Here is a 72089-nt window from a genome sequence, read left to right as displayed (position 1 = left end):
CTGGGTGGGAACCCCTTTTGGTGTTTTAAGCATTATGTTACGCTTTAGCTGTTGAAAGATAGCAGATCTACAAGCAAGCTCGTAGCGTGGCACTCGCTTGTAGATCTGCTATTTTTGAAGAATCGTGAAAAAGAGCTAACGTTTTTTAACTAGTATATCATATATTCAGGCGGGAACCCTTTTTGGTGTTAGCATTATGTCATGCTTTAGCTATTGAAAAATAGCAGGCGCGCTATGAACTTGTAGGTCTGCTATTTTTGAAAATTTGTGAAAATGTGCCTCAAAATCTTTTAAGCACCACTGATACAGAAACATAAGGACATTTTTCTTTTAATTTTGACGTCAGGCCAAGCATCTAGCGTAGATTCCAACATGAACCCTGCTCTACTCCTAAGCAGTTTCCATCACAGCGGTTGATGATAATCATAAAGACATAATCAACGTAGCTCAGAGTTCCACTGCATACTGAGTTACTGACTGGCCAGACAGAATGACTTTCAGCGGCTGCCCTGACTGTCCTCAACCACTAGAGGTCAGCGTTGCTGCATTAACCAATTTTGACCTGAGATCAGATTCTAAAAATGTCTTCTCCATCCTGACAGTTTTCTGAAAAAGCTATGTTTCTATCATAGAAACATAGCTTTTTCAGAAAACTCTGCTATTTTTTGAAAAATGACTGACATAGAAATTCTATGTCAGTCGTTCTTCGGTTCATTTTTTGTTAGCAGACCTACAAGCTCGTAACGCGCCACTTGGTGGCACGCTATGAGCTTGTAGATCTGCTATTTTTCAATAGCTAAAGCATAACATAATGCTAATACCAAAAGGGGTAAATAGGTTAATAACGTTGGGGCAGTTTGAAGGGACAGACATCAGTCAAAAGGGACTCGGACATCGAAGAGGAAGGGTGTGTGTGTGTGCGTGCGTCTGCGTGTGCGTGCATGTACACTCTGATGAACAGCGTGTGTACGTACATTCTGTGAGAAACAGTGTGGTCAGTGTGATGAACACGGTGTGTCCACTGTACAGGTAGTCTCCGCACAGTTGGTGAGAGCCCGTGATGGTCAACCCAAAGCCCAGCATCAACTTCATCGCCCTCCACGCCATCATCACGTAATCCCCCGACGCCTGGAGACACACCACCACCATCATATTAATACATGTGACACGTGCAGACACACCACCACCATCTCTGGTCATATCTGGTTGGAGTGCTTGGGGCTGAGGTTGTGTCTGAAGAGGCCAGTCTTCAGATTACGGTGGATATAAAATAAAATAAAAGTGCTTAGTGCTCTTTTAAACTCTGTACTCTGCTGAGTACGTATAGTTATAGTCTGATCAAGATGTGTGTGCGTGTCTGTCAGAGAGAGAGAGAGAGAGAGAGAGAGTGTGTGCTCACAAGCTTGTAGATCTGCTATTTTTGAAAAATCGTGAAAATGTGGTTTCAAATCTTTGAATATATATTCTTTCAGAGCGACCAAGCGGCCAATTACATATATTTTTTAGGGTCAATGACATGAAATAGTTTGAGAACAACTGACAGAAACATGGGTTTTTCAGAAAACGACACAACAGCGGCCTTAAGTAAGTAAGTAAGCTGCCTTAAGACATTTGCAGCAAAAAAGAAAATCCAAGTCGTCCATCCTCCTCCGCCTGATGAATGCCGGCCCGCGCGCCACAGAGAGGGTAAGGATTGGGTGGATGGCGTGTGTTTGAGTCGAGTAAAGCTTTATCTGATCCGACTGTGAATTTAATCACATTGTAAAGAATCGACGTGTGACGCAAAAGCAACCAGCTCAGTGGCCTTCTGGTTAGAGTGTCCGCCCTGAGACTGGGAGGTCGGGGTTCGATCCCCGGCCCGGGTCATACCAAAGACAAAAATGGGACCCAGTGACTCCCTGCTTGACACTCTGCATCAAGGGTTGGTTTGGGGGTAAGTCTCTGCGACATACTAGCGTCATGTCCAGGGGGTGTACTTGTACATCAAGCTGCCTCACGCTACAGAAACGGGAGATAGGCTCCTGCCCTATGGGCCTCATGGCTCGGCAAGGCTTACTTACATTACTCTTACAACGCGAAAAGTCAAATGAAACACTCATATTTAAGTACTTTGTGCGTGTGTCTGCATGCGTGCTTGTGTGGGAACAAGCCTGGGATGTCAGACCTCCTACTGGGGTGGAAAAAAAGGACCACAAGGTCACAGCTGTCTGGCAATGCAGAACGACAGATATACACGCAATTTATTTGATTGGTTTGTTTTTACTCAAAAGCTTACAGTTCAGTGGCTCTCATTGCAAGAGGGCCCCCAAATAATTGATAACACAACATTAACCCATTTAGACCCGAGATCAGATTCTACAAAAACTCATGTTTCTAACGTCAGTGGTTCTCAAACTATTTTAATGTCAAGGACTCAAGGATTCTCTCTGTATTTGGACGCCGACCCCCATCTGAAAATATGTTGTTCCAGGGACCCGCCCAGAAGCAAAGATTTGAGTTAAAAACATTCTCTGTGAAAGAATATATATATTCAAAAGATGTGCGCCACATTTTCACGATATTTCAAAAATGGTGGTCAGCTGGTTGGACACACACACACACACACACACACACACACACACACACACACTAAGGCTGTCCCCAAACATTCAAGGTTCGAATGTTCGCTCGTTAGGGTTGGCACTCGAATCTTAATTATGGGCTTGAACCATTCGTTTTATTTTATCTAAATTTTCTATTTAAGAAAGTATATTTTTTTCCTTTTTTATTAACTCGAAAATATATCTCGGCGAGAATGCGATATGAGCATGTCAAAAAAAGTAAGTTTCTAGTGCATTCCTGTCAGAAGTTATGATTATTTAAAGAAATATCTCCTGACGTGTCTCTCTCTCTCTCACACACACACACACACACACACACACACACACACACACACACACACACACACACACACACCAGCATGATCACTGATAGGGGGAACCGTTCTTACTAGCAGCCATAATATATTAGCATATGCTCTCTAGTCTAGCAATAGCCTATTGCCAAAAAGCAGTGAACTCTGATCATTGTTAAGCAAAACGGTCACGGTGACGGAGGTTCTGTTTTTGCCCTGTGCCCACTTCAGTGACACAGTGACGCTGTGTGTGTGTGTGTGTGTGTGTGTGTGTGTGTGTGTGTGTTTGTGTGGAGAGACGAGAGAGATTGATAAAGAGCGGGGGAGACGCGCTGCGCTTATTTTTTCAAATCAATTAGAAACAAATGGTCCGGATGTTCGCTCGAACATTCCTGCCGAAGTTCGAGTCCTAAAAAAAGGTCTAGGGTACAGCCTTAACACACACACACACACACACACACACACACACACACACACACACACACGCTTTCAAGATTTCTTTTGGGGCCCTGATTCATAAAAAACAAAAAAGGTTGAGAACCACCGTTATTATTTAGTTGAAAGTTGATATTGTTGTGCCATTTGTTCAACTGATTTAGTGTGAAAAACCCTTCAACACTCCCCTATAGTCCCTAGTTTGGGCAAGTTATCACTGGCAACACATTACAAAGGTTTTCTCAAATCTAGAAACAATCTAATGCACGTCGAGAATACGTTTTGTATTTTTCAAGAGACTACTAAAACACGAATGGGACGTCGTCCAGACGTGTTCTATCAACATGAAAACAAACACAGGCAGGCGAGTACATATGCGTGTGCGTGCGTGCGTGCATTACCTTCGGGGCGCAGTCGATGTGCATTCCTGGCACTGGCAGAGTGGTGATGTACATAGTGACACAACGGTACAGGAAGAGAGTCCCAAGCAGGAAACAGAACCTACGACCAACTATAGACCTGAGAGAGAGAGAGAGAGAGAGAGAGAGAGAGAGAGAGCGACAGAGACAGAGAGACAGAGGTAGAGAGACAGAGAGACAGAGGTAGAGAGACAGACAGACAGACAGACAGCTTGATTATGAAAGTACATCATTGCATTATGTCAAGATATAATGATGTACTATGTAGTACCAGTAAGACGCCTACAAGAAGCGACCTCGCCCCTTTAGACAAAGTATAAAGTTTGACTGCTTCAGCTTGGTTGAGCCGGACACTGTATAGTGTATACAATAATGAATTGCTGTAATTCCGGAACTTAAAAAGTGAGTGTAAGCAATCTGATCTATGCCATTACAATGAAACTAGTACATATTCATGGTAGAGTATGTTAACCCATTCTGGGCGGGAACCCCTTTTGGTGTTTTAAGCATTATGTTACACTTTAGCTATTGAAAAATAGAAGATCTACAAGCCCATAGCGCGCCACTACGAGCTTAAATCATAAAGAAAAAATTAAAGAAAAAAAAACGTTTTCTTTTTTTTCTTAATTTGTAGTGTGTGGACCATGGTGACATTGATCAAATCTTGATGAAAAACGCTTCTACTATATTATTTAGGCCCCCACAATCTAAAGCTATGTTTCTATGTCAGTGGTTCTTCGATTAAGAAAAAATAGCAGACCTACAAGCTCGTAGCGCGCCACTCGGTGGCGCGCTATGAGCTTGTAGATCTGCTATTTTTCAATAGCTATAAAGCACCAAAATGGGTTCCCGGCCGAAAATGCGCTGCACAAGGTGCCCTTTTTTTCACTTGAGCACCTGCCCCTCTAAATGTCTGTGCACGCCACTGGTCGTCGTCAGACCGGTAATATATCTCCGCCGTGGCATATCGTTACCTGTGCTTGAGTATAGACAAACACATCATCCACAGGAACGCCAGCAGGATCAAGATGCCCTCGCATACTTGGAACGCCCACTCCCGCCGGTCGAATTGGTTGAAGAACTTGTCGGGCAGCGGCGGCGTGTCCTCCTTGGCAGGCATGCACTCGTGCACCACGAAAGAGGTCATAATCGAGGTGATCAATTGAGAGGCCAAAGAGTAGACGACCGCGGCGATCGTCTTCCACCATTCTTCCGGGAAGGGGTCCACCTAAAATGACATCCACAAAATATACGGACACCAGGATCATAGTGGTACCATGGCAATGAGCTGCATCAGTGTGCCATACTGTATGACAAAATCCATTTTGAGAATACTATCAATTTAATTACCTGTGCTTTTCGTGCATGACGTGGTGCATGACCACGGACCATCTGCAAGTAATAAAGATTTTCTGTGAATTACGCATTTAGGAGCTTCCACTGTGCGTAAACGTTATTTTACGGCCACACAACCCCACTATTCATTTTGACGACACCTATATTTGCGGGTGAAGGTGTGTCTGCAGGCGTGTCGATGCGCTTTCCATATATTTGCTATATCTTATGCACACAGGCTTAGGACAACGGAAAGTGCCTTTTCAAACCAAAAAGATGTGCACATGCACGCACTACAGTGCTATTTGTGTCATCAGCAGAGTGTCATTGTGTTTAATTGTCAAAGAAGTTATAGATTTGTACTAAGGCACACTGTGTGCGATTCCCTCGTTCAGTTTGATCACCCCATTACGCAGCAAATATGTAATGGATTTAAAATAATGTAAAATTCCCCATAGCTGATACCATGATTAGATAATACTGTACAATACCGTTCCATTCATTTTTTTTCCTTTACATTTTGTGTTTATGAAATGTTTAGATTTTTCTTGCCACTGCCAATGCTAATATTCCAACGTATACTGATAGCTGTTTATAATTTATATTTCAAACACATATTTCATTTAAAAGCTTGTGATTTAAGGTACATTTTATTCCTTCACCTTGATGCTTCTCAAATAGCAAGTACTTTGAGATAATCTGATAGGGGTCTAATCATAAATGGACATTTTTATGTCATGTAGGCGATCACAAATTAACAGTGTTGTCAAAGTTACTCTTAAACAGTAATATGTTACTTATTACTTTACGTAACCTGGTCTTCAACAGTCTGCATGTTGGTGCATTCTGCAAAATGATATATGATATGCTATGATATGATACAAAGTAAAAAATGCTGTTTATACAGTATTTCTATATACTTTGATTCTTGTAAAGTTACTATCATTACACCCCTAATACACTGATATGATATAGCATAGTTTTCTATGCCTTGCTTCAAAAACAGCAGATGTACAAACGCACAATATTTTACCAAATGCACATTTTATGCCATTAAATGTGAACTGGAATTAAACTAATGGACAATAGCTGGGTAAGTATAAACGATTTTTGTCGGCCGTAGCCTATACGGGAGGTGAGAAAGGCACACACACACACACACACACACACACACACACACACACACACACGCACGCACGCACGCACACACACACACACACACACACACACACACACACACACACACTCACGCGATCAATAATATATACTAGCATAAATAATAGGCAAAATATAACACTTGAATGAAATATAATTGCTTTAAGCTGAAAACGATATGTTTAATGGTGTTTTTTAGCGTTGTTACATTTATACTCCATGCTGTTACAATTAATCCGATATGCGCAGCAAATGTAACACTGAAACAGCGTCCACGTTCGGTTTAATAACTCCCGACCTGTTTTATCAAAAAAATAACTTGAAGTGGTTTATGGTAGCTGACATGTGTAGGTCCGTTGCCTGAAAATATTACACGTGTAGCTAAACGGATCTCCGAGTAAAAAAATGAAACGTGCAAAATGTTACATCCAAGGCGGCTCTCCCCTACTCACCATTCGTGACTGATCACCTCCGGTGTTCAATATTAATGTTGTAGTTGTATAATGGTGTTCCACACGACAGACACTTCTGTCTGTCCCAATCGATCTGTATTCCAAAATAACATTTATGAAACAAAAACTTTTGAGCCATTACGGCTACAACGGTTAAGCTAATTTGCCTGTAGGCAAACTATAATGTTAGCTAGCATTAGCAAGTTGCAACAAGTGTTATTACATTATGGCGCGATTTTTAAAATCTAAAATCGTTTCTCTTCTACGATGAGAAAATTACATACCTTTTTTGACAGGAAACAGCTAGAAGGCCTCAGACGTCGAGAGAGAACTTTTATTGTGACTACATGTGAACGTTTCCCAGCGTAACTGGACTGGAGTGGACAAGATCAAAGAATATATTATTACCGTATATTACCAAATAACCGCTCAGCACCAAATAAGTCCTCCTCCATATAACGCAAACTTAATCAGCATCAGCCAGTGGCGGAAACTCCGTGGGTTCAGAGGCGCGATTGAACCCCCTGGCATTTTGGCAAAGGCGCGACTGAACCCACTGAATTTTGGCAAAATATATCTATATGCACTGCAGTAAATTATGCACCCACTGACTGTCCACTGAAACTTCCCCTCCCCAGTGGTCATGTTGTCATGCACGTAGTCAGTACTAGTCACATACCTTTACGAGGGGTTACACAAGATAGGTGTTGGGCCGCGGCGCATGCCGCATTCAAATGCTAATAAGGTGGCTTTTGTTCGAAAAAACAAAACTCGTTTTTTTTCCACCGCTGGGGGGGGGGGGGAGGGGGCGTGGCTGCTTGAACCCCCTGCCGTTATAAGAACTTTCCGCCTCTGGGCCATCAGCCCTCATTTATATTATTGCGTGTTCACCGTGTTGAGTTTGCAGATCGCAAACAGCGTCCTCCGCAATCCACATCTATAAAATAAATCTAGGCTATACTTTAGTTTCACAAGTGCCTATGCAGCCTATGCACAACCAATTGTTTTAATGTAAAGTTGTAAAGTCTGTGAAATGTTTATTGTCATCCGTGTATTATTGTATAAGCTCCAATAAGTGTTGCATGACAGCGCTTTGTGAGTTTGCAGAAAATATCCATTTTCGGTGCGCGGCGGCGTGCAGCCATGCAGGTCCTCACAAGTAGTCTACTATTTGCAACAATTCCTAGCAACAAAAAATGTTGATATTTAAATCGTGTTATTCTCGGTCAATCTTTAACCGATTGTTCTAATTGCAAATGGCCTATAATCTGTGAAGTGTACATTTTCATTCAGGAGCCACATTATTATCAACAAGGCTATTGTTTACCTTCAAACAGTTTATTTATTTTAAAACTTTGTTTTTAGTTTCCAAACAACAATCAAAAACAAAAACGAAGACAAACCAGTACAAGGACAAAAAGCAAAACAAAAGAGGGGGTGGGATACTATTCACTCTTGTATAAATGCCATTTTTCCCAACGTTTTTCAAATAGCTCCGCCTTGGTCCTCAGACAGATTATGAGTCATTTTCTCCATGAGATTTTTCTTTTTTTGAGATATTTCTTCAATAATTTCCATCCAGTGCTCCTCTCTAGGAGGGTCTGCTTTCAACCATCTCCTCGTGATGTCTTTCTTAGCTGCTATTAGCAATATTCTGAACAGGTATAAGTCCTTATGTCATATGCCCTCTGATGTCAGTCCAAGGTATAAACCCACGGGGTTCACGAATACACAGTCCCAAAATGCCTGCACCTTCTTCTCACACAGCCAAAATATATGGGAGTGATTGGCACTCCAACACCCACACTGTCTCCAGCAATATTGCTGCTCTTCCATTTGTTTGCTTTTTATTTTTGGTGTAATAAAGAAACGTATCAAATTCTTCCACCCAAATTCCCTCCAACTCTTAGAGCTTGTTGAAGAATGTTGTGTTTTACATATGGAATGCCAATCACTCTCAGACAATTCAATGTTATGTTCAGATTCCCACTTCAATTTGACATACAGTGTATTCCTTCCATGTTGCTGTTTTATACCTCTATACAATCTGGAGACAACCCGTGAAGATGTTCGTTTGTATGCTCAAACAGTTTATTTTAGCATGCTTGTACCTACTTGAGTCTGCTACTCAAGATCTCACTTTTTAGTAAGCTGGAAAATATCATTATTGAACCATGGGAGAGAATATTTCCTTGGCCTACTTTTCCACATTTTTGTGTATAATTGCCCAAGATTGAGGTGAAATTATTCACGCTATTATTTAAATCCGGCTCTCTGGTTACCCCTTCCCAGTTGACTTCCATTCTCCATATATCTTCTACTAGGTATAGCCAATTATGCAGCCGGTCGACAAAAAAGTGTCAACATTAGAAGATCTACAAGCAATGTGTCGTGTGTGCTTTTTAGATAGATAGATATCGGTCAATACACCTCGTCTAGGACGATGTCGGCATCGACCCGAAAATCTGACATCAATCCGGCTCTAATCTCTTCTTTGTTCTTTCTCTCTGTTCCAATGTCTCCCTCACACATATGTACAGTACAGGGTAAGCTTGGGGACCAACAGAATCATAGTGGGCGGTTGTGACAAGAAGGTGGTGGCAGAGGGCTACGTTTGACAATAGCCGTGACTGTGACCGTGCTGAAAAGGAGTTCACGGTGGCCGTCACCAGCCCCATGCAGTGGCCAGTCTGTGGAGTTCGGCAGCTATGACAGGTAAGGTCGCTCTTTTCTAGCATTTAATATTCATATTGATTTGGTTAATCTTATTATGCAGATATATACTGTATAGTGCTTAATCGAATGCCAGTATGAGCTGTGGAGATACCATGCAATTGTCTCTCGGTGGCAGTGTGTGCCATGGGTAAATGTAGGCCATGACCCATCGTTGGTAATCACAAAGAAGACTCAAGTAGCTACAAAATAAACAGAAATAACAAACCAGAGTAGATAAAAGACAGAAAACAACACCCTTAAAATTGGTTGGATGCTTGGTTCTGATTGGTCAGTCGCTGAATTCCTTGTTAACGGTCCGCTCCGCTCTATAACAGGCTCACACACACACACACACACACACACACACGTAGCAGTCTGCTTTCACCATATAGTCTCTGATGCTTTGAGATCTATAATTAGAGAAAAGAGGACGGTCAGTGAACACTTTGGCACCTTCAGGATCAGCTGACAAAACATACCCGTGTTTCTCTATGATGCTACGTATATCATTGCTCAAAGTAGGTAGTGATGCAGGCACGTTTCTTTTTGGTCTGTGCAACCTGGTTTGGATTATTCAATTTAGTTAAAGCAGAGTCAAGCCATTTTTGGGGGTACCCTCTTTCAACAAAGTTTCTGTACATGATGTCTCTCTCTTTTTCAAAATCTGACTGACTGTTACAGATTCGTTTCAGTCTAAGGAATTGAGAATATGGCAAACCTTTCTTCAAAGCAGGGGGGTGTGCACTGGTGGCATGTAAAATGCTATTCTTGTCTGTAGGTTTGGTGTACAGAGTCACTGCATAGACTCCATGGGCACCGCTCTCAATCATAACCATCAGGTCACATATTCTTACAAGCTCAATAAGATCATTAAGAAGGCCAGCTCGGTTGTTGGCCTCAGATTGGAGGGGCTGCTTCCTGTCAGTCGCGGAGAGGAGGATAAGAGACAAACTTAACTCCATGCTTTTATGTCGTGCTGCAGGATAGTGTGAGCACCTTCAGCCGAAGGCCCCCATTCCCCCTGAAGGGTGACCAGATGTCCCGCTTTGTGCGGGATTGTCCCGCATTTCAGCGACTTTTCATGCGTCCCGCAAATTGAGACGTTGTCCCGCTTTGAGCGCATTTTTCATATTTTTTTCATATGTGCGCTTAAAATCTTGCTTTTATCAACTGGCTGTGAGCAGCGTAGGCTGTCACCACAGAGTGTGTGACACAGGGGGAGGGGGCGGGCTGTGTGTGTGTGGGTGTGTGTGTGTGTGTGTGTGTGTAGGAATGGTTGTCAATCAAACAGCCGGTCACAGCGTGGGGTGAACGCCCACCCCAAAAAAAAACACCGCACAACGAAACAGCAGCGGAATTAGCGAAACGAGAAACAACAAGAAACATGGAGGAGGATAATAGGGAAGCAACAAAGACCGCGAAGAAAAGGAAATGCTGCTATAACAAAGATTGGGAAACTATTTACCCGTGGGTCAAGCCAGTGAAAGGGGATTCTGATAGAGTCTTCTGTGATGTCTGTAAAAGTAGTTTCGCAGTGACACACGGAGGTGAATATGACGTGAAGCGACACAGACAATGCGAGACTCACAAGCAGCGCGTTGCTCAAAAAGCGACTTCAATGTGCATGGACACGTTTGTTTTAAAACCAAAGCAAGATTCAAACGCAGATAAGGTAACAGCAGCTGAAATAACCAGTGTTTACCACACAGTGCAACACGCCCAGTCATACCGATCTGAAGACTGTGGCAATAAGCTGGCATCAGTCATGTTTTCAGACAGTGATATCGCAAAGAAAATGTCATGTGGCCGTACTAAGGCAGCATCCATAGTTACAGATGTGCTTGCACCTGCCAGCGTAGAGAATATCTTGAGAGAGCTAAAAACACCAGTGGTTCATGAACTCCCATGTGACAAAACTGCCCACACTCCATTCTTTTCAGTTGCTTCAGATGCTTCTAATCATGGCACAACAAAGCTCTTCCCATTGTCACTGAGATATTGGACACCAGAGCTGGGTTTGAAAAGCAAGATACTTGACTTTTATGAGGATAGTGATGAGACATCTGCTACCATACACCGCCAGATTACAAGCAAGTTAGAAGAAAATGGCCTGCAACTGGACATGATTTCAGCATACAGTGCTGATAATGCTAGTGTAAACTATGGGAAAAATAATTCAGTGTTCCAGAAGCTAAAGTTAGACAACAGTGGCATCATCAAGGCAAATTGCATGGCTCACATAGTACACAACTGTGCAAAGCATGCTGCAGACAGGCTGAATATTGACATTGACTCTGTAGTGAACAAAATATTTAGTCACTTTTCAGTATCTGCACACCGTACAGAAGCATTGAAAGCAGTGTTTGCCTTTGTGGAGGAGGAGTATCATGCTGTAGGGAGAAACGTGCCCACAAGATGGTTGAGTCTGTGGCCTGCTGTCAACAGGCTACATGTCAGCTGGGCAGCTATCAAGAGCTACTTCTTGTCACTGGGAGAGAATCAGTGCCCAAAAGCACTGTGGCAGCTGCTTAAAAAGGATGAGCATGGTGAAGGAGAACCCCTTGAGCTACAGGTCTACCTGGCCTTCCTCGATAAGGTGTTGAAGATCTTCCATGAAGTTGTTCTGCAGTTGGAGGGACAGAATGGGACCGTCTGTGAGCTATATGACATAATGTTTACTCTCAAGACAAAGATCCAACAACGAGAAATTGATTCCCACTTTGGAATGGAGGCTGGTGCTCTACTCAAAAAGTTTACAGACCAAGAGGCAGCAACAATCAGCAATGATCTTTCCAACTTCTACAATGTTGCACTCAACTACCTGGAAAAGTGGTATGACTTCACAGACAACAATTACCAGAAGAGTGTTGCATGCTTGGCAATGAAGAGCAGGTTCACATTCTCCCAGCTCAGTGAGGTGGTGGAGGCTCTACAGATCAGAGGAAAACTGGACATGGATGAACTGTATGATGAGTACTGTGTGACTCTGCCACGCCAGCAGGGGGTTGTGGAGATTAAAGCTCATGTTCTGGAGAAGTGGTCCATGTTGCTTAAAGGCACACAAACACCAAATCTGACTGCTGTTGCATCCTTCCTGTTCAGCATCCCCATTACCAATGCTCCAGTAGAGAGAGTGTTTTCCCTCATGAATGCTGCATGGAGTGACCAGAGGAACCGTTGCTCTGTGGAACTCATCAAGAGTGAAATCCAAGTCAAGACCAACTTTGAATACAGTTGTAAGGACTTCTACAGCTATGCACTCAAGCAAAAGGGCTTATTGGAAGCAGCACGCTCAAGCAGAAAGTATAAACCAAAGAAGAACATCTAAGGTAAGATAAACATTGTTTAAATAGAATAGTTTATTGTGGGCTCTGGCCTGGGCCTGTCTGGTTTTAGATTTTAATTTTGTGCTGCTATTCTTGTGTTTCACTCACTGCCAGGTGCTTTCTATGGTGCTGGATGTGCATTACCTGTGTGGACAGACCTGCCTATAGTTGCTGCTGTGATGGAGAAAACAGAGAGACTTTCATGGTGCTGATGTGAATTACCTGTGTGGACAGACCTGCTGCCTATAGTTGCTGCTGTGATGGAGAAAACAGAGAGACTTTCTATGGTGCTGATGTGAATGGACAGACCTGCCTATAGTTGCTGCTGTGATGCAGAAAACTGAGAGACTTAAGTTTACAAGTTTACAATTTAATTTATTATAAGTTGCCTCCAAATTTACAATGCCGACCAATTTTGATTATATTTCTAGTTTTATTTATTTTATCCATTGTCAGGCCTGTAGTGCCTGTATAATTTCAAAAGTGCAGTAGAGCCCCTTTGTTGGTTGGTTCATGGTCCAGTTATATTGTCCAGTTGTATTGTTTGCAGGTTGTATTGTCCAGTAAATAGTTAATTGAAATGCATTTCTGTTGAGTTTCTTTTATTTGCATAATGCATAGTAGTTCCTTCTATTATAGTTATCATCATAGTCCTATTATGCACTACTGAATGAAACAGATGGCAAAGCATAGTGATGCTACAGTATGTGACGGCCGGGGAAAAATAGAAATGTCTAATTGAGGAATAGAAATGTAATTTTAGTTTTCATGTTAACAATATTCACGCGTGTGACAAAAACCCGCGTGTGTCCCACATTGTCCCACACAAACACACTCTTTGTCCCACATCTGGTGAGATGGGATCTGGTCACTGCACACGGAGCAGTACAGACTCTCTTTCATGCCAACTGCCATTAGAGATCAGAGTCAGACGCTCTAATACTATTGCATAACACACACCTGATTAGGCCTACAGCTGAGGCATGGATGACTCCTGTGACCTGCATGAACTATATATGCTTCAAGTTAATATGAAACAGTAATATGTACTGTTTACTCCATTTATAACCCTATAGACACTAGAAGACTCCACAATGTAAAACTGAACATTACAAACGCACAGGAACTCAAGCTCCTTGGAGGTGGGGCTATGTGTAGCATATATATACTCTTATCTGTTACCTAATTCTATTATAATTGTTTTGTGATTCATTTGGTGCATTGGAAAACATTCAGTCTATTAAGGAAATGTGTAATTGTATAGTTGGTCTAACTCATGGTCATGGTTTACCTTGTTTGAGTAGATTGTCCAATTACTAATCATTGTGGGTGGGTCTCACCTGGTATATAAGGGAGGCTGGAAATGTGGAGAGGAGGATCCTCCAAGTGGAAAAATCAGTTTTGCTTGAGACAAAGTAGACAACTCCAAGGGAGAGCTGACAGGGCCTTCAAGGAAGGCATAGGCAAGGCATTTACAGTTTCTTAAGTTCTTGGTTTGTTGTTTTTCCTTAGTTTAGTTGTCAAGTGTTAATTTCTTACTTTATGTTATTTTAAAGTGTATTGTTGACCAGATTTATTTTTGAAGTATTATTTTTGCCTGCACAGTCAAATCATGCATGGGTCGTTTGCTCTGTGTTTTGAGATAAATAAAATACAAAAAATATCTACATTCTTGGACTGTTGATTCTTGGAGCCTTGACCATTCGGCCAACTTTACAGTAACATTTTACAAATGTCACTTACTTAAATGTCATTACTCAAGTAAGTAATACTATTATGTAACTGACTAACACTGGACAATGATCATTCCATTTGCAATTCAGTCCTCCTTCTCTGGACCCAGTAGATGGCAGCAGAACACCACATCGCAAATGCTAGGGCAGGGACCCTACTGTAGAGTGCTATAGGGACAATGTGTTTTTGCAGGCCAGCCTGGAAGTTACCTCCATGTAGATTTCTAATGGAATATTTGTAGTTGGTTTTGGATAAATCAAGACAATAAGCTCTGTTGAAAACAAAGTAAGGCTTAGATAGCATTTCTGTAGACTTGGATAGCATTTGATACAGACTTATAGCATGTTTTGTAGACAGCACTATAATTGCATTGTATGTAGTCATAGCACGTCATAGTACATATGTATAGCATAGTATAGTATATAAGGTTTATATGTATAGTTTCATTATATAGATATTCCACACGTTCTTAGCTTACGCATGTTTCATGATAAATGCTTTTTATGTGATGTATTCCCATGCTTTTTGTTCTTGCTTAATGTAAATCGCTCTGGATTAAGAGCGTCTGCTAAATGCCTAAATTGTAAATTGCTTATACATATAGTTGAACATCAAGGCTTATGATATACACTATAGTTTAACATCTCCACAAATAAATACGTTTTTTTTTTTACCATTTTTAAACCACACACAAATGTAATATACCGGTAAGCATAATAAAGAACATCATACTGTAGCTGGATAATTAGCTAGCTTATAGACTATTCACAGCACAGGTCTAATGTATGTTGCGAACCCCCCTTTATTTGTATTAGCCTTATAATTTATTTTCAGCATAAAGCCCTATGGGACAATACTAATAATCTTGCAAGGCAACAGTTATTTTCCGACTACAAACCACTATTATCACCTGGCAGCAGGTTCCAGGTCATCAGGACCCCTGGGTTCGGCAGCGGTTATGGCAGTTGGAGGAGAGAGGGCGAGGTAGATTTACCAACCAACCTAGTCAGTTTGTAAATCCCGTATGTCGGTCGGTAAATCCTGTATGTCGGTCAGCCCCATGTGTCTTGTTAGTCGGTCCCATATATTGGTCGGTCCCGACCGACTAAGTCAGTCTGTAAATTCACCTCGCTCCTGCTCGAGGGGAGATAGGCCAGCTCTGCACCATTTATTTGGCATGGTCAGGACAGTTTAACAAGAACCTGATCTGAACATTACATTATTGAACCACTGAATAGCGGAACGCTCCTTTTCCATCCTGTTTTAGTTACTTTAGTAGACTTCAAATAGACCCTGCAATGAACCACCATGTCAGAGCAGGACTACACCTGTATTGACTTTGTCTTTTTCTTGGAATTAGTAACCCCAGGCAAAAGAGTAAAAGAAAAGACTTCCTTAACACATTCCATCCGTACGACGTCTGGAGATGTCATAGGGAAACCAACCGACGGATTGCATTTTCATTGATATCAAACGAGAGAAAAATATTCAGATATTTTTCCAGAACTATACGGTTCCATACTGTACTACTGTACTGTACTGTAGCATACTGTGCCATAGTGTACTGTACCGTATTGTACCTCACTGTACTGCACCGTACTGTACTGTACTATACGGTTCCATACCGTACTGTACTGCAGGGTTTCTCAAAAGGGGAGGGGTCGGTGAACGTGGAAATTGTGATGTAATTTGCATCATGGCGAAATAGAGCACCGAAGTCTTAGCCTGACTAATAAGTCAGACTCATATCACACTTATTAGTCCGTCAATACTGGTAGAAGGCTCAAGTCCACATGTATACTTTTTATTTGCATTGTAATCCCCATAGGGGGATTTTGGATCGCCTCATACTGTATTGTATAAGAACTGTGTTTGAAAAATAAACATGTCATCCCGGCCGTTTCACACATATGGATATGAAGAATCAACTGACTGAGAAAAAACGCTAATGTTACTGCTGCCGAATTTGTTAGATTTTCGCTAGAAACAGACATGATATGAGTGACTAACTGTCGTGAACAATAGAGACACCTCCCTGACAATATCGCCGGGACAGCTTGTTTATTTTTGGACCACAATGCTATGAGACGATTTCAAGATGATCCCATAGAGAAATTACTTCCGTGAACCAGGGGATAGAGGAATTTGGCGCTCTATGTTGCAACAGTATGGCACACAAAACCAATATTTGTACAGTAAATATGGCAGTTGCATGGATGCAATGTAGTGCAGTTGAATTCCTGTGTCATGCAGATTTTGTTGTGCATGGAGTCTGTTGAGATGTGTGCTTACTGAGTGGTTTGGTAGGAGAAGCCGAAACGGATAAACGGCCATGTGCTTGAGTAAAAGGGAGTTAAGAGAGTGCCACTTAAAGCAGAATTCCATACTAGAAGGCTTTCTTACCTTTATTTATAGTTGTTTAGTCCCCAAAGAGGTCCAGGTGTTATTTTGTGCAAAAGAGCATTATTGGCTATTTCCCCTACCATAAGCCCTCAATGGATTGCATTGAATTGCATTGAAAAATCATTTTTTTGTATATATCCTCTCTTCATAATGTAAATAGTATTCCAAGCGGCACACTTTACTACTTATTTTGTTGGAAATAAGCAAATTAGCACAAAAACCCAACCTCCATTGAGTGCTTATGGTAGGGGAAATAGCCAATAATGCACTTTTTCACAAAATAACGTAAATAGGGGGGACTACAAATAAAGGTAAGAAAGCCTTCTAGTATGGAATTCTCCATACTAGAATTCTCCTTTAATTTCACCTTTAACCCATTTAGACCGTAGAATGTGTACACACGTCATCTAATCCAAACATCGAAGCCCTAGTTGTAGACACGTCTTAGTGCTTTTTTTTATTGAAAAATAAAAATTCATGTATTTTAGTTTTTTGGTTTGCCTCTCCTTCTGCACCATACTCCTTGATGTTTCACACATGCGCGCTGCCATTCACTGCCTTGTTTACGGCTCAAAAAGAATCGCTCGTATCTCCTAATCTAGGGAACTCTCCACAGCCACTGCCCCCCACAGCCAGGAAAAAACCAAAACCAAGAGAGATGGAAATGCCAACTGTGTCTTTAAAATGGATAGCTTTCTGGGAGGGGGATTAATTATTGCCATAATTAAAAGTTAATTTGGTTGCGAATTTTAAGACAAACATCATGTGATTTCACAAAGCCAGTTCATTATTCACTGTCAGTGGAGCAGCTCTACATTGTATCATAACATTAGCCTTGCCTTTCTGCTTTCTACCTTTGGGAGAGTTTCATCATGATGATAAACACTAACTGTATTCTTCTATGCCACAGTAAAAGATTTACAGGAGTTCCTTGCTGTATCCTGTTGGTAATTTAACAAGAGAGATGGAAATCACCTCAAATCTCTCCCCCTTTTCCGAATAACATTGGAACATTGCACTGGTTGAATATATGTTTTACTGCTAATTCTAGGCTTGGACGTGGAATTACCCATGCTTGAGGGGCATGGAATGAACCCCCCCACTCTGGCGATCATATGAATGAGGAAGAAGATGATGATGGCTTCATCCAAGATAACTACATTCAGGCCAGCGAGAGGGAGCGGGCACAGAGGGCATTGGAACACTTGGACAAGACTACTGCTGAAGAAGAGAAGGATGAAATTTAATTCACCATCGCTTAGTGACAGAGTCACATAAAGTTTAGGCTCTGTATCAGCATTGTGGCATTGTGTTTCCCATTGGGGGAGGTTGGGTTCCCTTTAGAATCTAAGATCAAACATCTGAGACGTTTGATTTCCCAAGTTCGAATCGAGGTGGCAATTTAGAGCATTGTGGTATAGGTTCTGAAAGTTATTCTAAAGGTCCTTATTGGTGCTTGTTCGTTGATAATGAGTGAATCGGCACGGGTAAATTGAATTAAGATGTCACTGATCTCTGGCACTGTACTAGCTCTGGTCCATAGCCTTACTGCTTCTATGATTCTGCCCTGCATTAAAGCTCTGCTACTTTCGCTTTTAAATCTCACATGGAACTCAGACCAGCCTCTAAAACGAAAAAACGAAAAAACATTGATGCCATTACAAGTAATGGCATCAATATGCTATTATGCCCGTGGATATACAGAGTGATCTAACAATGATAAATTAATATGATAATACCTTTTATATAATCACCAACATGAATTATGTTTGTTATTTTCAGCTAGGTAGAGTAGTGGAGCGAGATGGAAAAGCGGAGACCGTACCTGTTACCCCTGGGCTGGGGGTCCTTATCCACATTCCCATGTAAGTTATTTACGTTTATTTATTTGGGATTTTGGGGGTGCTCAGCATGAAAAATGTTTTGTCTCCCTGGTCCCTGTTTCATATGACACTATTGACCATTTCATTCTTCTTTTTTTTCTTTGCCTTTATTGGATAGACTGTACACTACAGTATGGTGACAGGAAATGGGGAGAGAGATGGGGGTGACACGCAAGGTCATCGGGATCGGGAGTCGAACCCGCGACACGCCGTCAGGCTGGCTTAGCAGCCTAGGTGCCCGGACAGCTACACTAGCCGCCCGGGACCCCATGCAATTTTTGATCAAAAGTGTAGGCTAATTAGGGGGGCACGGTGGCACAGTCGGTATAGGGCTGTCGCCTCACAGAAGGTCCTGGGTTAAATTCCCGCTGTGGGTGCTGGGGGCGTGTTCTCCTCCACGTCATCAGTGCCCATACCTGAGGCGGGGTTGGTGAAAGAGCCTTTCTGTGTGGAGTTTACATGTTCTCCCCGTGTCCCCTAGGGTAGGTACCCTCACAAAAAACAAGGTACCCTGAAAAAACATACAGTAATCCTGGTCTCTGAACTACCTCCCCCTGGCCAGCTGGGGCGCCTGATGGAGAGGAAAGGAACTGGTCGGAATAACGTGTTCCTTCCACGCGCTACGTCCGGCCAAATTCCCCCCTTTCAGGTGAAAAGAAGCAGCTTGGACACCTCATGCATAGAAGGAAGCATGAGGTCAGTCCGCTGCCACCCCAGGTTGTGTAACGCCCAGGATTACATTAGATAATTGACACTGGGTCAAAATCGTGGGATAAAAATTATAGGAAAAAAAAGTGTAGGCTAATGTTCTGTAACTAAATAATAAGTCTGTGATTCATTCAGAACACGGAAAATGTGTCAGTGCACTGCATTCATATATTCCCATCATGTACTCAATGATGGGAATAGTTGCAGTGCAGTGCAGTGCAGTTGCCTGATGAAAAATACTTCTTAAATAATTCTTGGCCCATCCGTATAGCCTACAGTAGATCAGGAAAGAAAATGAAAACCTGGGGTACATTGATCTGGACTTTAGACAGAAATGAATCAATAATTATAATAAGAAACATTTTGGCCTCACTGATGAAAGGTGCAGATGTGCAAACTATAGACTACTACTACCACAACCCGAAGTATCTCGATGACGACGTCGTACTCCATCACACGAGGGTGTCGCTGGATCTGTTCCTTTTTTCCAAGCAGCGACACTCACTGTCGTACGACTGAAGTGTAAATGGCCGCATGCACAGCTGAGCTCCAGTGACGAAAGCTGCCCGACAGGTCTGTCTGTGACACGCCGGGGCTGAGAGGCTACAATACCCGGAAAGGCAGCACATCGCAGACGCACCACAGCAGCAGCGAGCGACGGCGGTGTGCGAGGAAGATGACAGGGCTGAGTATTTGTACAAATAAATGACCCGCATTTCACGGAATTACAGAACGCCACTCCCATCCGTCCACTTTACTGAACTCTGTATAATCTTAAAATGTCAGCATCTGCCATATTCATCCTGGACCTCAAAGGAAAGGTGAGTTGTTGCGACTTGAAGTTAGATGACAGCACCTGCTGCTGAGCGTTCGTTCAGGTGTTAGCGCAACGCTAGAACATAATGACATATCGTTATGTGAATGAATGGTGTGTGCAGCATGCAGGCACGTGTAGAAGCATATTACTACAATTGTAAAATTCGAGTCAGAGATTTCTGTAACACATGGTAGAGAGAGAGAGAAGAATAGGAATGGATAAAGAACTCGTCAAACTTGTTAAACTAGGCGGTTCTTGTGCCGCGACGCGACCGCTCTGTCCGATCATTTAAAGTTTGTTACTGACAGTTGCATGTATTGGCAATGGTTGCAACATCCTTATTTTAACATTATATTAATAAACCAAGCTCTTTAATGTGCTGTATACAATGTAACCCCTCCCTCGCTCGCTCTCTCTCTCGCTCACTCGCTCTCTCTCTCTCTCTCTCATATAATGTGAATGAATAAGCAAAAAAGACGCATGTGTTTGAGGACATGGTGCCACTGTGCCAGGGGTGGTGGATTAGCCTCCATAGCCTGGATGTCTTGTCTGCTGATTAAGGTTCACTACGTTTCTTATGTTGTCACTCGCGCACATATAGTAGGCCTAGGCATACTACTACACATACTAGTAGGGTAGGAAAGAATCAGACCTGTTCCCTCAACCCTCACGATAGCTCAGTTTCGTCCCAGCCTATGGTCCCAGCACAGCCATTTGGCCCCATACAGTGGCTACAGATGCTCCATGGCTGGTCATGTGCAGCCTGACTGAGCCTAATTAGACTCATTTATCTAGTATAGAGAAATGTAATGACATCGCTTTCTGCAAGGGTCCCAGTGGAACTGCGGCTTCCATAATGTTCAATGAATGGATGTTTCTCTGCAAGAGTTTTTGTTAATATCCTATGGCGACATAATGTATTTGCTTGAAGTGAAAATATAATTATTAGGAGTTTTGAAGAGACCTCCAGACTCATTGTGCTGCCTGCATTTTAGATAACAAGGCCTTGGCCTGTATAAACGGGGCTATACTGTAGATCTTTGTTAGCTCTTTATCATGGTCTTTGAATGGATACATTCAAGTTAAATGGAATGACTGGAATGACTGATATCTCCCTCACACTCCCCATTTTTCACCACCGTCTGAAAACGCACTTCTTCAGACTCTGCCTCAGCCCTTGTTGTTTACTTTGCACTCTTTACTTGACCATTTGCAGTTTACACCGTTTGTACGTTTCTCTGGATAAGAGCAGCTAATGAAATGCCTCAATTTTAAATGCCAGTGGGTGTCATAAATATCCTGATGCTCGGTGAATAATGACTCCATGACAAAATTATTGTAATTGATTTTTAAGTGGTGCAACCACTTCCTTAAGTGACAATGTGTGTCTCTGGGTGGGTGGCTGGCTGGCTGGGTGTGTCTGAGCACGAAAACAGCATGGTTGTTTTTCACCACCTGTGCGCAACTTAACACACACTTATACACTATTAACTGTATATATGGTGATTTCGGGTGTGCCAGTACAGTAGAGGGACGCACACGGTAACTCTGTCATTTCTCAACCATTTCGGACGTGGTGCGGCTCGCCGCAATCGGGCCGGCACCAGTGGCGGAAACTCCGTGGGTTCAGAGGCGCGATTGAACCCCCTGGCATTTTGGCAAAGGCGCGACTGAACCCACTGCATTTTGGCAAAATATATCTATATGCACTGCAGTAAATTATGCACCCACTGACTGTCCACTGAAATTCCCCCTCCCCAGTGGTCATGTTGTCATGCACGTAGTCACACATACCTTTACGAGGGGTTACATTACAAGATAGGTGTTGGGCCGCCGCGCATGCCGCATTCAAATGCTAATAAGGTGGCTTTTGTTCGAAAAAACAAAACTCGTTTTTTGGGGGGGGCTGCTTGAACCCCCTGCCGTTATAAGAACTTTCCGCCTCTGGCCGGCACCCTGTGCCCTCCCCGGGGACCCCCACACGGAGTTGCACCACTTACTTCACATGGGTGTGATTTCTTTATTTTTCAGTGTGCCTCTATGGATAGTTATTATGTGGGAGTTGTTTGTGCATCGGATTTTAAGGGGTGATGCTGGGACATGCACAGTAGAACGTCATGCAGTGTTCATTTAACTCTGAAAGGGACAAGGGTATAAACATTTTACTATTGGTGAAACCCCAAATCTTTGAGGGGGGCATAAGATAACAAATATGTCCATGACAACCACACAACAATGCACGATGGTGTAGAAACGCAGATCAAATGGACTTGCTAGCTGAGTGATGCACTTGTAGTTGTGCAGGAGATGGATTATTTGCTGAGGCAGCTTGCTTAACATAAGATAGAGGCTTTACTGACCTACTGTACCGTCCGGTATATGATCAATCGCATATAGCATTTATTTTCATTCCAATCATTGTAAACGCCTCGCCTGTAAGTCCAATTAACTTTATCTTTATTGAAAGTCTTTCTAAAATTCCAGAAAACCATCATAAATGCAATCTGTGTTGGGAAGAGTCTTTATTTTTGTATTCACTACATGTACATAACTATTAACTACACAGGATATTTTCAGCAGATACCAAATCAATAAACTGTAATTTCCCTCCAAAGTGCCAATACTTAGTTGTTGAGTTGAGGAAAACAGAATCTGTTTTTGTAATTGGTTACTAATGACCTCTGAAGGTGAGTCAAACCACTATTACAACAAAGGGTGTGTTTGTCAGCCAACAAATTGCTTTTGACTCTATTCTCTAAGTATTTTGAGTAACTCTTTTAGGATGCATAGTTTACTGTATAAACTCTATACATTTTAGTTAAGGTTTGTCCACTCAACTGAATTGAAGTAGCTGTAGTTTTATCTCAGGAGGTGAGACATAGCCTTGCAATCTCTAGTTGCAAATACTGAACTAGTCACACATGGACATCAAAGGGGGCTTGAGCACTTGCCCTTTTACTCGTCTGAATGCAGCATTTAATTACTATGGTGAAATAAATGAAAATGACATCCCTTTCCATGCCATACCCAAAGTTTTTCCAAACTCTCCTGAACTTTAACATGACATTTTACATTGAAAGAATTTGTCCTCTGTGTAGAAATCCACGTCATACGCCACATCTCCAGTAGCTAAAAAGTGTGGGAGAGCTTGAAGATCAGCTATTTTTGCAATTTAGGGAATTTCAGCCCCCGTCTCTCTGCTCGTCCATGGAACTAGTCTCTTAGTAAAATGTATAAGAGGCAAAAACTTGTCATCATCTCACTTCTCTTTAAAAATTTGTCTCTGCAACAAAGAAATTATGAATGTTAATGAGTACATTGCTTGAGGAGCTCATCATTGCCTGTCATCATATGTGTTTAATTATGCCTGTGTTGAAGGGATAACTAGATTAGCCTACTGTGTAAGGCAGTTCTTCAATGACTATTAGTGGTGGTTGCATTTGCTTGTTCAAACTCGGAATAAGTGAGTGTGTAGAGGGAGAGAGAGAGATTTACCCAGACAATACTGTAGCTTTCAGTACTTCCGGCTGGAAATTTAAATTTGAAAATTGAGTTCCAGGAAGATGCAAAAGAATCGCTGAAGTGTGAGGATAGTACCCCTCAGTGGTGTGACATTTTAAATACAAGGCTTCCATATACCTTCCTATCTCCAATGACCTTTGATCTTTTCTTGCTGCGATCCCCCCCCCCACCACCATCACAGGCTGAGCACTGGTCTGTTCATATCCCTTTCTCTCCCCAGATTACTTTTCTTTCCTGATATTTATTTTTGTATTTAAATTTTCCTCCTTCTTTTGGTGTGTGTGTGTGAGAGACACAGTACATGTACTGTGTCACACACACACACACACACACACACCAAAAGACATGCTATGTTTGGCCAAGCTTTGCATAACGTTTGTAGTAGCTAATTGGCTGTTGTTGGTTACGTAACCAATCTATGTTTTACAATCATAAATTCCCTTGCAGAGGCAGAAGACCAAACTATTCAAGCATTATAGAACATTTCAAATTACTTTTCCAGAGAGTCAAGGAGTCAAGGAAAAGTGCGGCAACCACACATTGCTATAGTTGATATTACTTGAATTAACTACCTGTATCGGCCAACCAGATTTGAATGTCAAATGAATATATACTTGGAACTTCACACAGGAACACAAATGAAACACCCTCCTGCTGTGAAAAGGATATAATTATTTGGCCAAACCTGAAAGCGATACTGAATATCAAGGCAAATAATGGATTTGGTACAAGGTTTCTAGTACCCAACAATGACAACATTCTTCATTCAGGTGCTGATCTGCCGTAACTACATGGGGAACATGGATATGAATGAGATTGATCACTTCCTGCCCATCCTGATGATGAGAGAAGAGGAAGCTGAGATGTCACCGCTGGTCACCCATGGCTCCTCCCACTTCCTGTGGATCAAGCACAGTAACCTCTACTGTATCCTACCACAGGTTGATTTCTGAGTACAGTAACCTCTACTGTATCCTACCACAGGTTGATTTCTGAGTGTAAAGTAAAATCCGGCATGTTAATAAAACATAAGAATGGATCACAGTCAAATTAACACTGTCGCTTTGTAGATGCCCACTGAGTTTACTAGCTATTACCAGAATAGGCTCTTGGAGGCCAAGTAAAAAAGCTTAAAAAAAACTAAAGTCCTCTGCCCCAATTCTTTCACATCGGCCTGTTATAGCGCCACCTGGAGGCCGATGTTTGCAAAACCCTCACTTTTATAGGCTTCCAAGGTTTGCTGCAGTGGCCCATTTTGAACAAAATGCATCAAATCATGAACTGCTATGAATCATTGCTGGCCCACAATAAGCTAACTGCCCTGGCAAAGACCTGTACTCTGAAGAGCACATTTTTCTAGTTTGCATTTGTTTTTACTGCGTGGCTTTGCAAGAGGCTAGCAGCCATCTATGAGAAGGTCTGTGGGTGTCGTTCTGTCTGTCCGGAGGTAAACTTGCAGAAACCATTGGACGATCGGCAACTGTTCACGCTGCCAGTAGGCTACCTCCACAATTATTTTACATTTTATAATGAAATTCAGTGGAGCTGTGTACCAGATTTGGAGTCATGCAGTGTGTCATAGATACTTCATACTGTAGATCACTTATGGCACAGGCTGGTCACTCACATGAAGTCCAATATCCACATGCCGACGCCATGTCGTTCTGAGATCCACAGAATTTCCTTGTTGAACATAAACAGGATGCATCAGGACGATAAAGGACAATGGATAATATTTCTTTCTTCTTGCCCCATTAGTGATGGTTGTGAGTGTGACTGAGGACGTCTTTGCATTCGACATGCTCAGTGCAGTACCAGAGAGACCCTCCAGTCCTGCTTGCTGAGTTGTCAGTCTAGTTTCAGCCTCAATTTAATTTCACAGTGTATCATGCAACACATCAAGTTGAAATATTTAACAGAAATTTACTATGGTGTGTTAAGCACTGTACATCAACTTATATATTTTTGCTCTCCAAAGGGAGGATGGACAGTTAAAAATGTTCCTTATCATTATTAATTCAACAGAAGAGTGCATTGGTGAAAAAATGTTATTCCCCATGCAGTGTACTAGACCGCCAACTTCCAAGCCACTCTAAATTCCCTTAGCTGTGTTCTCAGTTACATGCAAGGGTAATGTGGTGTTTGGGGAAACTTTCAATGTTTTAATTAATCACAGGGATATCTTGAGGGATACTCATCTCCATTGTATTTTTGAAACTGTAACATATCACTTATAGTCGACTACTAGACTTACTGTTGTAGTTCCTAACGGTCCTTTTTCAGTGGTAGCAATGACTAAGAAGAATGCCAATGCTGCACTGGTGTACTCATTTCTCTATAAAATAGTACAGGTGAGTGTGTATATTTGATACCTAATTCAAAGTGTGAATCTTCTGAAGCCAGTTCAGTGAGCACAGATATTACCACACATGATTTGGATTAAGATGTGCGCCTACGTAGCAAATATCCATTTGGGTCTCCAGCACACACAATGTGCTGCATCTGCATCTACAGCAGTGACAACACACAAATGTGTGTGGGGAGGAAATTATTGGCATAATGACTAAATTGGGGAGAAAAGGGTGTTAAAAAAAATAAGGGAATGAGCCATGTTATTAAATTGAACTGTTATGATATCATAGATGGGAGACCATTAGGCTACACTAGGGCTTTATGCAACTAGTCGACTATTCAACTGTCGACTAGTAAATCCACTAGTCGACCTTGTTGGTACTAGTTGATAAGAGAACCAAAAAATTGTAGGCCTCAAGATCAGGTAGATTATAGTTATAGTCACCAATGAAGTTGAACACAGTTTTTAAATGTACAAATATTTATTTCCCAAAAAAGAAAAAAAGAACTACCGGTAGTCGACTAGTAAAAATGACTAGAAGTGAATGCCCTAGGCTAAACACACGAGATCAATTCCTCAGTGTAAATCTGCCGTTAAATAACAATGCACTACTGACACAACTAGCTCCACAAGGGAATTTGAGATGACACTGATCATTTAATTTGTTCCCGTAACACACCCATAACTAATTCAGAGATTTAATATAACCTTTGCGCTGTGTGCCTTGCTTTGCACCTAGAAAACACTGTTTAACGAAAATAGGAGTCAAAAGGCGCAATTGGCGATAAATGAGTCAACTAATCAAATTCACCCTACGCATGTGCCCTGCACTGCAGTTTGTCTAAATAGGACAATGTTTAGAATCTAGTGATGAGAACTGCTACAAAAAGTAATGTGTGTGTGTGTGTGTGTGTGTGTGTGTGCCTGTGCCTGTAGGTGTTTAAAGAATACTTTAAGGAGTTGGAAGAGGAGAGCATCCGTGACAACTTTGTGACAGTGTATGAGCTGATGGACGAGGTGATGGATTTTGGTTTCCCTCAGACCACCGATAGCAAGATCCTACAAGAGTAAGAACACTTGAGACACTCTGGTTATATTACTATTGTGGGTCAAATCCCAATGTTTGAAAGGAATGAAGCTCACTCTTTATTTCTACACAAGCCTGCGGCATTCAACTGTTGTGTTTGGTTTCTGTGCCGATGCACTACAGGAGCTGCTCAGTTCCTGTTTTTCATTCCACACTCCTTCCAAACCCCCCCCCCCCCCCCCCCAATGCAATCTTCTATTATCTGGTATTAATCCATCTAGTGTTTTGCAGGTTTTTGGGTTGGGTGGCAATTTTGGGGTTCACTTCCCAGATGCACTTAAATTAGAAAACCAGCTTCAGTTCCAACACAGTCTGTTATGATATGGGCCAATTTTACAATTTCTTTGCTGTCCTAGGTTTTTATATATTTTTCTTTTCACCAAACACTGTGTCTGGCTCTGGTGATTCAAGTTAACAATGTACCTTTGTACACAATGGGCTTTTGCTCATTAGCTAACAAGAGGTGGTTTCACTTTTCTTTTGGCTCCCGGGAGGCGTGCCATGTTCTGGGAATAGGTTCAACATTCACTGAAGTCATGCTTGCAGTAACGCATGCTTTATTTGTGGCTATATTGTGTGTTGCTTTTTAAATACATACCATTACATGGGAATTAATTTCCTTTTTTCATTATCATTAAGATCAATGGTATAAAGTACACATACTCAAGTACTGTACTTAAGTACATTTTTTGTATTTTTTTACTTTAGTATTTCCAATTATCAGTACTTGTGATATAGTGTATGGCTACTCCACTACATCTCAGAGGCAAAATATTATTGAAAACTTTAGTTACTAATATTACTTTGTATCTGTACTCAGAACGAAAATACATCGCATGGATGCAACTGGGACGTATCATATATATATATATATATATATGTGTACATTTTCCCAAACTTTTACTTTTAACAGAGTATGCAATTTATATATTGCCGTATTTATACTTATTTTACTGTGTGTGGTGCTCTTCTGTGTGTGAGGTTTGTTTATAGTCTCGGGGTCACTCTGAATAAGGCCCATAATTGCCAGGCTCCTATTGACACTCTCAATGCCACTGTCAGCTGGTCAAGACACTGACGCAGAAAAGCACTGCTCTTCACTGCCAAAGAAACACTCAGGCACACATAACAAGTCGTCTTTCGCTCCCCCCCCCCCCTCCCACCAACTATCCTTTTGACGTTCTGAAACATCTTGCCTGTATGCGTGCGTGTGTGTGTCAATGTTTCTACGTGTGTGCAAGTCTGTACAGTATCTAGTCGGTGTGTATGTTTTGATTGCTATTGTTATGTTAATCTGTCAATTTGCTTCCAACCCCGTGGATCGTCTCATTAGCATTTCTGAAGAGAATCGGGCAAAGCGTAACACAAATCCAAACAAAACAACCACAGCCCACTAGTCGCTGTCTTTCATCTCTCTGCAATCCTAGACTTCTGCTTCATGTCAACAGGTATTCAGGGCTCTGTAGGTGGGAGGAATAATCAATCAATCCATCAACAACTTGTTTATCCAGAACATTTTTGCATGGTTACCATTGGAGGAAAATATTGCGCCTCAACAGGAAACAGACTTGTGTTCTGATTGACACAGCAAGCATTTCTAAAAAGCTCTCACTTGCTGTGTTTTGAATGGGGTTTCTTTGCACACAATGAGACTTGGTCAGTGTGACGCCTTATTTAGATTTGAAAATGTACAATTTACGTGTGGATCACAACATGTAGCAAAATAATAGAACTGTCAAATATTAATAATAGAGATTCAAGGTCCAAGACAGTTTTTTTTGTCACTCGATTGATTAAAATAATTCATTAGACAGAAATGCAAACGGCAACAAAGTACAGTCAAGCACTTGGTCTAAAAGGAAACGCCATAAAAAGTCCATTGTAAAAAGTAGGGAAAAAATCACACTTGTGACGAGCGCCTTTGGGGCAAGCACATAGTCCATAGACTTGGCTGCCGCATGACGTCATGGGGGAAGCCAGACGTTGGAGGGGCTAGCACCCCTCAAAATGGAGGCGGGCGGGGTGATCACCTGTCTAAAGGAGTGAATATTTACCTACCCCTTTGGCCTTTTCAGGCCCTGGATTTTCAGGCCTATTTTAACATTTTAAGTCAATGTTCCGCATCTTTGAAGGAAAGGGGTCAGCATGTTCCACACTTGGGTGGCAGTGCTGTAGGAGGATAATTTACCCATGTTTGCTTTAAAGGTGGGTGGAACCAGATCGTTGTTATTGGTCCCTCTAGTTTTATGGGTGTCACTTTTTAGTCAGATACTGCAGAATAGAAGCTTGGGGTGCCAGGAAGACATGGCCACTTTTACTCTGTAAAGCCCCCCCTTCGGTTCCGGAGACATATTTTCATCGATCATCGAGCATACAAAAAAAACCCACAAGAGAAGAATAAAGAGTACAGAGGGGGTTCATGTAAGAGCAGCCTGGCAATCCTCTCTGCCCAGTTTCATTTTGGAGTATTTCGCCCTTCTTCAGAACTGTTGGATAATAAAGAAACTTGGGGATGGGAGAAAGTGGGGCAGTGTTCTCGCCACGTCAAGCAAAGCACTGACGCTTCCACCCAACAAGCTGTGCAGGCAAAGCAGTTAAGCGGTACTAGACTAGTGATTAGTGGCGCAATAAATGGCAACATTCAACTAGCCTCGCATAGCCAGCCTTCATTTGCCTTTGCAATGCATATTGCCCTAGGCAAATTAAGTCTGGCCCCTCTAAATTGTGGGAGGACTTCACAGCCGAAGTGGTTGGAGGAGCCAACCAGGGCCCAGTTCAATAAAAGGAGAGATCACACCAATATGGAGCAAGCTAAATGATTATTGCAAAAGATTAGTTTTGGCAATTTATTGGAGCAAGCAAAATAGCAAATGTTTATTGCAAAATATTATTTTGGCGATTAGACTCCATGAGCATTTAGTAGGCATAAAATATTAATAGGAGAGAGAACCCCCCCCCCCCCCCCCCCCCCCCCCCATGGAGTCTAGACGCTGATGGTGGCAGAGCAGATGCATGGCCCACTTTCCATTCAGCTCCAGGAATTGGCAAGGTGGAGCTGGGGATGGAGGTGGGTGTCGCTGGGGATGGGGGTGGAGCTGGGGATGGAGGTGGGTGTCGCTGGGGATGGGGGTGGAGCTGGGGATGGAGGTGGGTGTCGCTGGGGATGGGGGTGGAGCTGGGGATGGAGGTGGGTGTCGCTGGCTGAAAGGAGAATGACAGGTTAGAGACAAGGTGGAGCTGGGGATGGAGGTGGGTGTCGCTGGGGATGGGGGTGGAGCTGGGGATGGAGGTGGGTGTCGCTGGCTGAAAGGAGAATGACAGGTTAGAGACAAGGTGGAGCTGGGGATGGAGGTGGGTGTCGCTGGCTGAAACGAGAATGACAGGTTAGAGACCGAGGCATTTTAAAGAATGGAGCCTAATCGCTGATTGGCTGCGCTCAGGATTGTGAATGAACAGACTTTGACAGGGTTTTGAATGAACAGACTTTGACAGCGTGAGAACGGAAATGACGTAAGGCCGAATTAAAGCGTTAAGATCTTCCTTATTGAACCTTCGCTAAAAGCTACATTATGCAAATATGGGGTGGGAAATTGCAAAGAATAAATAATACTTGGGGACGAGACTAATTGCGAACGCAGTGAGCACTTACTATGAGACCTAGCAGATCCTGTCTGTCTGTCTGTGTGTGTGTCTGTGTGTGTGTGTGTGTCTGTCCCGCTATACGTCCAAATATGGAGTGTGTTGCATCAGCAATCACTCAGCTCCATATATGGGCACAAAAGGGGTCAGGTCCACATATACAGTAACAGCAGGACAGACAGACAGACATGATCTGCAGGGCCTCAGCTGCGTTCGCTTCCCGCGTTTGCGCGTCTTACTAGTATCCATGCAGTGATATTAGTCTTGCTACTTGAGGCTAACATTCTACAGGCTATATTGAAATCATTATGAAATGTAATACATTTTAGCATTATTAAAAGCTTATTAGTAGTGGTACTGCACTGTGTACTTCGTACTCTGATAATGGGTACAACGGCTACTCTGACGGTGATGCAACTGTTCATGCATAAACGGGTGCGGCCTGCTTTACCAACTTGCATTGTTCTGGAGGGGGCCGGTACCAAAAGGGCAGTATTAATTAATATATCACTAATATACACGTGAATACTACTGTGAGTGAATGCATTGTTTATGTAGCCAAATCTTTAACCTGTCCTATTTGGCTCTCTCCTCCTTTACACCTTCAAACAATGCGCTTTACCAAGTGGTGAGCTTGGCGGAAATCTGTTCGTGTCGGAAAGCCAAGAATTTTCACTTAACTTTTTGAAAGTATTCCTAATACATGTCTGTTTCCTGGGGTGGCTATCGTTTAAGGGTCTTTCTGACCAAGGCAAAGTGGGCTCAGGTGCCAACATCAGTGGAGTGGGATTTACAGTACCACCAGCTGGGAGATTTGAGAGTAGAAAAATCTATAAAAGCACACAGTGATCTTTTAAAAGTAAGTGTATGGCTATGAGAACCCATAGATGTGGGAATCCTATTGAGAAGAAAACGTGAATCATTATTCAAGATTTGATTTATTTTAGATAAATTAAATCTTTAGAACAGGAGTAGGTGTTCAGAAGAAAAAAAGCCACAGCCTGTAAGTCCTTCTTAGTCAAGACACTGCTTCACCGGTACCCATTTCACAGTGATGATGATGAAGGAATCGGGGGTGGGAGTCTGGGGGCATCAGATGTGTATGCAAAGTTAGATCAATCTATCACATCACTCAGGGGAGTCACTGCAGGCCTGGGCAAGAGAGAAGAAGATGAGGGTATGAGAAAGAGGACTAGTGGAGAGGAGTGGAGATTGGGGGCATGGGTGGGATGGAGGCCAGGAGGTGGGAGGGTTAGTATTAGTGAAGACTCAGAGCAATGGGAAGGAGAGCAGTGGATTTGGTGAGAGGGATGGGAGGATTAGAGGCTTGGGGGTACAGTAGGTGTAAAGGGGTGGTTAAAGCCTGATTTATACTTGGTTGCGCACTGGTGTTGCTCACCAAAAATAGCTGATCGACAAGACCACAATGTGTCGTGGTGTGAGGGTGGGCTTGTAGATCTGCTAGTATAAATCAGGCATAATAGTGTAGACAGATTGGGAGAGGAGTGGATTTTGAGGGGAGGAATGGGAAGACTGGAGGCTAGCAGGGGGAGGTTAGTGCTGGAACTACTGAGAAAGCTCGGGGAGAGATCTGTCGAGGGGTTTCAAAAGTGAAAAGCTGTGTGTCAGCACTATACCGCCATGTATGAACTGTCCTCATGTGTGTTTTAACGATTGGGGAGTGCATGGTGTAAAATTCTTTATTTATAAATGTACAGTCGTTGCCAGTCCATTGTATCGTATCCAACCAGTGTAATCATCTCTGCTTCATATTACTTCCTTTCCTTTATGTATAATAAATATTCATAGCCCATCACAAAGAATATGTGTTTTGGGTAACTCTAGGTCCATTTACAAAACATCACTTGACAATGCCATTTTATTTATACATTTATCTATGCTGATTTATTCCAGGGAAATTAGTTGTCTGACCCATTCTAACTATTGGGAGCAGTGGGCTGCCACCTAGTGGCACACAGGGAGCAGTTGGGAGTACAGTGTCTTGCTCAAGGGCACTTCAGCATGAAGCAAGGATGAGCCTGGGTTCAAACTGGATAGCTTCCGGTTCCCAGACGGCCGCTCTACTTGCCGAGAAAGCCCTGATTCTTTGTCTCCCCTTAATGTCTCATTAATGTGGTTCTGGGGAAATTGTGACATGAATAATGAGGAAGCCCTGATTCTCTGATTTCTTCTATGGAAACTCCAGTGCACAACACTGGAGAGAGGCAGGGAGAAGCTGTTTGTCTATAAACACACTGGGTCACATGTTGCTGTTACCTAAGTACACTCCTCTCCCCCTGGACGAGTTTGATGACAACAGCAAACTGGCTTCTCACTTTTAACAATAACAGGCAACCCAAGCCTATTGTGTGATGCATGAACAGATGGGTAGACATACTGACACGGACGATAGAAGTTTTTCAATTAAACAAATGGGCCAATTATTTAATGGAATTAACAACTAACACTTTTATAATAAAGGAAACCCATAGGTGAATGGAAAAAAACCCATCTTGTGGATCGTTCCAAGTCCATTCACCCCATCCACCCATTGACTCATGCTAATCATCCATTCTAAGTGATCACTTTCATCTTATCTTTATTTCAGATAACAGTTTTCTAATCCGTCAGTCACATTGGGTTCGTAACCCTCTTGTTCTAATTACATCCATGAATAACTTTCTCATACCTCAAAACCCATTTTAATTGATTAGTGTCAGAGCAGCTCCTTTTTTGCGTCAGTCATCTTAAATCTGTCTGGGGTTGATATCACACTATACCGATGCTTTCTGCTGCAGTCCTTACTTTCAAATTGAATACTTTTAACAAGTTGAAGAAAGAAGTAGAAGAAATTAGTTTAGTTTAATGTGCTCTGAAGACCCAGGAACACAGAAATTTAAATTCTTAGTGTGTTAACCCTTTAAGCGTAAAATGAACACTGAGGATTTTACAGTATACTGCTGTTTTTGCAAACGGGTCCTTCAAACAGTGGTAAGCTTTCAATGAGAGGACACCTATGCAGATGTTTATCAAACAGCAGGCGTACAAGCTTGCTCCGTGTGGGACCAACCAAACTAATTTTAATGTCCATGTCTGGGTTTCCATCATTCTCCCTCTCTCTGTCTCTCTGTGTTTCTCTCAGGTACATTACCCAGCAGGGCCACAAATTGGAGGTGGGGGCGCCTCGGCCCCCTGCCACCGTCACTAATGCTGTGTCCTGGCGGTCAGAGGGCATCAAGTACAGGAAGAATGAAGTCTTCATGGATGTCATTGAGTCAGTCAACTTGCTGGTGAGGACTATTTATTTCACTGTCTTAAAATGTTTGTCACTGGCCCGGACGGTTGGCGCAACCGCCTGGGCACCAAGGCTGTCAAGCCAGCCGGACGTGTCACTCCCCTTTCCTGTCGGTCTACTGTTCCCTATCGTTTTTTTTTTTAAAAGAGGTTTGTCACCAAAGCAGCTTTTAATGTATCAAATATATTTCAGTAGATAAAAACAAACTGAATTCTAGCAATCTTAATGTTCTAGACTTTGTTGTTGTGGGGTTAACTTGTCATGGCTTTGAGCTGTTCATGGACAGAACTTGCACTAACGTCTGAACCTAAAAGGATTTTACGGTTTTATGCACCGTGTGTTCCCGGTAGTGAACAGAACTTGCATCATATCACTTTTATTTGTGTTTGAATGTTAGAAAACAGCTTCCTTCCCTCACACAGCTGAGCCACTATTACATAAACTTGTGATCATATATAGTGTATAGTATACTTATTTACTGTGTTTACATACAGTACACTACATTATTGGGTTGAATAATTTCACTCAGCCTTTGCTGCAGGATTGCATGAAAAATGTATATAAGTGCTAATGCTATGAATTGGTCAAATACAAAATTATGAGGGCAAGGATAAGTAATGTTTTATTTTAGCTCAATTTCACATTGTGATACCACATCAAATCCCTTCCTGTAGATATTACACATCGTAGTACCACCACACTGCTTGCTTTTATGAAAGGTGAGATCAGGTCAACCTACATATTTATTTTGATTCTATACTAGATACTAAGTGATAAGAAAAATCCAAAAGCAAAATGGAGCTTAATTGTCTTCCTTAAACAGGAATCATTTGAAAATGTTTCAACTTTTTTGATGTTGCAGCAGATACTGAAATATAAATGAATTTCTTTTTTGGGGGGGGGGGGGGGGGGGGGCAATTGATTAAATATTTTCAGTATTCACAGTAGAGCAGAGCCAGTAGAGAAGGGTGAGATAAGATTCATCCTTTGGTCATGAGGGCTCTGTGTTTCCAGGGGCAGGGGATTTACCATCCACACCCAGAGCACTTAATCTTTTTTGCCTGGAAGCCAACTTTGAGAAAGATAATCTCACCTCGGGACCCAGTCTAATAAATAGATCTTGCCACACTATTGCCATGTGAAGACTCAACAAAAGTACATTCATTCATGGCCCATTTGATGTATTCATAGTGTAGTACAGTACAGGACTCGGTGTCTCATAAACATCCATTGCCATGAATGTTGCACCTCTGCTCAAAATGATCCAATTAAACAATAAACAACGTGATTTACGATTGTAAAAGGAAATGCACGCACACTGTGGACTTTAGTTGTAAAGTTTTTTTTTTCTATTGCACCTGAGTGCTGTGACTGCGGTCACGTTGGATTTTATTTGTTTTCCAGTGTCAAACAGAGAGTCACACATGACATGAATCCACTTTGCTGTCATGACATCTTAATTAAATGTGTTAAATTTATATTTAAGAATGAGCTGCACTTTTTTCTGCACATAATTGTCAAGGTTGTTATTTTTGCCAGTCAGTGTGTATTCTCAAATGATGTGGTGATTAACTGTAGTGAGATTGACCAACTTGACAAGGTGGCAGCTGACCAAACAATGGGCTGAGTGATTCTGACAAGCCTGTGTAATACCATGTATACCATCTATTCATAGCTATAAACCTCTGTCAAGTGTCAACATTGACTCTGGCATTCTCTTTTAACCAAGAACTTTCCATCTATTCTACATGAAAGTAAACACACTGTGAATGAAACCCTAGATTTATCATTCGGCGTGGCTGAGGAAATTTATAATCTGTAATTATAGATTTGAAGGCAATCATAACTTGCAAATCAAGCGATATAACATTGAGAAGTCCTTTTCATGTTGTGTACTGTGTGTAATCATTTAGGTGTAGGTGTGGCTGGGGTGCACTGGGGCAGTAATTGTTTAACTGGTTCAATAATTTAGACTACCTGACATTGAAAGAGGGATACTTCACTCCCTTAAAAACTACCTTCTAGTTGGCCTTGGGCAAAGCACAATATAGACATAGTATTAGTACTGTACATTTATGATCAGTTGTTTTCCCTGGTGTGAATGTGTTTGACAATGAAGGCAGAACGCTGATTAAGAGAACCATGCTCGGCAACATCCCTGGAAATTAAAAGAGAAAAGAAAAGAAAAAATAAATGCATATCTTGGGTCACTCATGACTCATGTACAGTGATTATTAATGTACAAATTTAATTGAAGGATTTTCAACTATTTTTGGATCCTCTTGGAAACGGATTTTAAGAAATGTAGCTGAATATAAATGTTCAAAATACATCCTGAAACCAAAGCGGGTGCCAAGTATTCTATTGTGTTGTCCATGGCCTGCCTTGAAGCTTCCAGGCACAATTTTCCTCCTTCCTTGAATTGAATCTGAGGAAATGGTCCCCTATTTCCCATATTGAAACAATCTCCCGGCCCATATTTGTTTTACATTATTTGTCATGGTATTTCTAATGAAATTGTATTCATTGGTGAATGACTGGACAGCTGGTTGTGAAGGTGAATGTAGTATGATATTCATGCAAAATTACATAAATCAAATGAAGACTAGATGGGTGTTCTGTAGTGCCATGTACGGTAGGTAACTAAATAACACTTGCCTGTTTTCATTGAACCAAGCTGCAGTTGGTGTCACCATACACAACCGGTTTTGTGGGCCAGGAGCTATATTATAATATTTCCATCCTGTGACTTCCTGTTGAGTCTGTTAAGTCACTGCTGACTGCTATATGCTGCTGCAAGAATCACAATGTTTTGCACTGTGACGCTTGTAGATCTGCTATTTCTGTTGCGCGACTCTGGTGTGCAACCATGAATATATCAATTCTTAAGTCTAGATCTTTTTGACACGCATCATTTTGCATGACTTCTTTCTCGCCAGATTTAGAAAAATTAGACTACTCATCTCTGCTGTCTTGTGTAGAGAGTTCATGAATCTGAAGACCATTAAAATGGAAATAAGGCTGACCCTAGAGGCAGGCTCACCAGGCTTCTGGATGAAAGGGAAACAGAAAATCTTGACGGTTCTATGCCACAGCCAGCTAGGTTGCTGCCGTAGCCATTTCCTTATCTCTGACTGTCTGTGGAGTTTTTAATCTAGACTTCACAGGTCTTTCCTGCCCATGTATGACGAAGACCACAACAAATCTGATGTTCACCAGCCTACCATACTGTTAACCTGTTAGTTGCTTCCTTTTTTTTTTAAATATATGTTTTATCCCATGATTTTGTAACTCATTTTTCACCCCTGTGTCATTCATCTAATGTGATCCTGGGCTCTACACACCCTCCACCAACCTAGTCCCCATATATGGGGGACAAGGGGAGAGCAAAGGACTTGAACTCATGCCTCTTAGTTGCTTCCTGACTTTTAGTTTGTTGATCTGTCTGTCTATTATGTATTTGTACAATCTTGGAACCAATTAATTGTTTTAGCAGTTTAACAGAATCTGTCTTGACAGATTAGTATTTGTTTAATACTACTGTTAGTTTGATGACTGTGGATCAACCTGTCTGTCTGTGAGTTCTGTCAATACCACTGCCTGTACGTTTGTGTCTGCCTTTCTTCTTAGTCAGGGACCCTGTCTGACCTCTATCCCATCTGTCCTTGTGTTGTGTGTTCCTGTCAAGATGAGCAGTGTACATGATGACACATGAACCCTTTATAATAAGTCTCTCATCAATCGTGTTATTATCAAATGACAGTTAGTTGAAGTGTTGCATTCATAGCTAAGACATCAGAGCATTCATGTTGTGTAAAACATTTGTACACTATTATTTTTACTGACTGTACTGTACTGTAAAATATACTTAAATGGCATAACATGCTATTGCTTCTTCAGTAGGATTTGGTATTCTTGTACACAGATGTGTCCATTTGTTCCCATTGTCCATCTGTAGGTAAGTGCCAGCGGCAGCGTCCTCCGCAGTGAGATTGTGGGCACCATCAAGCTCAAAGTGGTCCTGTCAGGAATGCCGGAACTCCGGCTGGGCCTCAATGACAAAGTACTGTTTGAGATCACTGGCAGTGAGTATCATTCTATGTACAATTCCACTCTACTGTCACCTCAAGAGCTCTTAACACAAAGACAGCAAGCCTACTGTATGTATTAGAGACTATACTTATTCAGAGAATTTTAAGGTACTAATGGCAGTGTGATTTATATTTAGAAAATGTGTTTATACGGCATACTGTGTTGACACTCTTATTTCCGTGATTGTGTCCTAAAAGTATTGAGTGTTAGAGAATGTAAAAACGGACCCAAACCAACACTCAAGACGGTACTGAAAAAACACTGTTGTTCTAAACACTCACTGTTTTGAAGATGGTGCTCAAATGGTTGACAGAGAAGTTTCCCCTCATAATAATAACCCAGCCTGATCCTCTACCCTTACTCCTCCCCTGCTCTATAGAGCATCCTTCTTTGTTTGGCCCAAAACATTGTTCATTGTCATGATTTGTCATGACAAGAGTTGGCTAAACGTCTTTAAATAAATACTTTCTGAAACGTCTGAGGAAAATGAACGGGATTTATTTTCCGGGTCTCTCGAGGGGGAGGGACTGCGACGCTCTATAGCTAAATCCTTCACTCCCACAGTATACCTCAGGTGCATTATGCCTCACAATTCTTCCTTCTCTATCCTCGCTATCCCCTCAACAAAAAGTCCCAAACGGACAATTATCCCCATCCCCTCTTTATTCACCTCTTCCCACCACTCCTCACTTATTCTCTTTCTCTCTCTGACTCTCTGTCTCGCTGACTTTCTGTCTCTCTCTGTGAGTTAATCCGCACCCCAGGCTATACGGCCCGTAGATGAAAGACCAGCGTCCCTGGAACCGCTGCATATGCAGTCCACCACCTGCCGCACAAAATACATGAATAAGAAGTGATGATCACATATACAGTCAAATTAACCACATGAACCAGAGCATCTATATTCTCAGCCAAACATTCAGCAAATTTATTTAGCAGATTTGGAGAAACAAACTTGTAGGTCTCCTATCTTTCAGATAGATTTAGTGGAAAGAAAAGGAGCAGACCTAGTATAGAGGGCAGTAGGGCACCCTGGTCAAGTTCGTATAGAGCCAGTTTAATTAGTGTCTTAGTAAGGTGTACTGTAGATACTCGACAAGCTGCCAAAACACTTTACAATTTATGAATTTAGCAGACGCTCTTAATCCAGAGCGACTACAGTAAGGAAGAACAACACATGGTGATACAGCAAATAGTCATCAAGGATCATAAGTAAGCTACGAGGTAGTACAAGCCTAACACCCGCTTAACGGTACATCTGTACAATGAAACTATAAGTATACACTAGAATGCTAAATTACATAGTTTTATCCTTTGCATACTAATGCAAGGTCGTCGAGGCTAGGCAAGTGCACTGTCTTGTACAAGTCTCTGGAACTGTACTATCACAAGTGAATATATGCATGAACATACATTTATATCACCAATTTATGAATGGATATATGTACAGACAGAATGTACTGTGTTAACCATTCTTAACAGTGAGTATCTCTCTATAGTCTCCATAATCAAAAATCAACATTGAATATATAAGTAAGTTATCTTAACGGGTACTGTATCTCAATGTGTCATTGTTCTGTAGTGGTGTACTGTACATCCCAGTAGTCCATGTGCATGTGTGCCAGAGTCTGTAATAATCCAAAGAACAGAACAGACAGTCTTATGTTAGCAAACGTGTATGGGCGTCAGGCTTGTTTGTTTGTGGAGCCTGGTGGTATGGGGACTGTGGAGCCTGATGGCTACTGGCATACCGGCATTAATGTGATTCTCATCCCCGGTACAGTAGATCTTCCTAGAGTGGATGAGGGGTTCAAGGAGATTGTGTTCAACGTCCGCCTCGTGCAGTTTACATTTCTGACTAAAGTATTCAATCAAAATACTAACTCCCCTCTGCAACAACACCCAGATTATCCACTTCAACTCCGGATATGGAGCTAGTCTTCCTCAGTTACGTTTGGGACATACTTGACGGAAGCATCTTTTCTTCTGCGTTTGGGGTGAGGATGAACGCAGAGCCTTTACGTTGCCATTCATAGTTTCGCTGTACTGTATCTAGTTGGCATCCCTTGGGTTGGCAAAGAAATAATACAACACTGGCTGCAACAGACTGGTAGAACATCTGCAGCAGCCTGTTGCTTACATTGAAAGACCTGAGCCGCCTCAGGAAGAACAGCTTGCCCTGTTCCTTCCTGTAGACTGGAGGGCCTCAGCCCCCCCACAGCATAACAGAGACACCTGAGCCCCCCACTGCAGAGTTCAAGCCTCCAGGCCTGTAATGTGCTCTTGCTGTACGGCACACATACAGTACAGTGAGTACACTCGCCCACTTATGGAAAATATCGTTGCTGTCGTGTGGAAACCTCATTCAAAAGTAGCAAAAATAGTAGATGCGATGCATTTTGAGCTTGTAGATCTGCCATTTTTGCTACTTTTGTGTGACAATGTAGTATGACCAAGTCGGGCATTCATTTACAAAACAAAGTTGAATTATAGAGATATCATATGAGTTTTCCACCTGACAACGGCGATGTACATCTATAAGTACGTATCTAGTTATAGAATAAGTATATGTATGATGTAGACCAGTGTATGGTTTGTGCACCAAATGTGATGGTTCTATGCAGCAGAATAGAGTGCATTAAGTGTCCAACATTGCCCTCTTCTGACAGCAGTGTGTAAATGTCACTCCTGGGAATGGAAAAGATTGTCCACTTAAACCCTATACTTCATTGCCTGGAGTCTCCCACATCTCTATTTTAGACCTGTCTTCTCACAACAGCTTGTAGATTTGCTATTTTCATTGAATGCGTCTGATTGAATGCGTCTGAATCGGGCCTCTAGGGTTCAAGTGGGTAAATGTAAGTACAGGAATGGGGTTTCATGAAGCTCTTTGATATACTGAATTCATCCACTCGTAACACCTCTTAACCCAGAACACTAAACCTGGGTGATTTTCACCCGGACAATTATGTGATTTTTATAATGTTGCTGATTTCTGAGGTTGTATCTTCGGTGTAAATTATTTATCAGGTTCACAATCTGCTATTTCCGCAGAATGTTAACTCCCAGAATAGCTGGGTTCCTGTGGTTAAGTCCCTGATGTGTTTCTAGTAGTGATGGGAGATGAATCGGCAAACACATAGGTATCGGCCGATTCTAGTTGTTTTTAGATTAATCGGCATCTGTTCGATTAATCAATCAGACCGATTAATTAATCGCTCTGTCTTTACAGATCTACAAGCTCACAATATTAAATATAAAGGTATTAAAGTTAAATCTGACTTGTCTAAGCCTGCAGTGCAGACACCCTGTTACATTTTTTAAATACAGAATGAGATAATATCGACATCGGTAATATCTGTTATCGGCCATAACATAAATTAATTATATCGGATATCGATATCGGCCAAATTGTCTCATCGGCACATCCCTAGTTTATAGGGCTGATTTTAATGTAGCACATTGTAAGTCACTGAGACATATTGTAATCAAGTGGATATAAAACATCATAAAGGTTTGTCACCATTTGCAAATCATCAACACTGTATTAACTATTTGTCAGAGGGACACTGCACTCCATTCCTCACTATTATTAGTGCAGGCACACACAAAACACTTTTATATACAGTACACACACACACACGCCTCTTTAATGTACACTTTATTATCCCCTTGGGGAAGTTTGTCCTCTGCATTTGACCATCCTATTATTGGGAGCAGTGAGCAGCCACAGTGCAGTGCCCAGGGACTCCAGTTGGAATGCCAGTACCTTGGTCAAGGGCAATGGCAGGAATATGTTATACTGTATGTACCAGTACTGTACCTACTAGCATGCATGCAATTTTGTGTGTGAGGAAAAGCATGCAAACACAGAGAGGACATGTAAAGCCATCACAGAAAAGCCCACAACCTTCTTTCTGTGAGGTAACGGTCTAAGAACACTGCTCTATCCTTGTCTCGCCCCCATTACTCCAGAGCCAAGTGATGGTTTTGTCCATGTGACCTTTCTCCTTTGTGTGTGTGTGTGTGTGTGTGTGTGTGTGTGTGTGTGTGTGGTGTGTGTGTGTGTGGGGCTAGGAGTAGTTGTCTGATCTCCGCAGACCTGACCTCAGCTAGTCCCCCTGGTCTTCCATGTGGAAATATCAAACACAAATATCGGCCAACAAAAACACCAACGCATGCACACGCACGTGCACGCAGAAAAAGACTGTCTTTCTGCCTCTCTCTCCTCCTAGAGGTCACACTGCCATCGTTGTCTGCACCAGCGGAACAATAAATGTCTTCCCACTGAAAGATGCAATAGATACTGTTTTTTTTTATTGATATTGTTTTGGAAAAGATTATCTACAGAGGTCACTGTAGTAGTACTGATGTAAAATAGATTGAGGATAATAACTGTTACTGCTACATGTATAAGCTCTGTCTCAAGCTTTCTATCACGCCTTATATAGAATTATGGATAGAACCGTGTTTCATAGAGTCATGAAAATGATCCACCAAATATTCAGTCTTTTTTGACATTTTTTGTATGCATCATGTGTGTATGTCAGACATTGCCAATTGTCCCTATGTGTGCTGTGGACCCTGTCGCTAGTGTCAACCCCCCAGCTGATGTGTGAATGTGTGTTTGTCAGGAGAGAAGAGTAAAGCAGTGGAGCTGGAGGACGTCAAGTTCCACCAATGCGTGCGCCTGTCTCGCTTTGAAAATGACCGCACCATCTCCTTCATCCCCCCCGATGGAGAGAGCGAACTCATGTCCTACCGTCTCAACACTACAGTGAGTCGTGTACACACACACACACACACACACACACACACACACACACACACACCAGTGTTTTTGGCAGCATATTTTGATTTAAGTTTTAGTCATAGTCTCTTCAATAGTTTTCAATCACATTTTAGTCACCTGGAATGTTTTAGTGTTAGTCTAGCTTTAGTCGAATAAATGTCATGAGATTTGAATCGACTACATCTACAGGTGATTTAGTCAGCTAAAATGTGTTTTGGCTGGCCTTGATGCCGTCGTAATGACTGATTTTACACTTGCTGAAAATAGCTGATCTACAAGCTCACAAGCGTCGCTCACAACAAGCTTGTACAACGAGCTTGTAGATCGGCTATTTTCAGCATGCAACCAAGTGTAAAATTACTTGTACTGGATCTCTTGTCCACTAGTCCCTTCCTAACATTTTAGTCTAGTTTTTATTTGTTGACGAAATTGTCAGTATATTGTTTTCATCAGTGGAAAAAGGTAGTTGATGAACATTTTTCGTCTTCGTTTTAGTCGACGAAAACAACACACACACACACACACACACACACACACACACACACACACACACACACGTTTGTCTTGCTGATGTCAAAAGCTATTTGTCATAAAACAATGCCAATTTAACCAGATTTAGTTACGTGCCGGTGTATGTCACAACAAGTAACTCTAAATTTAAAGTCCATTTTCCTCATGAGAAACGACCAAAACTTCCACACAAGGTCGATCCATCAACATGCATGCACACGTTAGCTTGATGTGTGATGTACCCCAAGTATTGTATCTTAACACCAGTCTCTCACACTCTCTCTCACACACACACACACACACACACACACACACACACACACACACACACACACACACACACACACACCACGTCTTCTTTAGTCCCTCGACAGTAAAGACAGACGTATTTATCACGTCTCAATACCGCTGTCATTCACAGATACACATACATACACACATGCCCCTAAAGACAGATATTCAATTCTAACTACCGGTATATTTCAGACTTGCCGGAGGGTCTATAGAGTACAAAATACATAAAACACATAATAAAAAGAAAAACATTGTATAACTAGATAAAGTTCCCCTCGGGACACAGGTCTCCACCAGGGCAGGTCAGGTTGTGGCCTCCTGGTGGCGCTATAATAGGCCAATGTGAAAAGGGTGCCATTTCTTTTTACGTCTTGGATGGCAATTGGATGATTTGAGGCATTTTGTTCCAAAATGTGTTTAGCAAAATTCCACCTGTTGGTGGCGCTATAACAGGCCAATGTGAAAAGGGTGGGATATATTCCTCAGTCTAGTAGGAAAGTCTGTGAAAGATTTCACGTAAATTGCACGCTGCGTTCATGATTTGAGGTTTTTTGGAGGAGTAATAACAAAATATGTGTTTTTCAAATGTCGGCCTCCTAGTGGCGCTATAACAGGCCGTTCTGGAAAATTTGGGGCAGAGGTTCATGTTGGCATCCAGGGAGAGTGTGTGCGAAATAATCGACTGGGTTAATGTTGCCGGAGATTAGCTGGTAACGGACGGACGGACTCACACACACACACACACACACACACGGACACACGGACACACACACATGGACACACACGGACGGAGTGCAAAACATACTCTCTACCCATGCCTTCGGCCTGGTGGAGACAAATCAATAATCAGGTTTAACAAACATGAAGGCTGTCTCACCATAGCTTTCACAGCCTTGACACATTGAGAACATCTCATCCTTTGCGTTTAGCATTTCTTTTTTTTATGACTCCCCCGGTCAATTGTTGACACGGACACAATATGCGCAATATTGTACACACGTCCATAGCATCCATCGATTGGATTCCCTATGACGTTTCCAGTAGTCCTATGGATGGAAGGTGTTAAGGGGGTTAAACATCAATGATGCTGTTCTCTGACCCATCCAGTCGACGCATACAATTATACATTGAGCCTTTTTAAAAGTGCTTCTCATGTAGGGACACAAGTTGACTGGCCCTATGCCATCTAGGCACATCTTTTCCACATGTGCAGGTGTCATACAGCCGTACTAGGATCAAAGTCTCATGATATACTAGCATATACATATCCCCCCGCCCCCCATCATTAGGTGTTTTACAAATGGCTGTAATTTTCAGTAAATTACACGATAAACATGACACTGTAAATTAATTCTGTATCACATCCCATGTTATGAATGTCTCTCTCTCTGCCTATATATTCTATATAATCGCTGTCACCAGAAACCTTGTATCGCCATATTTTCATCATATGTTTTGTCATGATTAATACCCTATTTTATGCTTTGATGCATGATCGTGTCGTGGAAAAGTATTGATCTACAATCCCACAACACATCATGATGCGACATGTTGTGAGCTTGTAGATCGACTGCTTTTGCCATTTTGAAAACGTTTGACTATAATGAATACAATTGATCAATATTTAGCAAGTGAAATGTGTTGGCAAGCGCTTGTGACTAAATAATAACATTGACTCCAGTGTTACTGAAATGTAGCGGTTGTGGACATACAAGACCTCTGCCCGACAGCAGCTAAATGTAATGATGTCTCCTCTCTGGCAGGTGAAGCCCCTCATATGGATCGAGAGTGTGATTGAGAAGTTCTCCCACAGCCGTGTGGAGATCAAGGTTAAGGTAATGACAACCACATTTGTGACATACGCACGCGCACACACACACACACACACACACACACACACACACACATGAAAAAGATACAAAGACATGCACATCCAATCCCAACTTGGGCAGGTGCTGAGCGGTGAGTCTGAGGAAGAGCATTGCGCCACAGTGTGCGAGTACCTACCTTCTTTTCCTTATCTGTACACACACACTCAGACCCTATTCGCTATCCTCATTTAATTATTTCGCTGAACCCTTTCTTCAGCCACTCACACATTCATTGGATCTCCCTGTCACTGTAGATGGCTAATCCATGCAGTGAAGGGGCTGTAGTGACTTACAGAAATGCATAGAGATAATAGACTCATAGATTGATGTCATCCACTTCTTGCAGCTCTGACCAAACAGTTCATTAGTAATATAAAAAAGGGGTAAAATGCATTTGGCATAAATATTGTTTCATGAAAAGTACAAAATGCAAGAATGGCGGTCTTTGTTGTATAACCATTTGAACGTACCCTTGATTGACCCTTGGTAACCTTTTTACACAGTGGTTAATCAAAGTGGGTCCAGCAGGGACCAGGTCTCCATAACTGCAACGCTCGGGTATCCTGGGGTCCTTGAAATGAAAAGGTTTGTGAACCACTGTTTCTTCCCTTGGGCCAGGCTCGGAGTCAGTTCAAGAGCCGATCCACTGCCAACAACGTGGCCATTCTGGTGCCAGTGCCCAGCGATGCAGACTCTCCCAAGTTCAAAACCAGCACTGGTAGTGCCAAGTGGGTCCCCGAGAAGAGTGTGGTGCAATGGAACATCAAGTCTTTCCCTGTAAGTATAACACACTGTTCTATTTCAGCATAAGCTAACATTATTTGTTTATAGACCCAGGCCCAAACGGATGTTCAATATATGAACGGTACAATTCTTTTGAAATTAATTCTGAACAAAAAGTCTCTCCATTTATTGTGCATCACCTACATAAATATTATTTACAGCGTAATCGGGTTCTGGTCTAATAGGTTATAAATGCAAAAATAAGTTGCCTGGAACATAAACATCAAGTACTCAAATACAGTATATCATTCTTTGATCACCATTCTATATGGATTATCTATTCGACCTAGTTGTCCTAACAAGTAAGCAGTTCTGTCCCTTCTTTATTAAAAGGCTGATGTCTGTTTTTTGTTTTTTTTACTTTTATTTAACCAGTACACTTCAATGCTACGTGTCAAATTACAGAACAGCAAATAATACATCCATGATACACCTCAAAGTACCTCTGAAATATATACAACAAATCACTAAAGTGCTACTTTTAGTCGCAGGGCAGTACAAAATATAAACAGAAATAATACATATAGGCCTAAACAAAGGCTAGTACATATCCAAACATGTGCAGGTGTTGGACTGTACATCTAAGATGATCTTGACTTCATGGTCTCCATTGTGTAATGTCTGAAGTTGGTGGGTTTTAAATCCCAGCTTAAAAGTTATCTCCTGTCATGTACTCCTCAACAGCCCCATCTGCCATCTTTCCTGTTGGTGATAAGATGTAAACAAAGGCATCATTTTTATGTTCCTCTTGTCTACTGTAGAGTCCTGATTTCACCACAGTAATTTGTCATACCTTCTCCCTGTCAAAGAAGGTCAATAAGTATTACCATTACAAGTGACACATCATTACACTGTTTGAGTATGAAGCACGGCCTGTAAACACGGTCAAATCCACTGTTCTTTTTGGAAACTGCATTTGTTGATGGTTATTTTATCCCTAAAGCTTTGGCTTCAGGCAGGGCATGGTGTGGCTAGCTCAGACTGACAGTAGGTGGGAACAGATGATAAGGAAATGATTAAGTTACTTCTCACACATTATTCCCCTGGTCTTCTGGCTCATTTCATTATTCACAGCTTCTGTAAGAAAGCCAGATTACCAACACACAAACATCAAAAGTATTAACTATAATAATAATTAATGATGTCTCTTATATATTTTTCTGTTAAAGACAGTCGTAGTGAAATGAAAAGTATGTTTTTCACACTTCATATCCGTGGTCATAGTATAGGCATACCTAACAATAGATGCCAAAACAATGGGAATATGTATTTTTAAATCAAAAGTCCATAAAGTTGAATTTGAATTACTTCCTTTGAAAGAAAACGTGCTGCGTGATGACGTAATGAGGCCTGCATAAATACAAATCTATCTTTGTTTTATTCCCATTGATGCACGTTCCTCCAAACGCAGCTGATTTTGTTTACAGAACTACTCAGTTTTTAATCTCGTTTGAGATGACATCCAGACAGTTTATTTCTCATTTTAAAAGCACGCTAAAATATGATCTGAAAACATTATAGGTTCAAGGATTACAAGGCTGCCTGTCCCCCACCAGGAAGACACCAGGAAGACAAATTAGCCACGTAGTATTGTAGCAAACATGCTGAGCTGGCCGTAGTGCTGCACGATTCCTGCTCAAATGTGAATCTCGATTTTTGATACCACAATTCTCACACGATTCTCATTTTTCCCACGAAAATATTTAGTGAGAAAACAAACAAACATAAGAGTAAATTTAATTGAACAGCCAACTAGTGCTGCATGATTCCTCACAAAATGAATTGAGATTGCATAGGTGTCTGAATCTAGATCTTGATCTTTTGTCAATTAATTGTGCAGCACTAGCTGGCCGTCTGTCTCTCACTCTCACTAAACAAACAGACTCCATGCGTCACGTGGTCTGATTGGTTCAGAAACACTCCATTTCAGACTGAAACTTCAAAATGACTCTGGGGGAGCCCGGGTTAGAACTGGGAACCTTGCGGTTACCATCCGGCCACTCTACCCCTGAGTCACAGCCGTCTCATAAATATGTTTTGATTGGTTATCAATCACGTCACATCTAAAACATGTTTGAATGATTACTTACAGTATCTGTTTGCCTTGTTTTTAATAAGTGTGTGTGCTTGTGTGTGTGCGCTTGTGTGCGCGCGTGTGTGTGTGTGTGTGTGTGTGTGTGTGTGTGTGCGCTCGCTTGTGTGTGTGTGTGTGTGCTCGCTTGTGTGTGTGTGTGTGTGTGTGTGTGTAGGGAGGTAAAGAGTATATGATGCGTGCTCACTTCGGGCTGCCCAGTGTGGAAAGTGCTGAGCTTGAGGGAAAGAGACCAATTACTGTCAACTTTGAGATCCCTTACTTCACGGTGTCTGGGATTCAGGTAGGACGACAAAAATACGTACTGTAATCTCACACAAAAGTTTGACTTTATCTTTTGCGTCCCTCTTTTAAACCGAATAACGATGATTATGCCCATGCATTTATTTTAACTACTTTAGTTTTGTCTGTGCTTCTTAGGTGCGCTATCTGAAGATCATTGAGAAGAGTGGTTACCAGGCATTACCATGGGTACGATATATCACACAAAGTGGAGGTAAGTCCCTGATTCATATACTATAACACTACTACTGATTTAAGTCTTGATATGAAATTACTATGTACAAAACTGTATCTTGTTGTTTGTTATAGTCTGGGCATTTTAAACATTTATTTGAGATACTGCTGGACTCGAGCTGGGATATTGAACCAGGGACTCACTGATCAGGTCATTTTGCTCACATAGGCTATGCGGATGTGACCTAACATATCGTATGCAAACCTAACATATCGTATACGCCCTAACCATGAGGCGCCCCAATATATACATAACTTGGATTTATTGATTGATTGATAGCTGAATGTTCGCCTGAAAGCCTGTAGTGGAAATACGTTTTTGTAACCTGCCAGCAGGGAAAATAATCTAATTCTGTCAGTACCACCATTCATTGCACACACTAGGATTGAACCTCACTGTATCACATCCATCATATCCATTACCTGGCTCTGTCACTAGGAGACATGGCCTCATGGGGTAAGATTGACACCACAATATCTGCTACAGATGGAAATTCCACTAGCCCTCTACAGACTGGCTTTTAAATTTACTAAGACAGAATTTAGACACGGCTAATGAACAAGACCCAAACAATGCCAGGTCAAACCGCTCCACCTTGTTAGTGCCCAGAATGTTTAAACGCAGTCACTGCTTTAAGAATAAACCCACAACATTATCACATTCATCACATACATTACCTTTGTCTGTAACTGTGAGAGACGAGCCGAGGACTGAGAGGGGTTTCAGTGTTGGCGCATAGTGTACGCCATGGACAGAAACACTAGCCATTAGCTTACCGAGGCAATATTCATGAAGATCTTTTGAAACGGCAAAGATGCTGAGTATAGCTAAATCTAAATGTGCACTGATGTGTCAGAAAAAACAATGTACGCATTAAGGAAATGTTGAAAAGATTATACAGCAACTTCCTAAATAGCCTGAGTTCAGTAGGTGCAGATGGAAATGGACGCTACCTGGAGAAATACACCCAATACCTCCGCTGGACCCATTCCCAAACTTCCTTGGGTTTCACAGCAGCTATACGTATGGCCTACGTATGAAACACAGTATAGCACATCAATCATATTGTCTCATGTCGGGTGGAAACCTCATATGTCCAAAACTGTTTACTTTTCACGTTTCATATTAACCCATTCTGACCGGGAACCCGTTTTGGTGTTAGCATCATGTTATGCTTTAGCTATTGAAAAACAGCAGATCTACAAGCTCATAGCGCGCCACCGAGTGGCGCGCTACGAGCTTGTAGGTCTGCTATTTTTGAAAAATCGAAGAGCGTCTGACATTTTCAGAATCTGATCTCAGGTCAGAATGGGTTAATCAGACCAGTGTGTGTCCAGTGGAAACCTCGTGTGAATCTGATCTCAGGTCAGAATGGGTTAAAAAAGTAGCAGATCTACAAGCTCAAGCTTGCAGATCTATCTGCTTCTTTTGATGCTGTTGTGTGGCGCTGTAGCACAGTGGGACTCTGTCTAATTAGGGTAATTAACCCATTCTGACCTGAGATCAGATTCATACGAGGTTTCCACTGGACACACACTGGTCTGATGAACCCATTCTGACCTGAGATCAGATTCTAAAAATGTCAGTCGTTCTTCGAATTTTTCAAAAATAGCAGACCTACAAGCTCGTATCGCGCCACTCGGTGGCGCGATATGAGCTTGTAGATCTGCTATTTTTCAATATGTAAAGCATAACATGATGCTAACACCAAAATGGGTGCCCGGTCAGAATGGGTTAATTTACAAAAAAAGACAAAAAGTTAAAATATGGAGATAAGAGGTTTCTACCCGACAGCAACGATATACTTTACATTAACCCATTTTGAGCGGGAACTCTTTTGGTGGTTACATACCGGTCCGGTACGTTATGTTATAATTTAGCTATGGAAAAATAGCTCATAGCGCGGCATACTGCTATGAGCTTGTAGGTCTGCTATTTTCAGAGAATTGTCATGATTTAGAAAACGTTTTATTTTATTTCGACGTCAGGCCTGAATGTGTTAAATGGCTCTGTCAGGATGGTAGACATTGAATGATGCTGCTGGGGGCCAGGAAGATCCCGGAGTGGCACTCATGCTGCCAAGGTGACTGACTATAGGCCAGGGAAGGGCTGGTAAAAGTATCAATACCACAATGTACAAAGAAATACTCTGTTACAAGTAAAAGGCCTGTATTCAAAGTTTCTTCTTTATGCATCTATTATATACCTATCCATTTCTGAAGGTGCTCACCCAGGGCTGATCCAACCGATATGCATATGGAGATCCCTGATGCAATCAGTATATGCCTGTATATGGGCATACCCATACTGTATATGTGTCAGTCCTTGTCCATTTTATGCCCATATATGGTCATAGTGATGCCGCGGTCACCTGCTGGCCGGCCTGCTTGCCAACCCATTAGCTAGTTTTAATATACTAGAGGTTCGGCCGCTATGATGCAGATCTACAAGCTCACAATGCGCTGCGATGCGTTGTGATCTTGTAGATCGGCTATTTGTGAGGGGCTCCATGCCCAGCTTTGTGTTTGTGTGTAACCCATAGCGATGATTTGATTGGCTGAGCCAATGTGTGTACCAAATAGCGATTATTTTATTGGCTGAGCAATGCGTGTACCCCATAGCAATGATCTGATTGGCTGAGCATGCACAGCTTTCTGACCTTGTCTGCGTGTACCACGGAATTGAGGATAAAAACTGAGGGCCGCTCTTATCATCATAATATCGTCACTTTATTGTCATTCCGGCGAATCACAATTTTCTGCCCTCACTTTTTATCCTCAATACGTACTTTGCTCATCTCAATTCCGTGCTCAGCCAATCAAATCATCGCTATGATTCACACAAACCCACAAAGCTGGGCATTCGAAAAGTTGTCGTATTTATTCACGATCATTAGTGAGGAGCATATGAAGATGGGTTGGAAAGTGGTGAAGTGGTCCTTAACAGTTATCGCACCATTGGTGTTGATCTACGGCAATTAATAAATGCTAGGTTTATTCTACGGCCCAGCGCAGACTTAGAGTGCAGAGTGACTTAGAGCGCAGAGTTCCATTAGACTCTGTTGGCTCCGTTTGATAAACGGGACGTGACCACGCATTGTCCAACCTCCTAACATAAGATAAAGACCGGAAGTCTGGAAATGTGGCTTTTCAAAAATAAGAGCTGAACAGGGAAAAATGCTGGTGTGAATTATATCACAGTTATACATGCTGGCGTAGTTTGGGTTAATTTAAGAACAGTACTTGAGTAAATGTGCTTACTTTCCACTGGGGGGGCGTGTGTGTGTGAGAGAGAGAGAGAGAGAGAGAGAGAGACAGACAGACACGGGGAGGGGAAAGGGAGGCAGGAAAAGGACTGGACGAGCAGGAGGGAGGGAGGGGACTATCACCTTTCTCTACTCAGCATGATGGGGGGGGGGGGGGGGGATGATGGCTAGGAGAACGAAGGCAACCAGGGAGAAGAGAGGGCAAAAAAGGGGCGACTATCGCCTTTCTTTTATCACTACCATCAGCAACACGGGGAGTCGATGATGATCAGATTTCTACTACTCGCACAAAGGCACTCATATTCTGAATAGTAATGCAGCATGATGCATTACATTACACTGGGCGTGTTGACTTATTAATTAAGTCATTCACTGTCATGCTGAGTCCTTTCACTAGCATCTGGCTCCCGCTAACTCACACACACTGTAACATTGTCATTAGCCATTTATAACTGAGGAGTGCACAGTTGTAACCAAATGGACCATAACGTGTCCATTTGGTTATTTGTACATACATGGGCTAGAATGTGAAGTACGGTCGCACTGTGTTTGAGTTGAGTTATGCAGCTTATGTGTGTGTTATATCTACAATGATGGCATTAGACCTTATTACAGTAAACTGCTTATGTGTGTGTTATATCTACAATGATGGCATTAGACCTTATTACAGTAAACTGCTTATGTGTGTGTTTGCGAACGCAGTGAGCACTTACTATGAGACCTAGTAGATCATGTCTGTGCGTGCGTGTGTCCCCCCTTTGTGCCCATATATGGAGCTGAGTGATTTGTTTGTGATTGATGCAACACATTCCATATTTGGACGTATAGCTGCTTTGGGGACTCCTTATATGGTTATGGCTGAGTCATGGTGACATGAGACTTAAAAAAAGAATAACTTAAAAATAAATCTTGAAAGAACCCAAATATGTACGAGCTGCGTTCGCTTCCCGCGTTTGCGCGTCTTACTGGTATATCTACAATGATGGCATTAGACCTTATTACAGTAAACTGCTTATGTGTGTGTTTGCGAACGCAGTGAGCACTTACTATGAGACCTAGTAGATCATGTCTGTGCGTGCGTGTGTCCCCCCTTTGTGCCCATATATGGAGCTGAGTGATTTGTTTGTGATTGATGCAACACATTCCATATTTGGACGTATAGCTGCTTTGGGGACTCCTTATATGGTTATGGCTGAGTCATGGTGACATGAGACTTAAAAAAAGAATAACTTAAAAATAAATCTTGAAAGAACCCAAATATGTACGAGCTGCGTTCGCTTCCCGCGTTTGCGCGTCTTACTGGTATATCTACAATGATGGCATTAGACCTTATTACAGTGTTCTGAATGGTATTGTCTCTACTCGAGGATCATCAGTGTGTAACCTAATGTTTGTTATGAGGTCTAGATGAGGAGTATAAGCATTCATTTGTATGTAACGATAAGGTGTGTCCATTATAGTTAAAGTAGCTATAAGCAATACTTTTTAATGACCTTTTAGTTTTTTTGGTATTCAGACAGCGAGCAATGAGTAAAAAGCTCTCCAAAAAAATTTAGTCTCTGACACTAGGAGCCACAATCTGCATTCAAAGATGTTCCTAGAAGCCTTGTCATAAAGCTCAATCAAAAATGTGCGCGAGGCTCCAGTTAACAGATTAGCGTTTTTAATGCTAGTGAAGGATCAGATCATGTGATCGAAACGCGAGGAGGGGATCTTCAGCGGATTCTGTCGTTCTTCCGGTTTCTTGGAAACGCCCCCAGCCACTGCGTTTAGTTTTACTAAGGTTACTGAGGTTAGGTTTAGTTTTACTGAGGTTAGGTTTAGAGTTATGTTTAGGCTGTCAATCACAGCGACTGGCAAGTCACAGCGCATCCTTTACGTCACCATTTACTCAACCCGCTGAAGGAACCATTAACCATACATGCTCACGATAGAAATATGGACGGCTAATACTTCCGGTTCACAAGCCACGTCACAGGGTCCTCTTTGTAGTTTTTGCCTGGCACGGGTGACGGGGCGCCTGAAGATATGCCTGGCAGTTAAATTTGCGGTATGCAGTGTTTTACACATTGCTGTTTCATGATGATAATATAATAATAAACTTAATTTATTATTATATAAAAGAGGACAACACATAATATAACGATCACACTCGTGTGAAGTGACGGGTGCTCTTATCATCATCTCATTCTGGCCAATCACAATTTGCGTCATGTCATCATGACATAAAATAGACACTATGATGTAAAATTCTCCATTCCTTGTGAATGGGAATTTAATGTTTGTAGGACGAAATTTGTGGACGGACACAAAAAACTGGATATAGGAGCGACTAGGGCCCCTCAAAATAGACTGTATAAATATATATATATATATATATATATATATAGCTGTCTTTTTATATTATGTCATGTGTCTTGGTAGTAGTGATAACACTGGTTAGGACACTAACAATGCTAATATTGGTGGTAATGTGATGTGCAGAGGTGAAGAGGAGACGATGACTGTGTGTTAATGCTTCCCTGGTACATCTCTTGGCAGATTACCAGCTTCGGACAAACTAAAGGGCACACATGCGGCCAGATGAATGGATACTTTCCCTCTCTCTCTCTCTCTCTCTCCCCCTCCTCTCTTTCCCATCTCTCCCTGTGACTCCCTGGCAGCGAGGGACAGCAGAGGACAAGAGGAGGGGAAGACGTCAAACTTTCTTCACGCTGTGCATGAGACAAATGCAGACATTTCTTTCAGCCCTTCCTGCAATACGGATGTGTAATTGTTGCTGATCCCAGAACAAACGATTTATGCCATCACCTCCGAGCTGTGGTTTTAATGCGTCCCTCTGGACTGCAGGAACACATTTTATTATGAACTTGGACACTAGCTAGCCCGTCTGGATTTAACAGGCTCTCGTTTTCTATTCACAATATGAAACCTTTCAAACTTTATGAGATGGTACTGTATGGGTACCATTTGAAGGATTTCAGAAACTGCATTTTTAGACTTGCACTGCACGACAACAATTAAAAATTACTTCATGCTTGGGATTGAGTTATGACTTATGAGCCACAGTGTTTGGCCTGTTTTTATTGTGGAACATATAAAGTCGTCATTTGTATTTTGGGGCAGTTATAGTAATGTTTATTTCTCAACAGGACATGATAATGTAGACATGACAGCTACTGAAATTAATGCACAGTAGTCCTTTTCTTTCTTCAAGAGATGGTTCTGGTTGGATTTCATACCTAGGTCACATGTTGTTCGAGAGATGTGGCATTTGGCCATGAATACCAAGATGTTTGTTCCTGTATTATCCACTTAAAATGTTTTCTTTGTATGAGTATCATTACCTTTAGTGAGGCCAACATTATCCCCAGTGCATTGAAATCGACACCAGTGACGGCACAGCCAGATCAATGATTAATAAGGTGTAAGATTGTCAGAGCCGCCGGCTGTGTAACATAATATTGTCGACACGCTTGTGAGGCCAGAAACCTTGTCCTCGTTCTCCCAATCAGCTTGCACATGGCAACTGGAAGGAAAATAGTGAAGGAATGGGAACTGTCTTGTATTTGATCTCATCCTTTAAACCATACTTTCAACTTGGTGTTCCTACTTTGGGCATGTTAAAGCCAAAATGGCATATCTAGGCGTTCACAGCGCTCCACAATGCAATCTGAGCAATTGCAATTGTGAGCTAGTAGATCACCTACTGCATTATTGCCCTGCAAAAACATTGTAGAACTTAAGTATAAAATGGGGTTTAAGTGACTAAGCGATGCATTGTGAGCCTATAGATATTGCTGACAAAGACCTTTGGTAGAGGGGGAAAAGAAAGCAGCCAAGTATTGACCCCTGGGTTACTCCAGTCAATGAAGGATATAGTTTAAGTGGTTAAGTAAGTGCCATTTGTACTCTGTAAAGGGATGATACTTGTTATACCCTTTTTAATAAACCAAACCATGTAGGACCAGAAGTTGGGGAAATCCCTGAAGTTAGAATAACTTTAATAATAACATTTTCTGCACTGTTCTTATTTTTTCTTGGCCATCAAAGTCCTTTCCAATACTGTACGGTAGTGTATGATGTAATTAGCTGCCTCTCTTGTTCATGCTTTGTTGTTCCACCATCATCAGTTCAACTACACGGCCAACAGCGTAGAATAGACTTGTGTTTCTGCTTGAACCTCTCAAATCAATTCACTCTGTTGTAACGACACAACCCCAACATTTCATTTGCAACTTGTGTGTAAATGTAAAATTAGTTTTTACAGGATCTGTTTTTTGTAAATGTGGGGGGAAAAAGGGATATATTTGGAAAATAAATTTTGTATCTTGTCTGTATGTAGTATAATTGTTTAGTTTTTCTTTTGTAATATGGGTTTTGTGTACAAACCTGAGGATGCTTTGATGCAGACAACTAAAGTCAAAAGGGTGTTTTGTACTGATTGCAGCATAAGGCTATCAAGTCGTGTTTGTGCTTATTTGGCGCCGACTCCCATGAAGAGCTGACTGCACACCAGCTGTCCTTGTTACCATTCAAATTATTTTATGGCTGGTAAAATACTTTGAATTTCCATTATGCAAAATACAACGGGAAGAAATCTCAGATTACTTTCTAAAAAGGTCTTCAAGCAAGATGCTACATTTAAGGCTTGCTTGATATTCATTGTACCTCGCACTAGAACGTGGTGTGAGCCTGTACCGTAGTAGGCAAATTTTGGCACACCACTTAAATCAAAGCAGAAATCAAGCTTAAAGTTCATACAACATTTTGGCTTTGCCTCTCAGGACTCTGCAGTACGTTTTCAGCATAAACTTTACATCTTACTCGGTCTCTTTGACAAATTGTCTCAGCCTGACATGACAAGCCTTGCATCCTCCGCCCCTCTTTTTTTCACCTCTATCAACCGCACCAGCCCGTCTCCTCGCTGTCATGCATAAACAAACACAACCTGCCATGGATTTACTGTAGGTCAGGGGACAGTCTTCTGTGAATGGCGATTACACAGCTGTGTGTGTGTGTGAGCAGTGAAAGTGTTAATTTATCCAATTGTAACAAGTTTACAAACTGAATCAAATGTGCACCTCCTGTAATTGACAGGATTTGATGTGTAAAAGTGGGTGGGAGCTGTAAAGTGTGTGTGTGTGTGTGTGTGTGTGTGTGTGTGCGCATGCATGCGGTGCAAGCCAATGCCAGCCCCTGCAGGCTGCCGCCTTGTGCATTGTCCCTCCACTCAGCTGTCCGTCATCACTCTAACAATGGCTGACTCTGTGACCTCCTTGTCTCACAGCAACAGGCTATGCATATGCACAGAGCGATAAGGAGGTGTGACTGGCACACAGCAAAGCATGCACACTCACACCCCTGTCTAACAATGCACGTCCTTTTTCTGAGTTTCTTGATAAAACTGCAAAGCTGATCAATGACTCGCGGGGGCTTTGTGAAAGATTTGCATATATTCTTTCATTTGCCACCATTCAGTACCAAGTTCTGTTTCTTACCTTACCTTTTTTTTTTTTTTTTTTTTTTTACTTTTGAGGCAACACAACGTTTATTATGAAATAAGTATCTCGTGCAAGTGCAATGATGTTCTGACATTAACCATACTGTTCAACAATCTGATTTGATTTGACAAAACCTTTATATGTATGAGACCCTTGGAATGGATTTACCCCAAAGCATCCTCATTGTATTTAAAACTGTTCGATCTAAAGTCAGCAGTCAAAGAATTTGGCAGGTCAATGCCTACGGTCTACTATAGTCATTCTATTTAGGTTTCCTGTTGTCATTGTCATTTAATGTCTCTCTATCACCCCTGCAATATATCCACACTACAGAGATGCTTTAGGGAATCGGGCCCTCCGTGTTTATGGGCATTTGAGTCAATACTGTGTTATTGTGCAAACACAATCCATGCCGGCTCTCTGAAGTGCTTTATCAATATTGCACCAATGATTGTTGTGTCAGGGGTACAGGCAGGTGATGGTTCGATTGGTTATTCTCTTGAGTCTCATGAGGTTTGGAGAGGCAGGTCACGGCAAACCCTGCAGTGTTGACAAAAGTGTCGTGTAGAAAAACAAATAATAATCAACCTATGAACTAGTCTAGAAAGGTTTCGTGTCACAGTGGGACCCAGGCTGTTGGTCCCGTGTTGTGTCAGGTGTAAAGAATTGGCATGGACACGCCTACAAGGCATAAAATAGTCCCCTGAAGATTTTACTGTGTAGGCTAACAGTTATTTTGCATCAGCACCCTAGTACATTTTCATTTTTCCATTTGACGACTGAGGTAAATGAAGCACAGGTCGACTGTAAAAATGGAAATACTAATTGTACAGCCTTTAATTTGTTATTGTCTCTCTATAATCCATTCCAGAACTACCACATTAGCTTGAACCTAGATGGAGGGTGCACAAAGGAACATAGAATATAGGTTACCATTGTGACAGGATTTATCATGTTAGAATGTGAGTTTAGATACAGCTGTTAGCCACTTCCTTACATTCATAACCATACCCAAATCCAAGCCCAATCCATGTATTCTGATGTCCGTAAGAGAACTGAAACGTCTCTGGTTCAGTTCCAAACTGGATCTATGTCTTCCCGTCCTCTCTGCCCTTGCTTTCCTGTGTCTCTTATCCACAGAAATCAATAAGATGCAATAAAAATAACCTTAAAAAAAGATAAACCCATTTCTTCCCCAATTTCTCATTCTTTAATCGTATTACTTCCTGCTTGCCTCTCTCCCATAGGCAGCTTGTCTCGCATCCCCATTGTCTGCCCACAGTTCTATCCATTATTGTGCAAATGTGATGTTCTGCCCACATTTGTTCTGTTATTGAAGACAGACATCTCCTCGCTGCACCTGTGTCATTTAAATTCCCTCCATACCAAAGCACAAAAGCAGCTTCTCTACAAACATCTTTCTCTGCAGTTGAACGAAGAAGCTGGATCCTGTGAAATGTGTTTTGAATCTTTGTGCCCGTCGTCTCGGCTGGATCTCAAAACTTTTACTGTTGTCCCTGATGTTTGTGCATGAAATCGCCTCGAACTCCAGAGTGTCAAAATTGTCTGACCCACTGAGACAAACACAACATTACGTACTGTAGATGCCACGCTTTAAATTGTCATATCAGGTTAGCCAGACTGGAGGTTGTCTCTCTGCGCGCCTGGTGATCCATGTGTCCAGAAACCGTGAAGATATTCACAACCCGGTCCATCAACCTCCGTCCATGCCTCGTCCTCTCAAGCAGGAGCACGGCAGCAGAGTACACCCCCGCCCCCAGCACCGCAGCCCCCCCTCCGGCCAGCAGAACCACGCCAGAGATGTACATGTCATTCAGGGCTTGACCCGGCTTTGGCATGTGGTTAGCCAGGGCCAACCGTAGTAGAACCGTGCCACAAATCAGTAACGACAGTCCGGTGATCAAGACCACCAGAAGATCTGACAAGCCGCCACTTTTGAGCATATCAATCCGTCGCCTGCTTCGAACGCAGTTCATGTCCTGGACGGCCGAGCTGAGAAGCTGTTTAAGCAGAACCCCCAGGGCTAGCAGGCAGAGTGCTGTGCCTACACCCAGTCGCCACTCGCTTGAGACGCTGGTGGTGGTGGACAGGAGGCCCACACCGCCCAGCCCGCAACCCAGGATCAGCAGCATGGCGACGCAGTAGCAGAGCAGGGACTTCCCAGGCTCTCTGAACCACCACAGCTCCACCTGCTCCTCCAGGATGCTGTGCTGGATTTGGGCCGGGTCGGCCAGGCCATGGAGCCCTCTGGGCCCCTGCAGGGGAGGGAAGTCCTCCAGTTCGGGCATCGTCCAGTCACTCCCAGCCTGTCGGACAAGGCTGCCACCACTACAGCGGAATGGATAACCACCAGAGAATCCGCACGCCCCTTTACAGGTCTTGTAAATGGATTATGGTAGCCCCTCCCAGTGTACACAAGATGCTGGAACCCTAACCCTACGGCAAATGACTCAATACTGAGTAATGAAGCTGAAATGCAAAAACAACCTTTAGAAAGAGTCTCTTGTTTCTATGTCTATGGAGAGATCCTTTGTGGTTTACTCTGGATCCCTTGCCCGAAAGTGAATCCAAATCCTCCAAATGAAGTATCTGCAGAAGTCTCAGGTCTATGTTGCAGAACGACATCAGTCACCTGGGGAGAGGAGAGATACAATAGTTGCATTTACAGGAGGACAGAAAATCTTTCAGCCCTTTGTCCCGATCATTCATTAACACTCTGAACAAGGCAAAATCCCTCTCCATGGGGACATGCCATCTAAACTTGTGTAGTGTACAGTAGATATAGGTGATTGTGGCGAGACGCCTGTATCGCACATCCAAGTATAAATCAGGCATTGGCGTGCAAGTGAGCAGCACGCACACACATGCGCGAACACACACACACGACCAGCATCTATTTTGTAGCTTCTCTGATCATCCAAACCTGCTTTGGATGATGAAAAACTTGCTATGCTGACTCTGGCAACCTTTCTCTCATTATCGCTATGCTAATGAGTTCCCTCTACAGAGGCAACAGCATTAAAGTCACTGTCAGCCGCCAACAGAATAAACAATGCCCACGCAGGCACAAAAAATGACACACGTGCACACACGTATGCACGTGTAAACTCTCAAAGATTCCAGCACACGCTCTCAAGGCTCCATGGTCAGTTTTGTGCAACACACCAGTGGTGGAAGATGTTCTCAGATTTTATTTTCTTGTTTCTACCAGTGTAGAAACCGTAGAAATAGAGGGTATGCGAGTGACTGTATCATCATCATACCCGAAAGTTATGTGGGAATCTAAACAGAAAAGTTTTTTTCTGATTGCATTAAATAACGTTAAACTCACTTTGCCACTCGATATGCTACTCACTTTATGCATGCGCATACTCTCTATACAAGTATAAGTTCTGTATTCAAATTTTACGTGAGTAAAAGTACAAAAGTATTAGTTTCAAAATACACCTAGAGTACCAAAGTAAAAAAAATCTACAAGTTCACAATGTTCACATCGACCTGCCAAAATTGTGATTTGCCTCTGAGATGTAGTGGAGTAGAAGTACTACAGTACCTAGTTACTTTCCACCACTGCAACGCACACACCTACTGTACACCTTCACAGCAGTTTCTCCTGGATTCTGTATGCCTAGGTCGTATACTCTACCTATACTATACTGCTTTTAGTGTTCAATTAGGGTCGGGACTTATGGCAGTCAAACTGACTCCTTCCATTCCATTTCATTACACTGCTCTGTTCTCTTCTATCCGTTCAATTTGTGGTAATGTGTTTTCATGGACTGCAGTTAGCACTGCATCTGTGAAAAGCCTGTGCTTTGTTCAGCCTGTGTTTTTAAGTCTTAGCATATTTAATCTCTTTTCTGTAGTTGTGGCCCTATACTACCCCCCCCCCCCTTCCCCCCCCCCCCCACACACACACACACACACACACACACACACACAGGCTCAAGGTTATGGCTGTTGACAGCTTGTCTTTAAAAAGCTGTCAGCGGCTTTATTGCTATCAAAATCGGCAGTGCACGAAGTAAGCCCACGCAGCCCGGGACAAGCTGACAGGAGTTACAGCTTGTCCTCACGGGCCGCGTTCCGCGCTAACACAAACACAGCACTGCAAATGCTTTACATTCTACTCCATTACAGAATACATTTTGATTTCAGAAACATTCATTTACCAGTAATCAGTTAATATCACCTCGACAGTGTCTGGTAAAGATGGACACATTTATGGTTTCAATTGTTCTTATATAATTGCATCTACTGTACTGTATTTGTCTTTTTATAGTGTAACTGCTGCACAACCAATTACCGCTCTGGGGGAATTTTAAGGTTGTTAATTCAGCAAACAAGTGAAATTACAGATCTTAGTTTTTATTTGTTTTAGTCATTGACTCATTTCTGTCGGGCAGAAACCTTTTGTAATCTCCATATTTCATCTTTTTGTGTTTTATCATATTTTAATGCTCTATTTTATACTTAGTCTTAAAACAGTGTTGTGGAAAAGTAGTGAAAATAGCCTAACCCCAACTCAATTTCTAACCCTCGCATCGCCACATCTAGATCTTCTAATTCCACACAATCTTTTGAAAATGTTTTTCTGTATTAAATAACATGCTCAAAATAGGTTTGCCAGGTTGAAAGTTTGTCTGTGGGTTTTATGAAATTGAACCAATGAAAAGTATTAACAAGGCCATGTGACTAAATAATAACTACATTGGATACATTGGAACACAAGTTATTTTTTGAAAAGTAAGTTTTTAGCTGGAGGGCCACAGGCCCAAAAGCTCAAGGAATAGGGTTTAACCTGTGATGTCATACTTTTATTTGTGTTTTTTCTATTCATTTGGTCATTGAGGTGCACAGAATGCCGGAAACATCGCGAAACAAAGTTATGTCTATAGCTGATTTTTTTTTTAATGTTGCCTTATATTGGTGTGGTATACAAAAAAGGCTTTTTTTCGCGATGTTTCCAGCAGAGCAGGCCTCTCATTCTGTGGACCTTAATGACCAAATGAATATAAAAAACACAAAAAGTACGGCATGACATCACAAGTTTGCCTGACACAGATCCACTCAATCCACTATGGGTCTGTGTGTTCACCTCTGCTAGACACTGAGGCTGTGCGGTAGTGTTCATGATGCCACAGACAGAATGACATATGGTGCAAGCATAAGGTGTGAAATAATGAACAGTGAGGAAATTACAGCAAACGATGAGGGGTGTTTATTAGCTACATGCTGTTCTGGAAGATGTTTATGTCCTCCAATGTTTTTTCACAATTCACATGTTAAGACTGAAGATATGAAGATATGAGTTCAAATCAGTATCAGTATTCAAACGTTTGTCTCGATTGCGAGTAATGAAAGATTTATTTTGATCAAATAGTGAAAATAGCAGATCTACAATCTCACAATGAGTCTCATGTTGTGAGCTTGTGGACTGGTCATTTTTGTACATGACTAATTTTACAATTTAGTATAAAACTGGTTTTAAATTCAGACTAATCAATTTAATATAAAAAATTGTTCATGTCAATTCACAAATACTGTGCGTGCGCATGTACGCGTGCGACCGTGCGTGCGCATGTACGCGTGCGACCGTGCGTACGTGCTGCATGTGTGTATATCAAAACTTTGTTTGGAGAGAGTGCAGGTGTACAGTATGTGTCTGTGCATGAGTGACATGAGTCCATCCATGTTTGTTAAGGGTTTCTTGTGAGAGTGTATACATAAGCATGTGGTGCGTATTAGAACCTACACGCCTCATTACAACATACTGTGCATGAGATATGTGTACATATATTACCCTATAAGTGCATGTGTGCGTGTTACTGAGCCACTAATTAATCCCAGCTGGTTTGCGCTTGGTGTGACAGGTAGCACCACAGAAATAGCAGTGTGTGTGTGTGTGTGTGTGTGTGTGTGTGTGTGTGTGTGTGTGTGTGTGTGTGTGTGTGTGTGTGTGTGTGTGTGTGTGTGTGTGTGTGTGTGTGTGTGTGTGTGTGTGTGTGTGTGTGTGTGTGTGTGTGTGTGTGTGTGTGTGTGTGTGTGTGTGTGTGTGTGTGTGTGTGTGTGTGTGTGTGTGTGTGTGCGTGCGTGTGCGTGTCAAGGCCAGAAAGTAGTTTTTTGCCACTCAGTAGCTGTTCCCGCATAACTTCCCGGTATGATGATGATGTCACGCGCATACCCTCTATTATGTCAGTGGTTTTTGTTGACTATAAGAATCTTTATTTCGGGCCGTATGTTAGAGGGTGTGCCTCTCTCTTATCACCTCGAAGACCTCTTACCTCCGTCATATCAGCTCTGTTATATTGGCCTCATAAATGCCTTAATCAGGCTGGTTCTCTCTGCACTGGTCTCCAATAAACGGGCCAAAATCAGTATACTGTTATAGGTTAAGCCTGTGACATCTATGACATACCGTATATGAGGTATGGCTCCAAATGTGGATTCCAAAAATGATCAGAGCCCATACAACTTCCATTATAAGATCAAAAACAAAACCTACGTATTTATGTGAAAGAAAATTGTCACGGTACGTCTGTGCGTCTGTGGGCTACTGGCAGTGTGCACAAGAAATTGCAAGATTATACCTTCAGACACATGTCACAGACGGAACCTCTTATAGACTATAGACTCCTGCAGTCTAGTTCATTTTCAAAACATAACTAGACTTGGTTCCACAAACATGCATTCATCATGTGGTTTATCCCCAAAACAAGTGAAGCTTTTGCCTGCTGAACCTCAACCCCACACCTCTCTGTGCAAAATATGTATTTGCAAAGGCGTCTGGCTGTACCAGTTAGCATTATAATGTCCTTATTAGGTTGCTTAATTGTATTTTCCCTAATATGAATCATTTCTTAAGGGCATAGATGCATCATGGATACCATTTTCTTCAGTCAACTTTCAAGAGGTCATCAAAGATAAGCTAGAGATTAAACTCTGTCTCTTCTGATATTTGAGAGACTTCACTCATCACTGCAATATGAGAAAACCATTACACTCTAATTAGCCTCTTGAGCCCCAATCCCCCGCCGGTGGTCCTCATGAACAGCTCTCAGCGGGTAAATGGGGCTGGTCAAGGTCTTAGGTTCCAACTCCGATATGTTTGATTTCCCCTCCTGGACCCCCCTGTGGTTTAAGAGTTTTTAAACAGCATACCCCCACCACAGTCATTATTTTGTGTCTTGTTTGGGGGTGGTGATAGAATAGATCGTAACCATAAGTTATCGGTGCTCGTCCTTAATGTACTATAACTTTACATTATTTTGATGACATTGTAATGGATTTTTTTTCTTTTCGTTTAGTCTTCATTTGGTCCAAGTTCATGAAAAGAATTTGGTAGTTCATAATAATAATCTTGTGTGAAATCATAATCATCTGCTACTCTCCTACTGGAACGTCATGCGTAATTTATGCTCCATCGTATGATGATGTCGGGCATGCGACACTTTTTACAATGATGTATAAATCAGGCTTAACGCATGAAAGAAACAGCAAGGGTCTGTAATGAAAGATGCTGATAGAAGGCAGCTCAAAGCAGCAGTGAAACAGAGTGCTGATGGACCATGCAACAATTCATTTGACAAAGATTATATCCAAAGAAGATCCTAGATAGGGTTCTTTTAAACTAAAGTGACAAGAATAATAAGTATGTCTAGAAAAGCCACATTGAAAAACCACAATGAGTGGAGAGGGGCTGATACTTGTGCTCCAAACATTGTCGGGTTATGCTAATGATCTGTGAGTGATGATGACAAATCCAAGAGATAATCAGAAACTTTGCAATCTATTTCTATCCCCCATCATTAGTGCTTTCTCTCACATGTTCATATTATCACTCTCTCTCTCTCTCAGCCCACAAGGTCAACAAAGAAGGAAAGAAAAATCTTTGGAAGAAAAAAGAAAAACACTCAATACTCCAATTACCTGGGATGCTGTGAGACTCGGTATTCCCCCTTCTGTTGTGTCGGCCCACTGTATTCACTTTACTTGCCATTAGTGTCTCATTTTATTGCGTGTTTTCTTTTTCAAATTGGTTGTCCAGCATTGTATTCTAACAAGAACGCAGACCAACATGGAGTAGATTCATGCAGTACAATATTATCCGGGAATATTGGATGAGCTGTTAAGATTTGCTTCAGCCCGAAAAGGCACAGAAAAGTACAGTTGCAGAAGACTTTCAGTCACGTGGGAGAAACTGCCTCTGCACTGACACAAAATGGAAGTTTGACCTCTGAGCCAACACAAGTTCTCTCAATCAGCAGAGTGATTTAGTCCTTTAGAGATTATTTTCAGAGGACTGAGCCTCGCTGTGGGGTCAACATCGCAGTTTGTAGATGAGACAGAAGCACACTTGAGTATGCATGCCTGAATGATGTGGCGAGGTGAAAATATCTTAAGTGTGTACATCCAATCATCAATGAAAAACTAAACTAAAACATGAAAGGAAGTGGGGCGGTGGGTGATTTATGTGCCTTCTGTAATGTAGTTCCTCATGTTACAACGTTTTGACCACAATATCACTCAGACATTTGTTGCCAAAGTTGCAGCATTTAAGACTGTGTCCCCTCATGGGACACTTTCTCTGGCTCTCAACAAATCCTCTGCACTATCCTCGATTGTCCGTGAGGCATACAGGTCGACCAGCCCTTCTTGATCACGCCACTCTCATCCATTTCTAATGGTCTTTGTGCCTCACTGTAATTGTAATGGATGTCTGATGAAATTTGATGTAGATGTCTGATACAGTTTACGTTTATTAGTATGTCTCATAAATACATTCTGAGAGGCACCACACGAGATATCTCGCATAAATATTGGAAGCAAAATACAACGGGCGCCAAATTAACTACTGTAGCTATGGAAAGGGCGCCTCACTGGTCCTGCAACTGAGTTGCCTGCTGTGTGTGTGTGTGTGTGTGTGTGTGTGTGTGTGTGTGTGTGTGTGAGTGTGTTTGTGTGTGTGTTTATTTGAGGGCCATGGGAGGGGGTGGAGGGGAGTTAATGGAACATTGGATGATGTGTTGCCGTGGCGACAAGGCAATACTCTCCTCCCTCCCCTTCCTGTCTCCCTCCGGTCAGGCGTTGTTTCTCTTGGCGTCCCCCCGGGCGAGGAGAGGGGTCAGGGTTGGCTCCATCTGTCTATGTGATGGGCATCCGTGCCAAACGCCACGGGTGCTGGAGAAAGAGGAAAGAATCCTAGCGCAGTGAGTGAGGCAGTGGATGTTTCAGAGATGGCATCTGGAGCCGGACTGAGGAGAGGAAGGGTGCTTTGGGGGAAGCTGCTTCTGAGGCAACGGAATGGGGCTCCAACAAGCTCATGAAAAGCTTGGTGCTGAGGGTGTGTGTGTATGCGGGGGGGGTAAGAGCGAATGGGGCTTCTTGAATCGAGAACAGGGTTTTAGAAGCAAGGACTTCGCCTGGGACAGACGCCTGGAGCTGGGTCTGGAATTCCGTGCTGTTGTTGTACTTGGAGATGCAGTTCAGAATGTGGGTTAGGTTGGAGAGGCTGAATGGCTCTTTATGCAGGCAGACTGCATCCCTCTTTTCTGTACTGTCAGAGTCCAGAGAGCCTCAAAGGGGACAATAGGCCAAGGCAGTGTCAGTGTCCCCACTCTGCTTCCACAGGAACCTGAGACAGACAGATAGACAGATAAAGGCATTAAGAAAGAGGGCGGAGGAAGAGACAGTAAATAGCTTTACATAAACTTTACATGAAACTAGAATTATCCTCTCCTCCATGAGTCACCTTGCCAGTGTTTCTTGTTTTTGTCATTCCCCGTCTGGCCATTGAATTACAACTTGCACCTTTTGACCAATGGTCCCATGATCCCATTAGCCCATTCAAGTCCCTCTGCAAAATGATCATCTTAGAAAGTAATGTAGGGCCATTTTTAGCCATAAACCTGATTTTTGGGAGAAGGGGAATGAAAGCCACATTTACGCCAATTAATCATTCATATATATGGTGACCACGTTGTTTCTACTTCATACTCATGGAGGGCATGAAGTAAGAGCTGCATGGCCGCCTTGTGAATTATAGTCAACAGACAGGAATACAATTTCAGTTTTCCTTGCAAACTAATGACTTCCTTGGAGCATATTGTAGTGGAGACTTCAGTATGATTTTCAAAGTGGTGAAGTTAATAAAAAAGTTTGGTGAAGCTTAAACAGCGTGGGGCACGGTGGCACAGTTGGTAGTGCTCTCGCCTCACAGCTAGAAGGTCCTGGGTTCGATTCCCGCTGGGGACGCTGTGGGCACTGGCGGCGTGTTCCCTCCTCCGCGTCATCAGTGCCCATACCCGAGGCGGGGGTTGGCGAAAGGGCCCTTCTGTGTGGAGTTTGCATGTTCTCTCCGTGTCCCCTAGGGTAGATAACCCTCACAAAAACATGCAGTAATCCTGGTCTCTAAAAAACTACCTCCCCCTGGCCAGCCGGGGCGCCTGATGGAGGGGAAAGGAACTGGTCGGAATAACGTGTCCCTTCCACGCGCTACGTCCGGCCGGGGAAATTCCCCAGAACCCTCTGCAGGTCTCACCCCAGAACTTAAGCCCCTATGGCCTCCTTAAGTGCCTTGCAGAGTCGAACGTAATCGACGCAAGAATACATACTGTACGCAACGAAGGGTGAGAGAAATTTCTCCCTTGCGTTGCGTCAGTTACGTGATCCGTCTAGTTCCGTCGGGTTGAGATCTGATCCCGAGCCTACGCAGCCATATTGCTTGCGTTGCGTACCTTGCGTCGAGGACACCCTGCCCACCTGGAGGCAGCAGAGAGCAAGAAGGCTTTTCCTCCTCTACTCGACCCCTCTTGAAAGAGGACAACACTTCCGCCGGCACATTGAGTTGTAAACGTAAACACGATCGGCATGGATATATCACATTGGAAGTTAAACAGTACAACATGACATCAGTGTTCGAAGCACTGCTTTGCAAACTCGTCTGTGATTATCAGGCCTGGACTGACGTTATGTCCATTTGGCAATGGGCCGCCCAAAGAATGGGCCGCCCCCATTGCTTTAATATGTTTTTGGGCCAAATGTCCATTTGGTGACAATTTCACCGTTTACAGATGCGACCAACAAACCGTGTTTTCAATCTGCCCGTGTGAATGCAATGATTAATTGATTAAGCACTAGCAAAATATGCAAAACTGGGTCAATTCAATTAGAATAAACAAGTTTCAAGCTTTCAAGCGTCGTGGTGTCAGCTTGTGGTGTCAGGCAGTGGTAGCCTACTTCGATTGATGATATAGTGTAAAACTCATTATATACAGTTATAACTACATCTCAACTCGTAACAAAAAATAAAGTGGCACGTAGATGCTTGCACATTAAAGATTATAATAGACCGACGTAAATGACGCAAGCGACGGAGCGACTATGCTTGCGTTCCACGCAAGGAACAAAACGGACTATGTAGAGGCCTTTACACCCCAACAAACACGGACACATCTTTCTAGTACCTGTGTCTAGTGTTGTTTACACAGGATCAGCCAGGCCATAGTCACGTCACTGCCCTTGCAGGCTGTGATAGGTCGTATCCGACCATTGCCCTTCCTCCCTATAAAAATAATTATTCAACAATGCCAAGTTCAGGACATTCCATCATCATTCTACGTTGTAAAACCTCAGAAATAAACCCTCTCTTAGAGCTGTAGATAGTCCAAACATGATTTAGAATCGCATAGAAGAAGCTTTTCATCACATCATTACCACTGTAATAGGGTATTATATTTCCCTCCTTTACACGTAGGGAGTTTAATTCTCTTAGTGGTGTATGGATGCTGATTATGTAGCCAATCCCAGTTCAGCCCAGTTCAGCCTCATTAAGTCACTCTCATACAGAAGGGTCCATGTGAAGCCTGCCAAGACTTAGCAATTCAAAATGTTAACTCACAAATCCAAAGTATTAATTTCTGCCAAATAGTCTCAGTTAACAAACATTTCTGGGGAGGAGACCAACTGAGTGATATGCATAATGAGTGAGCGCTGTGCTAAACCCATGGTCCCTCCTGTGGAAAAGTGATTATTGATGCAGGGGAAAAAACTTCTGGCCAGCCAGTTGCCTTTCTCTGCTGAGCACAGCTGCAATATTAAAACGCTAATCAAATCACCAATTAACATGCGCATCCCCTTCTGCCTCACTCCTGCTGACGATGGTAAAGTAGCTCACCTTTACTTTTCTCTGTCTTTTCTTTTCTACTTTTCACTCCGTTAGTTCAGATGGGATATTCAAATGTGCAAAACTGCCTGGCTGGCTAATGACCCGCTGTGTAGCTGCTTTATTGACTGGCAGGTTGTATGACAGACTGGCTTGTTAGCTTATTGGCCATTCACACCGTGGCATTTCGCTCTTACATCATAGACACAATATCCCACAAAACTTCCTCTCATGTGTCACTGATTTAGACATGAATAGAAAGCTACTGTTTGTACTAGACATGAAACCCGAAGTTAGTTCTCAATGGGTTCCCCCACCAGACTTCCAATGTTTGTTTTCCCATATAGGTTTTAACCCATAAGCCTATGGTTATGGTGTAGATGTGTGTGTGTGTGTGTGTGTGTGTGTGTGTGTGTGTGTGTGTGTGTGTGTGTGTGTGTGTGTCTGTGGGTGTGTATGGGGGGGGGGGTGCATCTCAAAATAATTTAGGAATTAAATGAGGAGGTAAAAGAGGGAGGATTATAAATTTGTATAAATTGTAAAGGATTAATAAATTATATTATTAATGATGGTTTGGGGTTAGTATTTTGGCATTGTTTATACTTAATCTTGTTATTGATTATGACAATATGTAATTGATTGCAAAAAGTCATCTTTATAATAACATAAAATACAAATCCATACATTTTAAACTGAATGAAATATGTGAATATCGTGAGCCCTTGGATTCTATTTTCTTAGGGAACCTAAAGTCTGTTATTCATTCGGTTGGTGTAGGAGGCATGTCAACAGATCTTTTTCACCTTACATGTCGATACAGAATATCATCAAAATATAATCAAAATATCTGATCTCATCTCTGATCTGAGATTTTGATTTAGCACTTGCATGACTGAGAGGTCATTATGACCTATTTTTCCAGATTTTGAAGTTCATTATCTTTGCCCATGAAGCTTCCAGAAGGTTCCCCTTCCATGAACATCATCCTTTGTTTTACATCTGAAACATTTTCTAAATATGAATTTAAGCACATGCTACTGTACTTCAGTCATGTGTGAACCAGGAAAAGACAACATTTATGCCATATCATATTACAATATCCAATATCCCAGACAATATCTAGTTTAATTTCATAATAATGATCATTTTGATATATTGCCCAGCCCTAATTTTAGCTATTGATATTTTTAAATGTAATTAATTTTCCTTAGTCTCCTTTCCTTACATAAATCATGCAATCCCATACCCCAATACATTATTAAGTTTTAGCCCAAGGTGGTGGACAACAGACACCATGCTACTGTAGTGTTACACCATATAAACAGGCCTATATAGAGACAAGATTTCCTTGTTGTTAAAAACAGTAAAATGTAAAAAAAAAAAAAAAAAAAAAAAAAAAAAAAAAAAAAGCATCATCAGTAAGGACAGGAAAAGGGTATACCTTGGGAAAGCACAGCCAATGGCTGCCCTCGACAACACTCCACAGTCATGACTCTGGTTATGTGCTGACTGGGAAACAAAATGCCCCTCAGGGATATTTAAGATTCTACTCTGTTCTCTACCTCAGGTGTCTGGGATCCATGTCACACACATGCATTGCACGCACACACACTCGCACCCACATATGCATGCATGCATGCATGCATGGACACGCACGCACGCACACACACACACACACACACACACACACACACACACGCACACACACACACACACACACACACACACACACACACTCTCTCTCTCTCTCTCTTCTCAGGTACACCTACAGTAGACAGAGCTCTTATATAGCCGTACAGTTTTACATAGCTTTTTATTTATAGCACCACAGATCAAGGATGATAGTGTTTATACCATACCTTTTTGTGTTAATGGCCCTATCTGCTATCTGAGAGATTATTTCAGGCCTTCCTGCTTTAATAGGTAATAGCCTATAAAGGGAGACTGTAGGATGGGGACAACACGCACCAAGGTTATGAACGAGACTCCAACCCACAACCCACTGGTCAACTGA

General features: G+C 42.1%; 3 protein-coding genes across 4 annotated transcripts in view; 1 reads left to right on the top strand and 2 right to left on the bottom strand.

The window, feature by feature from the left end:
• Nucleotides 1-5917, bottom strand: part of LOC308320114 (phosphatidylcholine:ceramide cholinephosphotransferase 1-like) — a gene marked incomplete at both ends in the record, with an annotated part of 6950 nt that extends 1033 nt beyond the window's left edge. Inside the window, 4 exons of the mRNA XM_080770433.1 lie at nt 975-1128; nt 3730-3847; nt 4722-4975; nt 5897-5917. Coding sequence (XP_080626559.1) covers nt 975-1128; nt 3730-3847; nt 4722-4975; nt 5897-5917 — 547 coding nt within the window. The remainder of the gene's footprint in view (nt 1-974; nt 1129-3729; nt 3848-4721; nt 4976-5896) is intronic.
• Nucleotides 5918-20076: 14159 nt separating this feature from the next.
• ap1m3 (adaptor related protein complex 1 subunit mu 3) lies at nt 20077-56727 on the top strand. Of its 2 annotated transcripts, XM_080769302.1 has the most exons (12): nt 20077-20279; nt 24568-24724; nt 26081-26148; nt 27087-27217; nt 34019-34166; nt 38130-38256; nt 42898-43040; nt 45623-45694; nt 46349-46507; nt 48763-48888; nt 49026-49101; nt 54929-56727. In XM_080769302.1, the coding sequence occupies exons 1-12, from the start codon at nt 20238-20240 to the stop codon at nt 54949-54951; spliced, it is 1272 nt and encodes a 423-aa protein (XP_080625428.1). In that variant the 5' UTR covers nt 20077-20237; the 3' UTR covers nt 54952-56727. The 2 variants fall into 2 exon arrangements, with proteins under 2 accessions (XP_080625428.1, XP_080625429.1); XM_080769303.1 differs by lacking the exons at nt 20077-20279; nt 24568-24724 and adding an exon at nt 24760-24767.
• Nucleotides 56728-58876: 2149 nt separating this feature from the next.
• On the bottom strand, nt 58877-66996 carry tmem125a (transmembrane protein 125a). Its single transcript, XM_080769977.1, has 2 exons — nt 65842-66996; nt 58877-60544 (listed from the first exon to the last, which is right to left on the bottom strand). The coding sequence occupies exon 2, from the start codon at nt 60198-60200 to the stop codon at nt 59514-59516; it is 687 nt and encodes a 228-aa protein (XP_080626103.1). The 5' UTR covers nt 60201-60544; nt 65842-66996; the 3' UTR covers nt 58877-59513.
• Nucleotides 66997-72089: the final 5093 nt, after the last annotated feature.

This window comes from Protomyctophum bolini, assembly GCF_963924005.1.
Source record: "Protomyctophum bolini genome assembly, chromosome: 8".
In the NCBI taxonomy this organism is placed as follows: domain Eukaryota; kingdom Metazoa; phylum Chordata; class Actinopteri; order Myctophiformes; family Myctophidae; genus Protomyctophum; species Protomyctophum bolini.
This window is presented reverse-complemented; position numbering and strand designations above follow the sequence as displayed.

What these genes read in the sequence shown, in the direction of transcription:
- tmem125a (XM_080769977.1), bottom strand. Translation starts at nt 60,200, where the DNA reads ATGCCCGAACTGGAGGACTTCCCTCCCCTGCAGGGGCCCAGAGGGCTC.
- ap1m3 (XM_080769302.1), top strand. Translation starts at nt 20,238, where the DNA reads ATGTCAGCATCTGCCATATTCATCCTGGACCTCAAAGGAAAG. An exon ending in GATAGCAAGATCCTACAAGA is followed by an intron (nt 27,218 to 34,018) that starts GTAAGAACACTT and finishes TGTTTCTCTCAG; the next exon opens with GTACATTACCCAGCAGGGCC. An exon ending in GGAACATCAAGTCTTTCCCT is followed by an intron (nt 46,508 to 48,762) that starts GTAAGTATAACA and finishes GTGTGTGTGTAG; the next exon opens with GGAGGTAAAGAGTATATGAT.